Below are 54,013 nucleotides of genomic sequence, written 5' to 3'. Positions count from 1 at the left end.
AAAGTAGAGAAATAGAGAATCTAAAAGAGAAATTAGCTACCCAAAAATCAGATTTAGATAAAGCAATTAAAGGCCTTGAGTCGAAAAAGAAGGAAGTCAAAGAATTTCAGACTAAGGAAAAGAATTCTAGCAATAAAATTGTAGAATTGAGTTCTAATATCGCATTCTTACATAAAAAGCTAGAAGAATCTAAAATTCAGTTGACTGATTCCAATCATTTACTTCTAAGTCAACTACTTCAAACTCAACAATATTTAATCGAGTGTCAGGAAAAGTTACCAAAAACCAGTTGCAAGGGCCTGTCCTCGGGAATTCATAAAATTGAAATTCCCGGGATTGATCCGATTTCTGTTCTGTGCGAGGAAGATATAGACGGTGGTGGATGGATAGTTATTCATAAACGATTTGATGGCAGCGTAGATTTTAATAGAGCTTGGACTGAGTATCGTAAAGGTTTCGGTGATTTGAAGGGGGAATTTTTCATTGGTCTTGAGAATTTGCATCGTATTACCAATTCTCAAATCTATGAACTTTACTTGCAATTAGAATATCCAAATGGAACAGTTTTATTTGCCAGTTATGACAATTTTAGAATTGGCAACGAAACTACGAATTATAAGTTGGAGTCGCTGGGAGAGTATAAAGGAACAATTAAGGATTCTATGAAGGATTATCTAAATCAACGTTTTTCCACTTTTGATCAAGATAATGATCAATCGGAAAACATTAATTGTGCTAATATATTTGGTGCTTGGTGGCGCGAACCGTGTAAGATGTAAGTGACCACTTAAAAACATAAGACTGGAAACATGAATTAACAATTGTTATTTTTTTCTCATTATTAGCCCACTCCACGCAAATTTTTGTAATGGTAGGAACTGGAAGCGTTGCCCTCATCTCAAAGTAGTCCAGATGCTTGTCCGACCAAAATAAAGTTTAACTCCAACTGAAAATCAATGAAAATCTTCAAAAAATATAGAATCAAAAAATGTAAATTTTTATTATCAAAACAGAAAATGCCCACTAGCCGGATACCTTTGGTGTGTGAACAATTTCTCCGTTCTGTTTCTCTAGTGTGGCTGTCGATGTTTCTCTAAGGGAGTGTTCACTGTAATTAAAAAAAGTCATTGAAATTAATTGTAAATATGAAATTTGAATCAATAAAACATTTGGTCGACATTTTAAACTGACATATCTAGATAATCTCGATTGAACGGTAAGTAATAGTAAGGATATTTCAAAATGTAAGAATATTCGTTCTGAAAATAAGATAAATGCCTATTTGTTGAAACTATATTTATACATAACTTTCAAGCAGAGTGTCAAATTGTAAATTATATATACATACTTTACAAATGAAATGGTACATTACAGTCGACAAAATACTTATACATGCATACATATGTACATACGTATGTACTATTTAACAGTTAGTTCGTTAGTTAGTTGGTTAGTTTTAAATCTTTTTTTTCTTCCCCTACTTGTTTTCTTTGTAAAAATTGTTATATTGCTTACTTATTCTTATTCACAAATTGAAATTAAAATTGAATCCAGGATATTATATAGCAATATAACCACTTTTGTTTGTTGAAGTAAATACACATACATACATAATTCAGGTGTTCAGGGCGAGTTCTTTATTGGGCTCGAAGATTGGAATCGCATCATCAATATGAACTTTTTGTTGAACAAGGATATCACAGTGGAACTTTGCAATTTGCTAGTTATGGTAATTATATATTATATAATTTTGGTCAGAAGTGTGCAACGCATAGAACGAAGCATCTCCCAGCATACAAAGTATATATATTCTTGGTAAGCACGACGAGACGAGTTCAAATAGCCATGTCCGTCCGTCCGTCCGTCCGTCTGGAGCAAATTTCGGAAGCGGAGGGAGGCGTGACAAAAATTTGAAATAAACTCTAACACCGTAGGTAATACACGAGTCTACGTACCAAATTTGGTGACTCTATCTCTTATAGTCTTTGAGATCTACGTGTTCATACAGACAGACGGGCGGACATGTCTAGATCGACTCGGTTGTTAGACAGAAAATATCGAGAAAGATTTTCCTTAGAATGACAATTTTTGTGCAATTGTTTTTTGCTTCTCAAAAACTCTGCTAAAAAATGTTAAAATTTTCGAAATATCGAATAATAAGCATTTTGAGTTTTCGTGTTGTTGTTTCGATTTCAGTTTAAAGAGAGAAACGCGTTTAAAGATTTACTAGAAAGAAAATTCTCATGGTTTATCCCGGCTATGACAGAAACAGTTTTAAACTTAATGTCAGTGCATGTCAAACGGGTGCCTGAACTTCATGGCAGCGTGTGAACTTTGCTTACGTAAGAAACTCTCCCAGATATATACATATGTATACGTTTTCTTTATATAACCATACATATGTAAATGCACATGTATTTGGATTTGTTATCTCTTGCTTATTAGGCTTGCATTAAAAAGTTGTCAACTTTCCTGGAATTTCATATATTTGCTGTATATAGTTTTTCCCACGTCGATTGTCGACTTCAGACGTCGAGTGCTTCTTCCTGTTCTCTCTCTCTCTCTCTCTCTCTCTTGCAGCTTAAATAACCGAAATGGAAATGGAGCTCCATTTGGAATTTGCAAACGTTCGCTTAAAAATATTGAATTTCTTAATGAATCCAAAAACGAGGCCGGCCTAACCCCGGCATAGTCTCTTCCATATATGTTTAAAGCAATGAGAAACTCTTCATTCAGATATATAGTGAGAATATTCAAATTTTTATCCCTGCAGAAAGTCTTAAAGTAAGTATTGCAAAAGTTAGAGCGAACTGCTAAGTCTTATATTAAAACTATTTGTATTTGCATTTGATATATTTGCTCCTCGAGCTGTGTATGTGTGCGCAACAGCAGCAGCATGAGGCTGTGGAATGGCGGTAATCACGCTCTGGTAAGTTTTTATGAAAACAAAAATGTTAAGCATAATTTTAGGCGTAGGGAGAAGTTTCATCAATTGGAACAGAACAGAAGTATCATATCAAGACACAAACCTAGAATCCCAAAATTCTAAATGAGGTCGGGAACAGAATTGCATCGATGCTGATATAACACCGGGTTATCCTTGCCGCCAGCAGGATTCCCTTTTTGCGGTTAACTTTGGAGGCCGAGAATTTCATCTTATAATTAGTTAAACAAAAAACATAATTCCAATGCCTACATCTCATATTCTTGACAAATTGACTCTCCTTGTTTAGCCATAGTTTAATTAAGTTAAGGTAATTAAGTATTGCATATAAATTAGCTGTTTTTGGTGGTTAACCCTTTTCCAAACAAGTTTCTCCATATTTTGTTTCTTTCAATGGCTGGAAGCAATTCGAATGTCGCTTAAATTTAATTCAAAATCAACATATTTGGTAAATAAACATTAAACGCAATTCGTTATAACATTTTTTGATCAAAGGTCTCATCAATGTGTCTTAAAACTATCCTTTATTGGGATCTGGTGTCATAGATCCCGGTTTCGAGGCAGTTGTCAGCAATTTGATGACCTTGCCATCCTTGGGTAAAGCGCTAATATTGACCACACGACGCACAGCAGCACCGCCTGGTGTGGATGAGGGAATCATATTAACTCCGCCGGACGTTGAGACACGATTGCTTAACATCTGTACGGGGACCTGTTTTAGTCCTGTGGCCGATTTTAGAAATACATTTCTCACTGGTTGCTTGCCAGTTGGTGTTGAGGTCGCACTAGTTGAGGATGCTGGATTAATCACTTGCACTTGGGGATACGATTTGTTTCCTATAATTATTGGCAATGACTGCCGCAATGTGCCGCCAGTATTCTTTGTAATGGTCTGCAGATTCACTGTCTTGCCATCTAGTATTAAAGGAGTCGTACTACTACCAGCGGCACTGGTGACTGTGGTCTTGGGGCTGCCACTAGTACTGCTCACTATTCGTATGGGCAAACGGGCGCCCGCATTGCCCATGGGCTTAATCGTGCTCCGATTGAGGTACACAACTTTTGACGTGGCAATGGTTGGTGAAGATGTGGAGGAGACAGTTGCTGCACTGTTTGGAGAATGCTTCGTTGTGGTGAACAACTGCTGTAAGCCTCCTTTATTCATTAGTAAGGGACTTTTTCCTGGCGGTGGATGTGTGCCCTCTTTTATGATCTTTTGGCTTATAATCAAGGGACTTCCCTTACTAGGACCAGGACGAGCTGGGAATTGGCAGAGTTATTAATGATAATTATTCAACTGCCCGTCAAAATGAATTTGAAAACTTACTTGTCTGTTGCTTTCCTGCCTGATCAGCTAAATTCCCCTCATTATCCGCAAACACAATGGGCATATCAATGATATTTGATAAATCCATTTGCCTAGAGCCGACCTGTTGACCGGCCTCTGGTGAGGAAACTGTTGAGGCTGGCGATTTGGCCACCTGCAACATGGTCATGCCATTGAGATTTTTGTAGACTGTATATTTTTGTGAGCCCGAGACTATTTGTCCTCCTGCTGCTGCTACTGCAGTTTGATTTACTGGCGCCTTTAATGTAATAAATTGTTGTGTTCCTCCGCCAGTGGGACTGCTGGTCTTAACCACACTTCCTATAGTGGGCACAGCTGCTCCCGATTTGTTGATAGTGTAATTTATAAGTTTACCCTGCGATCCAGGCATCTTCAGATGAACAAATTGATTTGAGGGTATCATCTTGATTTTGGTACCAGCTGCCAGATTCACTGGCTGTGGTCCCAAGGGTTTTGATCCGGTTGGTGTTACCACTTTGGTCACTATTTGCTGACTGCCCGATGATTTTGTTGTTGGCTGTGGGTCATCGTAATCCAGTGTCTCATCTAATATAGATTCAATGGATTGATTAAGTTCATCATTAGTTAACAGGGGTGCAGGTGAATGTGGTGGATTAGGAGCTTCTTGATTATTCATGGCTTGGGGCAATGGACGAGTGCGTGGTCTTCCAACTAAGCATGCGATGGAATAGTAGGTGGGTTATTAGGGTTAGTATGGAATCAAAAATGATAACAAGATGATGAATTAGTTGAATACCCTTTCGCTTAGCTGCAAATGGATCTATGAGACGTGGGGGCTTGGGTTTTGATGCTCGGGGTATTCGGGGTTCTGCAGAATATGATTTGAGGTTAGGATTTGGTTAGTTAGTACAGGATTATGATGGATGCTGGATAAGTAAAAGGAGTTTCCAGTTTCTAACTCACTCGCTTGAACTATTCTGGTCTTGATCATAGGTCTAGAGTCATCCTGTCCCACTTCTCCTTTACGTTTGCGTCCTCCTTGATTGGAGATTGTCTTATCCACCATTAGATGGCCTTGCGCTTGCTTGGGTTGACGCTGCTGATAGGGTAGCAAAGTGCTAGGCATTCTAGGACCTGGAGGATTGCTCAGCGTCCTATTTACAAATTCATAGATCTCATCCTAGAAACACACAATTAGAAAAACATTCACCTTACGGAAGGATCTAGAAAGACTCACCACTACCATGGCGTCTACCATTGACTGGGTAACACCCTCAATTCTCCGCTTGCTTTTTGGAACCTTCAAGGAATCATCTGCACTGCCCACCACAACTAAAGAGGATTCAGATTGCATACGTTCCCGTAAACCCTCCATTTCCTCTTGACTGGTGCGTGCGGAATTCTGCCCAATGACAAACAATATGGGAGCCTTAATATCCAGCATCCTGTCATCGGGTGCTCCTCGAGGGCCACGCAAAGTGTTATAGGCAAAACCCATGCAGATGACACAGGCCACACTCTCCGACAATGCCACCTGTAGAGCCAAAGCTGCCCCGGCATTGAAGCCAATTAGGATAATGCCACGACTGGGATTCTCCGAGCGTAGCTCATGAATGCGCACTCTGGTCAGAGAAACTATTGTTTCCGCCACTTGATCCAGATTCTGATTGACCATGCGATTGTCTATCAAAGGATAAAAAGTTTTGATTAAAATGACATGTATCTAAATTTCATGCTTCATCTTACTCGTGTTGGGTAAATTGATGGTGCTAATCTGTGTAATGGTGGCCAAGGATTGATACCATTTTTGCATCCTTTCGGGCACTGTGGCACTTGTTGGCATTGTTGGTATTACCACCATAATGGCATTATGATAGATTTGCCGAGATTTGGGCAATATATGCGGCTCCCAGCGTTTTTTCATAACCGGAGCCAGCAGTTCCTGGCAGTTGCTCAACGGACGACCGAATAGCATTTTATCCATCAATGTGGGTAATTTAGTTTTCAATGTTTGCAAAATATCCAAATATGAAGCCATATACGAGGGTGACAAGTGATCCATGAGCAAAGCATGCAACCATTGAATGATTCGCGATTCCCAGAAAACGCCTGCCAATACACGACGCAATCGAGACGAGGATTTGTCAACTGTAATGCGTCGATAGACAGGCTCATGTTGACGTTTATCGTTGGCCAGACGTGCAAGTTGATCCTGATCCAATATATTAGCCACCTGCTGAAACAATTTTATCTGGGCGGGAGTCCAACCAATTCTGGAAAGAAAAACCAATATTAATAAATAGTTTCTATTACAGTTTGTTTCTACTCACTGATTAATCCTCTCCTGCCAATCCTGCTCATCTGGATTATTGTTCTTTACATATTTGGCTATGCGTGTGCATTCGTTCATGGCCTCTTTGGCTGCAATTTCATCATATGGAGGCACATGTGCCTGCTGCTGTTCACTCATTAAATCCTGATCCTGATGCGATGGATAAGTGTGACATGAGGGACACTGTGGCGGATGGTGTACCAATATTGTTCGAGCCAAAGATAAACCACTGCTGGCACTTGTCTCGGTGATGCTATTGCTAGCGGTGCTGCGTGCCGGTGGATCGCGCATATAACTGTGTTCCATTTTATCAACGAATGAGGCTTCACTATGTGCGGATATAGTGCTAGACTGGAAGGGAGGAATAGTTTAGATTAGAACTGTGCAAAACATAACAAATAACAAAACAAAACAAATCAATTTGTTAGTGTGCAATGTGGATAAATGGATTAGAAATCATGCTCGGAATGGGGCTGGATAGTTGTTTAAAGACTATTCGCATTACACTCTCTGTTGGTGTGGGCGTGACGGACGTCTTTGGTGGTGATCTATTTATTTTAAGGGTTCCTCCCATGGAGGCAGCACTGCCCATGCATCCCGCTTTGACCACATAATACGAAGACGAAGTGGATGAAGCGGGTGAAGTAGCGTTTTTTTTGCTACCTATTCCCATGATTGTTGTTGTTGTGTGTATTTGTTGCTGCTGTTTGTGTGTTTGTGTTGTCAAGTGTTTTGTTGTTGTTATTTGGTCGCTGGTGGAGCCAACGCGGGCTAAAAATTTGCTGGGACTATATGTGATAATAGTTGGCGTAGTATTTCGCGATTTGCTGCCGCTATTTGCAGCAGATCTACTATTGTTGCTATTTATTGTTTGTTTCATCATTTTATTTTTATTTTTTACTCTTTATTGCGTCTTCTTCTTCTTTGTTTCTTCTTCTTTCGTTCGTTGAACGTTCGTTTTCAACGAAGAGGTTGCAAATTATTCTTAATAATTTACTCAACGCTAGGCGCTTTTTGTATATTTAATATTTTTTTTTTTTTTTTTTATCTGCTTAATTTCCGTTGTTCTTTCTTATTTCCACCTTTTTTTGCCAAAAAAAAAAACTTGTACAAAATATGGCGTGCCCGTGTGAAGAGTTGCCACCAAGTTGCTGTAGCATCAGATATGGCAACACCATTAAAAATGCAGGCTCTCACACCTCTGCACAAAATAATTTCCCACCAAAAACTTGGCCAAATGTGCTATAGTATTTAGCCAAATAATGTGTTGTAAATTTTATTAATAACTTACACTCTCACTGGGTGTGGGCGTTGTGGTTCGACGCATTTCAACTGCAGTTTCAGCTCCCACAATAATTTGCATTTGTTGCTGTTGCTGCTGTTGTTGTTCCTGATCTTGCGACACATTCTGTTCCACATTACCGCCACTTTGTACAAAATTATTAAAACACTCGAAAAACGAAGACATTTTTCTAATATTTAGTTTTAATCTCCACAAGCTTGAATTATTTTTTTTAATAACAAATACGCAAAATACAAATAGAGAGCGTCGAATTATTTGACGAGAGTTGCCACTCAACGCCAACTATGATAGTCGGCCCTGGCATAACAGCTGTTTTAAATAACTCACCCACGAAGTTCCAAACACACCACGCAATTGGGCGCAAAAATTTTCAATTTCCACCCTTTAATATTGATACATATTTAAATATCTTAGCAAATGTTTTTAGTTTTTATTTGTTTTTACAGTTTTTCGTTTCAATAATTTAATAAGTTTAACAAATACTAGAAAATTATTAATTTTCACTCTGACATCGTCGACATTGTCTTCGTCACTTGGAGGAGGAGACCTTCTCGGGATTTTAATGATAGATGTAAATCAAAACAATCGGAAATTGTAGAAACAACCAAAGAGTTAAGTGTGTGGAAGGGCAGCGGGGTAAAAATAAAAAATAAAGCTCCTGATTTCAAATAATATATATATATATACATATATGTATATATAAATAGAGGATATATATGTGAAGAAGGTTTAAGCTTTAAGATAACTCCAAAACCTCCTTTAGGTAGACTGGCATTGTGTTTTGTGAGTGGTTTGGATGTGTTGGGGTTTTATGATTCTGAGCCCTCCCATTTAGTAGGAGCGAATTGCTGGCGGCACAGTAGACACTTCGTTATCCAGTGTGGTGTCAATCACATTTCTGTAGTCCAATTGAACATCTCCGTTGTCATTGCAGACCCAGGAAAGTGTGTGCTTGCGCCAATGCTTCTCAACTGGCACCTTCTCCTGACCCTCAAGGGGTTTGCTGTAATCCTAAAGAATAAGAAACGAAATTATCGGGTAATGCAAGTGTCCTAACAGTTGGAATTTCTTGATTCTCTTACGTATTCATCGATACGGGTCTTGAAATCTTCACGAGCATGAGCACCACGTGACTCTTTGCGTGCTTCGGCTCCCACAATGGTCATCTGGGCATTGGCAAGCAGATTTTGCAGTTCCAGCGTCTCCACCAAATCCGAATTCCAGATAAGAGATCTATAAACGAAATGAAAATGTTTTTTTTTTTTTTTGGTTTTTTGTTTTTAAATATGGTGTGGTGTCCCTCTTTAAGATTTGTAACTTACTTGTCGACCACTTTGATATCCTTGAACTCCTTGTACACCTCTTGCATCTTGGCCACACCCTTCTGCAGAATTGGACCATCACGGAAGACAGCAGCATGACCCTGCATGGTCTTTTGCATCTTCAGGCGCAGATCGGCGGTGGTAATTTGACCATTGGCATGACGCAGCTTATCCAAATTGGCAACAGAAGCCTCACCAGCATTATCCTTAAGCTTGGGGGCGGGAGCACCAGGTCTGTTTTCCTCAGCAATGGTCTTGGCACAAGCACGTCCAAAGACAACCAAATCGAGCAAGGAATTAGCTCCCAAACGGTTAGCACCATGCACTGAGCTGGAGGCTGCTTCACCGGCGGCATACAGTCCGGGAACAATCACATCTTTGCCATCCTTATCTACGGTAATGACCTGGCCACGGTAGTTAGTGGGAATTCCACCCATATTGTAATGGACTGTAGGCAGAACGGGGATGGGTTCACGTGTCACATCGACACCGGCAAAGATCATTGCCGTTTCCGAGATACCGGGCAGACGTTCGGCCAATTGTTTGGGTGGCAAGTGATGCAATTGCAGGTACACATGATCTTTCTCGGGACCCACACCGCGACCCTCCATAATTTCGATGGTCATGGAGCGTGAGACAACGTCGCGGGAGGCCAGATCCTTGGCGACTGGAGCATAACGTTCCATGAAACGTTCACCCTTCGAATTGATGAGGTAGCCACCCTCTCCGCGGCATCCCTCAGTAATGAGACAGCCAGCACCATAGATGCCAGTGGGATGGAACTGTACGAATTCCAAATCCTGTGATGGGAGACCCTGACGAGCCACCATAGCAGTGCCGTCACCAGTGCAGGTATGAGCCGAGGTGCACGAGAAGAAGGCACGTCCATAGCCACCAGTGGCCATCACAGTGTTCTGTGCACGGAAACGATGCAGTGTGCCATCCTCCAAGTTCAAAGCCAACACACCACGGCATTCGCCATCCTCAAAGATCAGGTCAAGGGCAAAATATTCCACAAAGTAATTGCAGTCATAGCTCAGCGATTGACCATAAAGAGTGTGCAGCAGGGAGTGACCCGTACGATCGGCCACAGCACAACAACGATGCGCCTGTCCGCCCTTGCCGAACTTCAGACTCTGACCACCGAAGGCACGCTGATAGATCTTGCCATCCTGGGTGCGGGAAAAGGGCATGCCATAGTTCTCCAACTCAATTACTGCCTTGGGTGCCTCGCGTGTCATATAGTGAATGGCATCCTGATCGCCCAGCCAATCGGAACCCTTGACCGTATCATACATATGCCACTTCCAATCATCCTCCTCCATGTTACCCAATGCAGCATTGATGCCACCTTGTGCCGCAATGGTGTGTGAACGCGTGGGAAACAATTTGGTAATGACAGCTGTCTTGAATCCTTCGGCAACCAGACCAAAGGCAGCCCGCAGACCAGCTCCACCAGCACCAACAACGATTGCATCGAAACTATGATCAACAATGGGATATTGCTTGGAGATTTTGTCCGGATTAGCAGCCGTTGCCTGATGACGACCATGTGTTATGTGATAGCTTCGCTGGCTGGCCACAGCAGCGACTCGGTGCTGTCATAGAGAGGGAGAAACATAAAGTCATGATGAGTTAACCATACAATTTAAGCACTTAATAAAGATCACAGCCATTTCAAATGCAATTTGAGCTATAAATAATCCAAGTGATTTTATTTGTCATAAAGCCATCAACATTTTAGTTGCTAATTAATCACAAATTGAAAACAAATTGTGAATTCGCGGTTACGCAAACAAATTTCTATAGGCAAAAACCAGCTAAATAAACTGTATATATGTATATACATAAAAGAATGTATAATATTTAAACTAGCTTAGATAAGATATTATTATTAACCTATGGATATACATATTATGCCTTCCAGTAACTTTCTTAGTTTGCCAGAATAAAAAATGCAATATTCCATGTCTTATCAAATCGGATGCAACAAATACCTTGAAAGCCTTTTGAAAAAATGCGAGGTATATATTGTATATAGGCTCATAGACTTAGTTTATTTTAAGTCGAAGTCTCAATACCCTAATAAAAAAACAGAAAAAACAGAATTAAGTTAATTTTTCCAAGGAATATCTAATAATAACATAAGATACATAATTTATCGCTTGTTGGACTAAAATTGTTTGAAGACTATTTGTATTTATTTCTACAAATCGGTAAATTAATAAAGTTCTGGTCTACCTCGAATCAACATATATACAAATTTTAAGGAAAACCCATTAGAAGTTATCACTTTCCACCTCCACCTAAGCTAAGATTAGGTAAGTTTTCCATGATTCAGTTTTTCAAGAACACACGTTTGAAATAATAGATCTGCCCTAATCTATAACTTTCACATCTAAACAAAATAGTTTTTGGTTCTTGATGATATTTTTCATGATCTTCATCTCATTTGTGCCCACTTTTTTCTTGAAGTCTATTTGAAGATATGGGTTTTCGTAAAAACTTGCATCATATGATCAATAGTTAAGTAAATTAATAAACTGGATTAGATTCTAAAATAGTTTTGAAATGATATAACACACTGAGTAAGTCATTTTAAAGATATAAAATTTAAAATTAACAATAGTGTTGAAAAAATTCAAAGATGTATCCTAAGGGGAGAATTTACTTCATTAGATATTGGCTTAGTAACTCTTAGTGCTGCATTTAAAATACCCTCTCATAATTAGGGTATATACATAAAAATGACTTAGCATCGATCGTTGGGTAAATGATAAGCTAGTGTTTTAGTTACTTATTTTTTGTGTGGTCGAAACGATTTAAATTAGCGACAGCTTGACGCACAAAGAGAGATAAGCAAGACACATGGAGAGGCGCACACGCCGATGCCGATGCCGACGCCGACAATGCCGACGCCCACAATGAAGGAATCTTCCCATGACCATGCTCAAGATTTTGATAGTTCAAAATTTGAGCTAGACTTTAAATAAGAATATTCGACTTATGTAAGGAGGGGGTGATAACAAATTCAAAGAGGCGGGCGCGGCATGACATCTATCGATGGAATTGTATAATCAGCTGTTGCGGACGTGCCTCCTTCTTCTTCTTTTGCGCTCGCTCACTCTTTCACACACACACACTTGTTCACTTGCTATCAAACTATTAAATAATTAAATGTTATTAAAGATGCCGCCGTCAAATAATTGACAAATTGCAACAAATGCATGTTGTTGTTAGTATTGTTGTTGCACGCAAATTATAAACACCGTATGGGGTGGGGGTGCATCACATAACCTCTGCATGGCACACACATACACATTAAAAGCACTGCAAAAATTTTCCACAAAACTGTAGAAAAATCAAGCCGAAAACTTGAAAATAACAAATTCAACGAATTTGGATTCACATTATTGTTCAACTGGTCATGAGCAACAATTGCCACCTTGGTTTTAAGGAAACCCAAAAAAATTACATAACAATCATTTCGTTGATAAATTTCTTAACTTTGCTTTTTAAGTCACGAGAGCACGGCTAGTTTAGTAAACATTTATAGTATTCAATGGCAGAAATACGTAGGAAATAATCCCAATTATGATACACTGTATCCCGTTAGTCAATACCCACCATAGAGGCAACTGCATTTTTGGCCAAAATCGATGGCACACGCATTATTCCGGACATGATTGGCTCGTTTTTTCTTTTCTGCTTTTGGCTTGCTCCGCGTTGTCGTTGACTGGGGAGACCTCTGCAACAACAAGGCAAAATGTGTGAGTTTTCTTAGTTGAGAGACCGCTTTTGGTTAATAATTAAATGACCGCGCGACAGCCTGCGGATTCTAGTGGTTAGTTAATATAATTACAACAATTAAGTACGTGTATATGCGATCGAAAAAAAGGGAAACAAAAAAGTTTACAAACTTTTGAAAAAGTTGTTGTGTGTGTATGAAACTACCGCTCGTCGTCGGCACCAGCCAGGAACTAGTGATTCATTAGTGATGCGAAACACAGATGAACCGGTTCAGTTTATATGAGCCGAGTCGCAATGGAAATTTGTGAGAATGAACTTCAAGAAATAAAAATAATATGTTAAAATAATAATATTGCTGTTAAGGGTATTTTACCTTTTTCCTTTAGTAGTTGTATAATATCAGTTATAGTAGCCAAACAATTCTTCCGATTATTCCAACTACTCAGTTGTCCTTCGTTATTTATCTTTCACAAACGAGAATGGAATGGATTATTTTTTTAAAAGTTAATTTATTTAGACATTAAACTACATGTTCCAAATATTGTTTTCTTATGTCAACTGGTTTGATTGCCAATAATGCCTCCTTGAATGAACTGTAGTCATCACTTTGTTCGTTTAAATATTGAATTTTACAATTTTATTTTTCACATGAGCCAGTGAGTTCCTCAGTGTGACCGTATAGCAAAAGTGTCAAAAACAGCAAACACCAATGCACATACATATATACATACATAAATGCAAACAGCTGATGTTTATTTTGTATTAAATTGCTATAAAAAATATATAAACATACATACATATAAAAACAGAGATAGAAAGACTGAGATTATTTCAATTAAATGACAAGTCATGGAGATTCACAGCTCACATTTGCTGTTTACTTGGGCGGCTGCTTCCTGCCGCCACTTCTCATTGCGAACTCATCCTCAGTTAGATCGGCCAAATGGTTAATTCCCATTTTCCAGGTGACTTCACCGCTTTCAAACTTCTTGTTATGTTCCTCAATCTTGGCCTTGGACTTCTCATACAATTTGCGACGCAACGAATCCTCCTCTGCCTCATAGATTTTGTTAAATTTGGCCTACAATAAATCCATGGATTGTTTACATTTTGATTCCTCCTCGTATATTGAGTTAATAGCTATCTAAAGGATAATACCTTATATTCTGACCACTCCTGATCTGTCACCAGTGACATGCTGTTGCTTGAAATTTTAAATGTATACTGATAAGTTTGTTTCCCTGCTCTGCGACGCCTTAAAATGACTCAGAAAACATCAAGACAAAGAAACAAAACGAGGGCGTTGCCACCCATTTGCAATTACAGTAGAACCTCTAAGCAATAAATTAACTAATTGAAATTTTGTACAATTTCCAAGTGTTTTTTATTTATTGTTTTTTTTTTTTTTGTGTTTTGTTTTGCATTCCTTTTTGTGTGTTTGTGTCGAGTGGGTGTTTGTATGTGTGTGTGTGTTGATTTTATATAATACGAAATTTAAATATATATTTATGCATTTACTTAAAAGCTAATGAATATATATGAATATACATTCCTCTTTTTTTCGTGTAATCAAAAGGTTTTTATTTTTAATTATTTATTTGCACAGTGAATTGGAATATTGACATATTTCTAAAAGTTTTTTGTTGCATTTCGTTTCGTTTTGTTTGTTTGTTTGTTTTTGTGTGTGAAGAACAAGAAAATCTTACAAACTTTTTTGCTTTTTTATTTTGTGCAAAAAAGTTGCTAGAAATAAGCTTCGAATCGTTGTGCAAACAATTAATTAATTCAAAATATTTATATATTAATATTAAGGCTTAGCAATGCATGTGATTGTTGTTTTTGTTTGTTTTGTTGCAATTGTTAATGCATTATGGAAAAGCAGAAACATTAATTATCAAAATTATTATATTGAAGGAGGAGGAGAAAGGTGAAAATGCAATTAGTTGTTGGTTGTCCTTTTGTGCCTTAGTAATTTTTACATGCTATGGCAGTTATATATATATATATATATATGTATATATATTATATTTTATGTGTATATAATATTAATTTGTTTTATGTCGGGGAGTAAATTTCGTATATGCATTTATTTAAAAAAATCAAGCACAACTACTTACAATCAAGAGAGATATATATTTGTATTTGTTTGTTATCTATATAAATGCTGAAAGTTGAAATTGAATTTTGATATTTGATGGCGTGTAATTTTTTGTTCTTCGATTCGTTCGGTTGTGTTTCTGCTTTTCTATGCATTTTTGTATAATTTATTGGGTTTTTTTTGTTGGTTTTCTTCTCGTTTATATGTATATATGTATATGTATAAACAGTTTTACGTACATAAAAATATATAATTATTATTTATATATAAAAAAACTAATACATATTTTTGTTTTTATATATATATATATATATATATATGTGTGTGTGTGTGTGTTTATGTGCTATAGCTGCTCTGTGCCAACTGGCTGCAAATTGTTTGTATTTTTTTTTTGTCAAACAAATTTTTTCTCAAAACGAACATAAAACATACAAAGCTTTTATTTTTGTTTTATTATAATTTATCAAAAAACACAAATGCATACACACACACACACACACACCCATGGACACGGAGACACACACAACACACATGCAAAAGAATATCAGAAAAGTAGTTTTTTAAAAAAATATTGCATTATATATATATAATAATAAGTTTTACGTTTTTGTATGTGCGTGTGTGTGCGTGTGTGTGTGTGTGTGTATTGTGTTGTGTTTGTGTGTATAAAAAATAAACTAGCACATAAATTACAAAAGAAATTTGATTTTTTGTCACACTGTTAGATAATTTGTCTGTTGTTTTTGCTGTTTCCGGTTGGTTTTGTTGTTGTTTTTTTCGTTTTTACTATGTAATGTTTTTACGTAGTAGATTTAAGCGCTTATAGAACTATAAGATTTGCTTTTTATAAATTGTTCATATTCATCTTAGCATTTGTAATTAAAAAACTAAATGAATTTGAAATCGTTTAAATTATACTTTCATTATTAGCTGCTCTCGTTTTGCATTTTGTTGAATTGCCTCTTCTCATAATTGTAATTAATTAATGGTTTCCTTTTCTTGTTTTGTTTCCTTTTTGTTGTGTTTATATCATATTCTGTTTCGTCGTTTGCTATATCGTTTATTTTCACTGTCGTCGTAGCCGCCGCCGCTGCTGCTGCTGCTCTGCTTAGGCCTCGGTCTTCTTCTTCTCCTTCTTCTTTTTCAAAAACGATGGCGTACGCAGACCCTTCTTCTTCTTTTTGTCTTTCTTGGGAGAACCGTCCGTGGACACATCCTGGAACCGTAATAGAAATTTGCATTGAGAATATCGTTTGCGTTAAAGTTAGTAAAAAATATTTTAAATGACCGTTAAATGTGCCCTTCGGTGCAGTGTTCAAGCTTTACGTTTCGTCATTTAGTAACGTTATAAGTAACATTACATTTAGTAACGTTACAAGTAACAAAACAAAGGTGAAAAGCAGTTTGAAAATGTAATTACGTAATCCTTGAACGGCTTATTGGTCGATGAAGATGAAGAATGTTGTCCCACTGTCTCTCTCTCTTTTTACTTACCTCTTTACTGCTCTGTGAGAAGGTGCTCAAGTGTGCCTCTGAGTGATCGCCATTTTGTACATTCTCACCTGTAAAAATTTCAATTGATTAATTACAAATATTTCATAAATTTTTCTTATATACAAGTGGACATCACAGATGTAACATAGTTGGACAAAGCACAACAGAATATGATTATTTTTATTTTGATTATATCCTTCACCTTCGCTACACATTGGACAAACTCAAAACATGAACTAACTAAACGAATATGTTTTTGTGTGAGACATAGACAATGATGTTAGTATATAATGTTATAAGCCAAACTAATTACCATGCAACTCAATACAAACATTTACAACAAGAAAAATGATAAAATTGTGGTTACCTTTGTTTGATGATGGATTTTATGGGATTTTTGTGTTTTTTAACTTATAATAAAGGTTCAATACAGAAATGAATTTAATTAATATTTTAATATATTTTTTTTAACAAAAAATGGGTGGAAAGTAAATCAAAAACATTTTATAAAATATCTCAATTGTTTCAAACAAAATCAATTAAATGAAAAACAGAAAACATAAATTCAACTTATTGAATAATTCTTATTGGTGTTTGCCTAATTAAATGCCTAATCTCATTTTGCCAGTTGCCAAATCATCGGCCAACTTTGAAATACTACTACGACAATCAATTATAGCCTTATGGTGCAGGCCATAGGCCTCCATAATGCTGGCCAATAACTTCTGAAGTTTCTGATCCAGAGAGTTAAGGAATTGCTGCAAATCATCGAGCTCAGTCTGGACTAAGGCGGCTGGCGATGGAGCTGGCGCCTGCGGCAGATTCACATAGCTATAGGTGTGGCATAGGGCCGGCGAGGAGTTGCAACGTTGAAACAGGGTCGGTGTCGGCGTTCCCAGGGGTTCACGTGTCAACTCGAAACGATGCTGCTGTTGGTTAGCCAATTGCTGGGCTATATTGTTAATCTCCTCGTCAATGACTTTTTCCAATTTAGCACGAAAATCTTGCTCTATCGCTTGGGCACAATCCGAATTACGCAGCGTTATGTTAATCAATAGCTCAATGGAACTGGTACTCAATACGGATGAATCATTGCTGCTAGTCACTCGCCGCTGACGACGTGTTCCTCCGCCTGCCGTGTTGATGGTGGTGTTTATGCCACTATCCTCCATATCAGCCTCGGGTTGTTCTCTTGCCTGAGAATCAGTAGGCAAGGCATGGTTATCGGGCAAAAAGCTACGAGACGGAGGCACTGCTGCTGCTTCTACAACTCTTTGTGGTGTGTGTAAATTGAATCCAGTTGAAAATATATCGGCCAGGGCATCTATGGAATCGTTAAGACTCGATCTACCCTCACCGCCACTTGATGTGCTGGCATTGGCAATGCTACTATAGATTCTATGCTTGTGTTTTGGTGTCGGCGGCGTCAATTCAATGTGCATCTGGGACACGTATGACGGAGACGATGGCGGAAGAGTTTCAGCTACAGTCGACTTGGTAATGCTCAGCGTTTCAAGTAGCTTACGTTTCTCCAAACTCATCGCATTGAGATCTATGAATGAGACAACCTTTTCCCGCTGTTCGGCGACACTTAGCCATATCGACTGCTGCGCTGGATGCAGCAAAATACTCGGCTCAGTTGTGCTTGGACAATTGAAGCCATAGTGTGACAGAGTGCGAAAAGGCATCTCACTAGATGATGATAAGGACGATGATGTTGTTTCGCTAGGGCGTGTAGGTGTGCTGGCAGCTACTGGTGGAGCAGCAGTGGAGGAGGAGGAGTAATTCATAGTCGTGGGCGTTTCATTAATGGGAGGATAGTTATGTTGGCTAGTCGTTTCGACCTTGTAAATTACATATATCTGTTCCTCTCTGCTTTGATATACCTCTGAGCATGTATTAAGATAATTCCGCGAATCATACAGAAAAGCATATTTATCCAATAAACTTAGAGAAATTTCTGAAATTATGTGCACGCTTGAGAATGATTGGTAAGAGGGGGTTGACAGTCCAACTGGACAAGGACACTCACATAACAGCAGACAGGACATAACAATAACCGATCGTTTTCAAACTATTATTAGAATATTACCACACAAAAAAAAACTTTTAAATTCAATTAGATGAAGATTAAAACTATTACAAACTTTCCTTTTTCGAAACACCACAAAGTTGTAAACTTATTTGGAGATTATTTTCAATAGGAACTTATTCCTAAAATCTCATTTTATACATTTTTCTCTTTACACATTCTACTTCTAGTATAAAGACAAAATTTAACATTTTTCATCAAAAATCTTAAAATAAATATTTTCTTTAACTATATAATATAGTTTATTTCTAATTTAAGTTTCACCACAACCAAAATTAAATTTAAAACTTTACAAAACCAAAATAATTATGATTTATTCAATATTTTCTTTGATAATATTTAAAACTAAAAATAATTGTATACATTAAAAATTCATTCAGTGTTTTTTTGTTTTATTTTTTTAGTACATTGTAAAGATGTTAGTAATTAACAAACAAAAAAGAGTGAAAAAAAATTATGACAAAAATCATGTTGGTTAAATTATAAAATACCATAGCCAAAGGATGCTACTTGAAAAGTTTTTTGGGTTTTTGGGGGCCCTGGAATGAACTTGAACTTGGGCACAACAGTTATAAAGTAGGCCTTCGGTTAAAAGACAAACATTTATATGGTGCTCAAAATGAATTCTTCTCATCAATCTCTAGACTCTCTTTTAATTTCTGACTGACTGGCTCACCAATATCTATATCGGATGCGGTAGTATTCTTGCGTTTCAATTGATTGTTGCGAACTGCATCTAAGGCCATTGCCTGATCATTAGTTTTATTACCAATCATTGTCTCCTCCATTATCATTTCGTTAATATCGGAAATTCTATCCTCCAACTGTTGTGAGTTTGTGGTCCGTTTAATATCCTCCAGATCACATATCAAATCGTCATCGATTAAGCTATCGCTTAAGTAATCAACATTACGTAAAATCTCTGGCGTTAACATTTTCTTTAAACTTGGATCATTGATACTGCAAAGTGAAAAGTTCTTTAAGTTTTTATCGTCTTCATCCTTAGACGGCTTAAGGGATACATTGTCATCTGATTTGGCGGCATCCTTCGATTGTTCATCATACCCAGAAATTGCATTCTTAAATTGGTTTGATTGTTGATTATTCTCCATGCCATCTTCAATGGTTCTTGAATTTTGTGCAGAGTCTAAAGAGTGTTGAGTCAGTTCAGCACGAGGGATTGATTGTCTCATTTCTTGTAAATCCCCACTAGACTCCCCCTCAAAAGATTCTCCAGAGACATTGTGTTCAACTTCTTGCCTAGCATTTGCCACAACATTAAATTCTTCAATCCCGAAGTCCTCCTGTACCTCGTGGCTTAGCGTAGGCAACAAGCTATCAATTTGAACATTGGATTCATCTATATTGAAAGCTTCCAATTCAATATCCTCCACATCAGAGCAGAATATGGATGACATTAATTGTAAATCGACTGAATTATCGTCATAGTCATCATCTAAGCTAGCATTATGCATTATCTGATTATTGTAGTCCATAGGATTTGAGTTCATCTGCTGAATATAAAATAAATTATCCGGAGTTGAACGAGCTAAAGGCATATAATTTAAATCATCATCTGCAATCGGGTCCTCCGGTGGTTGGGGAGAGAATTGTACGTCGAGGTCATTTAAATCCTCATTAAATATAATGCTACTATCTGAACTATACACCGTCTCTTCACGATGTCTTTGTTCATCTTCCAATCGTTCATAATAGAAGCTATCCGGCAGCAATATACAATGCAAATCGGGTACAACCGCATCCTCGATATCTTCCCCTATGCGTGGAGTTTGTATTTCATCCAATGCCGGCTCCTCCATAACATATAGAGTTGTATCATTGGTAAGGGTGCAGAAGGTGTTCAACACAATTTCATCATCTTGGACGTCATTGGCATGATCATTCATTTGAGGGTCCTCAGCTCCTCCCTTGCTACGCGAAGTCGATGCATTTGGTGTGTCATCCTCGGTATTATTGGTATTCTGTGTCTCATAAGGTGAATCGTCCATGCTATCTGAATCATCGGCGTCCTCAATTGTTTTTTCTACTGGCCTTGTCGAACGTATACAAAAGGCGCCACCCACTGATGTAAGCGAATATCCGGATGAATTTACCTTTACAGGGCTACCAGAAGCAGCAGACGCAGCATCATCATCTGTAGAACCTTCGCCGAAATTGTGAACCCCCGCTACCTCACGGTCTTCTGATTCGTTTAAATTTTCATGTGAATCGCGTGTAGTTACTTTCGGTTCTTCACAGATATCTTCATCGTCCTCATATTCATCATTCTCATCTTCTTCTAAACGTTCGAAGTTACTTATGCCAGTTGAAGAGTTGTTTTTGTTTACAACATTTTCTCCACCTTCCATGCGTTCTGCCTTTACGTTCCAAATTTCATCACCTTCACCTGCTGAGTCATGATTCCTTCCCATCTCCTCCCGCCGAATAGTTTCTTCTTCAGCAGACATTTCTTCAGAAGAGGAATAACCACGTTGAAATTGTGTAGAATTTTCAGTCTCTGCTATTTCCTCGTTAATGGCAATTTGATTACAGTTTTGTTCGGTCAAGCTGCTTGGACCTTGTACGGTTACTTCCTGAGCTGTCTCCAAATTGAAATTTATGCCAGGTATGTTTGTTTCAGTTTCAGACTCAATTGGATTTATGTTAAGTAAATTTTCAATATGGCTAACTACCTGAGAATGAAACTTCACATTTCTATCTTCATTCAGTTGTTCATCTGTTTGTTCATCGTCTTCTGTACTCTTATGGGAATCTTGATTAGTTGGGGGTTCCTCCTCGGCATAACTAGATTCTTCCGCTGCCTCTTCAGTGTTTAATACATAATCATCTGATGTCCTCTCTACAGTACATTCTTCTTCTGCCTCGTTTTCTTCTAATCGTACGGTTTCATCCTCCACCTGCTCCTCCTCACTGACTTCGACATTGGACTCATTATTAAAGTCAAATTCAAATGTTTCTGTGGAAAAAGAGTCTCGCACATAATTTTCAAGTTCGGCTGGTTCATCGAGACCAATAAGAAATGTACTACTCGAGAGGGTTCGATGAAGGGAACGGTCGAAAGATGCACTCGATGTGCATGGAGTAGAAATAAAGCCACCACCACATTGACGTGCCAGTTGATGGGCCGGGGGTTTGCGACGTATGGCATATGGTGATGGAGTACGAGGTGATGTATATAAATGACGATGGGGACTGGTTTTTGGACGTGGAGGCGTCGGCAAAGAGACCCACAAACGTGCCCCACTATCCCTTTGCCCCGACTGAAAGGCACAGAGTGACGAAGTGTCACTAAGCACTGGCTTCCAGTTCTTTTGATTGGGTCTCGTTGCACCAGAACGCGGCTTGAAGGCGTTGCGTATGTTTTCCTGTACAAAATTGCGTCTTTTACGTGGATTGTTGGAATAAACAAATGTTGTTGATGAAATGCTGTGCTCTAAGGAATCCACCTTAGAGGAGGCCGAGGATGAACGGGAAATAGGACGTTGACAACTTGTTGAGGCTGCTGCCAAACGAGGCACTTGTCGTATAATCACATGAGTATGAGCAGCCGGACTACATGGCGCACTAATATTATGCATCATGGACAGCGACGACAATGACGAACTTGGCGGAGGGCAAGGGGTCTTATTACCATCTGGTGGGCTATAAATGTGGGTACAAGTGGTAAAAGTCTCTTCATTGATCATATTTTCCAGCTTCGATGGTGTAATCTTGTTGCGTATGCTATGATCTATTTTTCCAAATATTTCGTCCACTTCTTTCAGATTATCCGATTCGATGCGTTGCAAGATTTCACGCTCCAAGGGTGAAAAGATATCAGTATCAGTAGTTAAAGGTTCTTGAGCTGTAGTTGATGTTGTTGCCATTTCATCATGATGAGATGCAGAGTCCGTTTCAGGCACATTTGTTCTGCTGGGACACTCGATCTCATCTACATCTTTCTCACCCAGATGATCCTTCTCTTTCTCTGTGGTGGATTCCTCCGTTTGCATTGATGAGGGTGTCACAGGTTTTTCATCATCATGTTTCTCCTCATGATCTGGATGATCCGAATCGTTAACATCCGCTTCGATTGCATCATTATCATCGTCTAAAATGTTAAGAGGCTGTGACCCTTCCGCAGTTAAAGCCGCACCATCGTTGATATTGGTTAAATTTTCAAATGTAATCGAACGAAATATTGGACAATCTTGATTCTCTTCGTCTGGTTCTGGTGTCGTGTCAAGACGTGCGTGAAGTTTTCTTGTTGTCTCAACCAATCTACCCAGGTTTTCACCTGCCAGACTGAGACTTTCCTCAAATTCTTGTAGCATTTGTGGCAGCTCATCGACAAGTTCTTTGGGCTCAGTAAGCGATGGTTCAAAGCTACAGATGCCGCCTTCGGCAAGTTGTTCTTGTTTCTCTTCATCATCTTTCTCCCCGTTTTGTTTGTTCAAAAGAGATTTTATTTCAGTCTCATCCAATGAAATTTGTACAGTATTTTCTACCTTCAAGGGTGACGCCTCACTTTCCATTTTTTCTTTGGCTTCGAAATACTCAAGATGATCCTCCCAAAGCTCCTGGAACTCTGTTTTACGATGTTGTCGCTCATCACGAGGCATTAATGGCCGTGATATGTTATTATTTAGGATTGGTTGGCCCTGCGGCCCAAAAAATTGCGTTATCTCCAAAGTAATACGACGTTCGGTTAGAGGTTGTTGGCTAAATTCATTTTCTTTCTCTTGCCAATTTCCAAAGTCCCAGATTTCGGTTATATTGGCATTGGGAGCACCTCTTGGTTGGGCATGATGACCACTGGTTGGACTAGCCGCTGGACTAGAATCCCTTAAACTAAAATCGCTTGTGGCACCCTGCGGATTAGGCACATAATTGACATCAGCGGACTCTTCGGAAAAGTTGAAACGTTCAATTAAATTGAGAAAATTGGGACCACTTGAGGTAAAGGTTTGTGTACTCGCATGAATTAAGCCTGGTGCCTGTGCTTCATAACCGAATGAATCATCCGCATCTGCCAACTCATCATCAATTTCAGGCAAAGTTGGCAATTTGCTACTGCCACTATTGCCACTGCCACTACCACTACCACTACCACTGCCACTGGCGACATCATCCTCGCTACTACTTGCCGGAGCACCGGCTGTGACACGCCGCATTTCTGGTTTCAAACGCAACAAATGATCAAAACATGACTGACACAGTTTCTCATAGCGTGGTGTGGAGAAGATCTCCTCGTAGCTGATGGCACGTTGCATGGGACGATAGTAACACGCATTGTATACCGTTGATGGCTGGACCACCGATGGCAGGTGTTTGTGCTCCAAGCGAGGTGGCTGTCGTGGCGAAACGAAGCCAAAATGTGAGACAGTACGATATGGTGAAGGTACAGATGGATTGACCTGCGTCAATGGCGGGCGACGTGGAGTACTCGATGTATTGGTAGAGATTGTACCCGTTGTCGAAGTGGCCGCGCTGCGATAATAATACTGATGATCAGGCAATTGCAAAGTACCCAAAAGAGCTAAACATATATGTGGCTGGCTACAGCCTGAAATACCACCCGAATAGACATAGGAATAGACTTCGGACGAATCGGGCATTGTTTCTACATTTTGTTCCTGTTGTTGCTCCAAGTCCAAACCATTCATTTTATTCGATAAATTTGAATTAGTGCCGCCAAATAAACCACGACGACACTTGCTAGTCGAAGAGGTAATGGAAATTGAAGCTGTTCGCTGATTCTCCTTGTCCAATTCATCGTGAAAGGTATGATCGATTCTATCATCATCATCATCGTCATCATCACTAACATCAGCAACAGATGGAACTTGTTTTACTAATAACACATCGTCAATGACTAATTGGAGGTTTTGAAAAAAAAAAAGTCCAAAAATTGATGTGTCAATTATATGCCAATAAAAACTTAAGACTCAAGAGATCGACAGATCAATCTAAAGCCAGCAATTCTTAGTTGCGGCTTTTCGAAGTAAATACGTACGTGTAGAAGGAGGAGTGTTGTGTGTAATATATTTTGTTTAAAAACTCTGAAAAATAAACACTTTTACCTAGTATAGAAACTTGGAATGGAATATGCAATAATACTAAATTCATTAACTAATCGCATATGTATTAAATTTAGATGTACATACATACAGGTAAGTATTATATCAAAAACCACATATTTTAATAGCTAGAGGGTTTTGTTATTTGGTGCAAACGCGTTTTATGTGTATTTTGGATTGTGTATATGTTGGGTTATTAAAACACCAAAATTAGTTTGCTATATATCGGATATTTTGTGAATATATACACATTAGGTGGCGAGGGGGGGTAGTAACAATTAGAGAAGTTGGGATTACACAATAATTTATATTATTGTGTTTCAAGTTACCTCGGCCAGTTGGTGGCTTGCGATTTGTAGCTGTATGAGAACGTTCGCCGTTTATAAAACTAAGTGTGGCTAAAAACATTATCGAAAGATATAAAAAACATAAACATGAATAAATAGATTCGCATCTTCAAGAACGAAAAGAAAACGAAACGTTATAAATAAAACATTCAGAGTATTGTGTAGAGAGAGACGTATAAATGTATATATAAATATTGTTAAAATTATACCTAATGTTAATCTGTATGGTGATAAAGGCATGCGGAAGTAGAAGTAGGTGAGATTAATAATGCAAAGCTATTGAAAAAGGCTAAGAAAGAGAGAGAGACAGAGTAACCAACAAAAAATACAGCTGCAGCAAATGTAAATTATAATAATAAAAAATAAAAAAAAACACTAAGAGAACTTAACGAGTCTCGCAATATCCAGTTAAACTTTAGCTTTAAATGAACAGTTTAATATGTGGTCACACTCTCTCTAAGTGTTGGAAAACATTACAAGGAATGGTTGCCCTTTATCGAACAGCCACACAAAATATGGTCACATTTTGCAGAAATGTTGAGTAACAAAAATTTGACTCTTTATTTAGTTAACTGGACATTGAAAAAAAGCATAATTCAAATAATAAACTATTATGAAAGGCAGTTTTATGAAGTGTATGCAAAATAGTGTGTAATGTAGTAATGGCTGAACTTTCTATAAACTATTTAGTTGGTGTATTGGTTGAACTACACACTAAGACCACTCACTCACCTCTCAAATGAAAATTTAAACTGTGTTTTGTGTATATTTTTGTTTGGTTTTGTTTTGGATAGAAATTAGTGTAGATTTTGAGAAGCGCAGCACAGAGGAGAAGGAGGAGAAGAGCAGCAGCAGTGTAGTTCGAAAAAGTAGTAGGTAGTAGTAGTAGTACTTAGTAGAAGTAGGTGGTAGGTAGATAGTTGTGTGTTGAGCTCTTCGTTGCGTTTTTTTGTTGCTGATTGTTCACCTTTTTCTACACACATTTCTCCAACAACAACAACAATAATTGTGTTTTTTTCGGATTAATTCATTTCTGTTTTGTGCTAACTAATTATAAATTAAAGTACTTTGTACAATTTGTAGATTATTGCTTGATTGAGCCGCCAATTCATTTGCGCTTTTGTTCCGCTACACATCGGAAGGATTTAGGAAGTAAGGAAGGAATGAACAATAACAATATCACAAATTTTGAGTTACAATTTGCCAAATTGATACAGAGAAACAAAACTAAGCAAAATTCAACAAAATTACAACAAAATTATTGTAAAAAAACAAAAACTGCAGCTGTAATAAGTTGTTGTAAGAAGTTTTAAGTGTAGGTAGGATCCGGAAATTGGATAAAACTTTTTTTTACGGTGCTGTTTGTTGTTCTCTTTGTTGATTGAAACAAATGAAAAATCACTTAATACACGAACAGCAGTTTCCTTTTTTTGTTGTTGAACAACGTAAAAGATTTAAAAGATAATATATATAAATTATAGAAAAGAAGTTGAAACGGTATCAAGGGCTACGAGTACTTTTTTGTTAACTGTTTTGTAAGTGTGTGTGTGTGTGTGTGAAGTCGGTGGAAATATAGACGCCATTCAATAAAACCAAAAAGAGAAAAAGAGTTTAAACAAAAATAGCATAAAATATTAATAATGTTAAAATAAATAATCAAACTAGTATAAATCAAATAAAAACAAACTAAGAACTAACTAATAAACTGTAACTAAAAACATGTTAAAGTGTAAAAAAAAAAAAAAAAAAACTTAGAAATAAATACAAAAAATTAAACAAAATCGTAAACATTTTCTTGTTGCATTTTTTTCCATGATTTTGAATGATAACGGATAAAGTAGACATAACGCACAACAGATCACATCTTTATGCATATCTGTGACAATTGTGTTTTTTTTTTTTTTTTTTTTTTATATTGTTGTTGATGTAATGTATAAAACATAAAACAAAAAGATCGGTTTTGAAGGAGGGTGTTTTTTTGGTGTATGGGGGGAAACATGGAACATAAATTGGACTTACCATCGCTCAGCACAACTTCCGCTTGGCTGGGAATGGGCGCTTGCTGCGTTTGAATCTGTATGACTTGGTGCTCTGCGGGAATAATAATTGAAATTAAATATATTTTCCCAAAAGCAAGTTTTAATTTTCGTTTTTTTACCGGTCTCTGGTTCGCTTTGTGCATGTTTTGCATGAGCCAAGGCTCCGGCTGCTTGCATTGAGTTAAGGGCCTCTGATTCCGAGAAATCCGTATCAGTATCTGTAATATTATTGAAAATTATTAAGAGCCTCTTCAGTTTATCTTTTAGAGAATGAATCGGAAAAGATAAAACAGCTAACTAAATAATCTAATCGGTATACCTAGTGTATTCCAACTGATTCAAACAAAACCTCTAAATGAAAATTAATTTTAACAAATTTTAGATAAGGTTTCAAATTTGTCATCTTGTTGATAATAGAAATCAAACCGAGTTTCCTCTTTGGACTGAGAGAAGAGGCATTTTCTTTGAATCAATTGCAATGCTTGCAACTTACATTCCCCATGGATACTCTTCTTTTTGCGTTCCACAGTCCGCTTGTACTCATTCAGTTCATCATCTGTCACATTATCGAATGGATTCTTGGCATAAGGAGCCTTATATACAGTTGCATTATGCTGGAAGCCACGCTGAATGATGCCCTTAGAGGCAGCACCCATTAGCACAACATGATCGCCGGCCTGCGAGACAGTGGCATCTTTGATGCGATTCGCCTCATCCCAGGTGACGCCTTCCAAGATGTGTGACTGTGGACCAGCGGAAATTTTATCCGCACGACGGTTATCCTTGATCTAAATGAAAGCAAAGCGTATTAAGTATATTTAATTCAATATTTTCTTAGCTATTTGTACTAACTTGTTGTTGAACGCGTTTAAATTCCTTGGTAGTGGTTCCAGCTGGCACAAATTGTAATGGATCTTCGATCCGTACTGGCGTTGAATGGGTGGGTGAACCCTCGGCGACCCACTACAAGTTTATTGTTTGTTCACAGTTCAGAAGAAAAACATTGGTTTTTGGACATAACATTGGATGGGGGAAAACGGGTGGCAGGGAAGGAAAGAACGATCAATGCAAAATAGAGAAAAGAAAGAGAAAGAAATTTGTCTTTAATACCAAATATTATATGTAGACTTAATTATAAAAGGTGTAAGTATTGATATGGGAAGACAATCCTCTTAGTTTCTAACGATTTTCGTATAAAGCTTATTGTAAATATTATTCAGATGAAATTTGTAAAACATTCCACATGTGATATTGATGTTCAATTAAATAAGTAACCAAAAAATAATGTAACATAAGAATAAAACAAGCAAGAAAATGACTTTGTGCCTTAAAAAAGAGGAGATCAAAATCAAAAATTAACAAAACAAAATAAAACATGCAAAGAAAAAGACAATTTTTGTTTAATATGAAATTAAATTCATATATCTATATGATGACAAAATGATTATAGTAGTATATGGAATGAATTTTCGGTTATTATATTATCTATTAATACAAAATTTCTTTCTCTTTCTTTGCATTGTTCTTGAAATGAAACGAAAGGCAATTCTTAAGAGGGAAGGCACAAAATCATTAAGGAGCCAGTCAGAAAAAATAGTTTTTCTATTCTTTTTGTCACATTTATTTTTGATTTAAGCGAAATTACAATATATAGTTTTTCGTTAAGCAGTTAAATTGTGTTTAATATATTAAAAATATAAATTTATATATGGGAATATTGTTTACTAATTGGATGCCGTTTTTTCCTTAAATACTATAAAGAATAATATTGTTTTTGCGCTTTTTTGTTAGTTCGCTTTCTCTTATAAAGTAAAGAGAGAAGGGAAAAGGCTTTTACAAAAAAATGAAAATTGTTGATGGAATGTTTTATCTGCTGCTAACTAAAGGTAGGTAAAATGAATTGCCCTAAACTCTTTTTCAATTTGTGTTTTTTTGTGTGACCCAGCAGTTGGTCTTGCCGCTTTAGTTAGTTTCTATTTTCCCTCAATCTCCTTTAGGTTAGCCGACACCTTTTTTTCATCTTTTGTTGCCTTCATATCTTTAAATGTTATAATCTCTACCTTTGTGATTTTCTTGGGATCTGGCGTGCCGGTTTCCAGAACTTCAACCTTTTGATACACATTGGGTGAGTTAAGCCAGCGGCTGCGATCTCCGCCTTTGCGTATATCGCCCTTCTTCCAAATTCTGCAGAAAAAACAAAGAGAAATAGAGATTAAGAGCTAAATTAATCAAATTTCAGCTGTAGATTCTTACCCCTGCCGGAAGAGTTCCTCTTCTTCTAGAAGATAACCCAAGGAGGAAACTGCTGGTGGCAATTCCACATCATTCTTGGGCTTTGGCGGATCTGATTTGATCAATGGATGACGATAGATGTAGCCAGTGCGATAGCCAGCATTATCTAACATACGCATAAGAGCCTCAAATTCAGCACCGCCCACACGCCATTTTGGTGGACTACCCACTTTGGGTGTGGCATCATCCTTGCTCGCTGCAGCTCCACCATCTTCGGCACTAACAACGGCAGCGAATTTCTTCTCCAAATCCTCTGGAGGGCGACGCGATTGCTCATAGATAACCTTGCGCGATTCCTCAGGTATAAGCACCAGATTATCAACACCAACGGGCAGCAGTTTCAATTGCGTCTCACATGCCTGGACAATGTGACAGGCAGCAAAGAAAGCCTCCTCGATGGTTTCACCACAGCACAAAGCACCATGATTGGCCAATAGAATCACCTTGGAATTCGGTCCCAGATTGCGGACAAGTCGATTGCGTTCCTCCTCATCGAAGAGACCAGTATAGGCATGCGTGGTGATCTCACCCAAGACACAGGCATCCTTAGTCAGTGGCAGTAAACCCGATTTCAGTGATGAAATGGCCACCACAGGACTGCAGCCAATATAAATGGCGCAACGGATGTCAGGACGTGCGGCGTGCACAACAGAATGTAGGCCAAAATCTAAAAACAAACACAATTAAATCCTTCCAAAGTTTGGATCTCGTTTTGTTTAAACTTACGACTCTTATTAACACCAAAATTGGTTGTACCCTGCTCCACAATTTGTCCCTGCATATCCACCTTGTTCAAGGACGATGCAGTTATCTCATGGTACAACAGTCCATAGGGATTAACCAGAAAGTATTCCTGATCAACCTTTAGTCGAGCTGTTATCTGTGCCCCGAGACCTTGTGTCCAGCCATATAGATCCAATAGACGGAATGTGGCAGCCAATTTACATCTGAGTATTTTCTCACCCTTGGCATAGCCCATGGACTCGACGCCACGTATATCGTTGATGGGTACCATGCAGTTGGTGCTCTTAAAGACGCTGCCCACACGATTAACTGGCACACCGACAATATCCGACAATTGCTGGAGAATCCCACTGGCACCGGCACCACCCTCACGTGCCGAATCAACAATACGTTCGAGTTCTTCACGGAAAAGTCTCGACCCCATGATGGCCTCCACCCGTTTACGTCGTTCCATTTCACGCATATCCTGGGGGATAAGGGGAAGAAATATTTATTATAGCTGTGATTTAAATCGCTAGCTTTTGTTTAGTTGTTACCTGTTCAATATCCGCAGGACGTGCTTTACTGTTCTCATCGTCATCTCCTGCCGTTGGGTCTATGCCATTTTGTGGCGGTTGCTCAATTTCAGTCATCTTTCAATTAGTTTTTTCGTTTTAGGTTTTTATTACACTTTATATATTTTCCTCTTATATTGCAAATGCTGTAAATAATCACAAAAAAAAAAAGAATTTGTTTTAATACATTTAAATTGAATATAGAAATTTCTTCTTTTAATTTCCTACTTCTCACTTGGCTGCAAAATCTACAACTGCAGCATATAATTTTTTTTTCCTTGAGGGTGGGAGAGAGTAAGGCGCAACCACCCAAAAAATTATTTGAGAAAGAGAAAGAGAGAGCAAAGCAAATGGCAGAGAGTTAAAGAGAGCAAAGAGCATATAAGAGAGCCAAAGAGAAGTGGGAGCATATGTTTCTGTTTCGTGGTGAATGGCAAAAGAAAGACAGAACAAGCGAACGAACGAACGATGGGTAAGGCGAAAGCAATGGCCAATTGAAGGCGTGAGGGAGAAATTCTTTCTAATTTTGGGCTAAAATAAATTTTTCACTTAGCCTGACAGTTGGAAGGTGGTAGGTATATATAGAGGAAAAGCAAAGCTAACGAAAGATTCTTTGGAAAATATTTAGATTGCCTGCGCGAAGCCTATTTTAAGATCATCATCAAACACATGGAGAAACCCTGAAGAAGAGAAGTGGTTGGGGTTGGCGTTTAAATGAATAAGAAAGGGGGAAGAAAAAGAGCAAATGCTGTCTAAAATAAATAAAAGAAAAACATTTTTCAAAGATGTTTTTTTTTATCTCATCATTTTTGCTTTTATTAAAGATGTGTTGAGCGGGATTAACCTTCAATTTTTCTTCTAATCCAGAAAGAGAAGGATAGAGAGAGAGAGAGAGAGAGTGCGATAGAAGAAGATGATGCATAAACAATAATTACTATGACCCAATTTATACCCTCCCACACTATTAATCTTCTTATTTGGCTTATTTTCTTTTTGCATAATTGCAAAGAAAGTGTGATAGAGAGTCGGTGGTGGGCGGGTCGTTAACTTTACGTTTTCTCTCACTGCAAGTTGCTAATTATGATGTATTGACGACATGCATTTCGCATGCACTTTTAATGAAAACTGACAACGACGCGTCATCATTATCGTTGTGGCAGGTAATTGAACTCTCCTCCTTCCTCCGCCCCTTCAGCCGCTTCAGCTGCTTCACTCGACGCGATGCGTGCCGCCAATGTGCGTGGGCTTAGGCGGCAAAACGTTTTCTTTTTTTTAAGAAGTTTCTTTTTTTCGAGGTAGAATAATGTTGAATAAATGCTTTTTAAGTGACTACAAAACGATGATGCAGACGCACACACACAGGCAAAGTACATATGTGCGAGTGTATATGAGGAGTGAATGAGTCGTACTCGTAGTGTGGTGTAATGGAAGTGGGTGTACAATAAAACTTAACGAGGCAACGTTCAAGAGCGTAGGTGGGCCATCCCGGGGCCAGGTTATTCGGCTGCTGCCAACGCTGCCCTACAAAATTCAAAAGTTCAAACTGAAGATTTTAACCGTGTATGTAGGTGGAGAGAAAAGTGAGAGAGATAAAATGAATTTTAGTTGCATTCAAATTTAACATAAATAATATGCATTGCACCTACCTAAATGATGAAGCATGGCAACCCCTTTCTAAAAGCTAGCTTAAAAACTTAAAGATGAAGACAGACATTACTCGAGTCTTGATCAGCATAGATTGAAACCCCAATAATGGATTCTTAGTGGAGAAGTTCCTGAATTAACCTGTATCCTGTAAGTCTTAAGAAGAGGTTTGTTTCAAGGACCATATAAAAAGACCCACAAACTTCTAAAACTAAGCAAACTTTGCAAAAAATGTCAGAATTGGAATGTGCCCTAAAAAATATTGGCAAAGCTTGCAATAGCAGAGTCTCCGTTTTCCGATGACTAAGATGCCAAATTTAAAGCTTTATTCTTCCAGTAACAAATAAAATCAGTTTAATAAATTCGACAGAAAAATTGTTAATGCTACAAAATATGATAACATCTGATTTTTGAGTCTTAAGGATATGGAGCATTAAAATTGATAAGAAAAGTGTTATCTGGTCTCTGGATCTGACTTTTGTTAAAAATTTTCATATTATTGAATAGATGGTTCGAGCTAAAAAGGGAAAGGAAAGACCTTTAAAAAAAAAGTTATATGTAAGTAAAAAAGATAAAAAGAAGAGTTAAATCTTCTTCGAAGATAAGATATTCATCAGATATGAAATGATGTAAACTTTACAGAGATAGGCATTTTTTTATGTGTGAGAATGTTTTACAAACTAAAAGTTGCTCGAATATTTATGAATGTAAAAACCACTCAAAAGTTAATAAGTACTATTTCATATATTTCTCAACTTCGAGGCCACTGCTCAATAATATTAGTTTTTTTTAAACTAAGATTTTAATTTGAGTATTAAAAATATTATAAATACTTGATTATATAGTTTTAACTTAAAATAAATTACTCGTTTGCTTCCAAATATTTATGCCCTATCCATAGACAAGAGCTTTTGTTTGGTAAGAGTATTTAAAACCCCATTTTGGTAGTAAGTAATCGTGTAATTTGTACTGATAAGGAAACACTGGTTTCTACTTATGTCGAAATGTGTCAGCAAAATAAAAAAAAGTTTGCACAAAATTCAAGCACAAAATGCCAAATGCATTGTATTTCAAACAGTTTACTGAACTTTGGCCATGCATTCTGGCTCAATCGTTCATTCATTTATTCAGTCAATGCGTTTTCATGCTAGCTATCCCTTTCACTCTGAAATCGTTTTGTCTTTGACCTTTTTGCACGGAAGACAACAATTAAATTTAGGTGCAGTCATCGACGCCAAAGTGACGCCACGACGAAGACGTCGCCGCTCGTCTGACTTCGACTATTTGTTGACATTATGCAATTACATCACACTTGTTTGTGTTAGAAGGGACACACCCATCAAATATGTATATATATGAATATATAAATATATCATCTACACAAATTAGATTAACAGACACCTACAAAAAAAATATATATTTATATATAGAGGAACGTTCTCGTTTTCTCTTCTTTCTTATTCCTACGACGTTAATTAAAGTTCTTTTTTTTAGTTCCAAGTAAACTCAATTATCAGCGAACGCAAAGACTTACGTAATAGAAGTATACAGATGCTCTTAAGTGTGAAATAAGGTCAGATATGGGACAGAAAAGCAAATATGATTTCATTCAGTTTTAATAATGCAACAAGTCACTCAGCAAGCCAGCTAGCCCAGCCAGCCAGCGAACCAGCGGCTCATTCAGTTATTTCTCTCAGTCATTCAGTCAGTCAGTGGGACACAAACAATGATGATGATGTAGTCAGACAGCAGCACGGAATTGTGGCAAAGGCACCGCAATACATATTTCCCTCCCATATACCAGGGAACAATAAAAAGAATCAACTTGAATTATGTGTTCACAGTGTCTATATTCTACTTTATACTGACAATCAGTACTAAAAAGTTAGTATTCTTTCAATGCTAACTTGCTTTGTCCTCTTAAGATCTGTATTTAGGTTACATTCGGGTCCTTATTTCTGTTATTCTTTATATTTATTCGGAATTAGCACATTAATTCTATATCTAATTTGTGTCTATAATTTTAAATATTATGAATAGGTGAGTCTTATATTTAGCAGCTCATTTCTCTTTAAATAAATCAATTGGAAATATACATATAATATTCAAAGTTAAAGAATTATCTAACTAGGCATAATAAAATACACATACATATGAACATAAGGTTTAATTCAATTTGTGCAAATATTAAATTACTCTGTTGTATAAGTTCAACGCTGTAGGCCACTAGGAAGGCACGTACATCGTGAAATACTATACATTTATTTTGCGAAACATAAACAAACAAAATTTATTGCAAGTAAAATTTTGCATATCGTTAATTTCGCTAAACAAAATATTCATAAAAATAGTTGAAACTAGTAGAAACTTTAATATTTATTAGAAAAATTAAATTGAAATTCAACAATTCAAACTTAACTAGAGAAACTATAGAACTTCTATAAAATAGGACTGAAATTTATTTTTAAAATAGGTGGCAATATTTAAGTCAAGCTAGGCTAAGCTATATGTAGGCACCTCTAGAATCCCTTTGCTCTTAAATATATTATCCCCTTTTCCTTGTCCTAATCCTTTTCATTTATCTTACTCTTTTCTATAAGCCATTATTAAGCTGGCGGATTGCTATTACTTTTATTTATAGTCTTTTGACTTTTTCTGTACCTTCACTTTTTGATTTTCAGCAAATCTTTAGATAACTAATTGGTAGTTTTAAAAATATAGTTATTACAAATGCCTGCCGCCTCGAGCACTACTGTTTTCTAGGTTATAATCTGAAGCAAATGTCATTTTAAAAAACGAGCTTTTATCTTCGTTTTTTGTTTTGTTTTTCTGTTTTGCCGGAGAAGCCGTGGGGCCTTTTGGTCTGCTAATTTTGTTTGTTTTGCTAACGAACTGCTGCCAGATTGTCTGACTGACTTTATGTGTTTTCCCACTTCTGCTGAACTGGACCTGAGAGTATGTGCATGTCTACCGAAAGTCGCGTGCGAGTCGCGTGGCTTGAATTACAATATACAATCTCAAGACGAGGAAAATAAAAGAAGCAACGCCCATTGCATGGGAATTAAAGCAGAGAGAAGAGCAAACAGAAGACAGAGAGGGACAGCAGCGAAACGACTCTGATGGATCAAGTGCATAAAAATATATATAAATATACAACAAAATGCATATGAATATGCAGCAAAAAACTGACAGACAGACAGAAAGGCATGCGACAAGTTCGTCTTAAATGTATGATAAATCATCATCTCATACAGAACTGGAAGAATTTTCAATAGTCGAAGATGCCATACTCTTCGTTTTCCCTAATATACCAAATATTCTAAATGGTAGATGAATTCTATGCGAAACATAGCAAACCTATAAAGATAAATACATTATTGAGTAAGTAAATTATTGTTCATTTTTTAATGGGTTAGATATAATTAACCGATTTGGCAACAAATTCCATTCCTGACCTATCCTAAGTACAACCAATTCATGATTTAAGATATCGTAAAGTATTTTAGGGTTTGAATTACCTCAAGACATATTAAATTATACTAGATATACAGTATTCCAAAGCACTTCATATGAAAACCAACCAATCAGCCAAATCATTATGACCAATACCATTATGGCCATAATCTACTGTTAAAAAAATAAATGTACTTCATTGAACATTTATATTAAATTTAACTCAATTGAGGTGTTGATTCTTTATCAAAACATTATTATTTTATAATTTTAATCAATTTGTGATTTAAGATGAAAATTGGATTGGCTACACATCATACAACGATCACACACATAAAGATCAGTCTACAGTTTTGTTTTTCTATTCCAAAATTCTTTAAATCATTCCCAAAATTGTGTCAATTTATTTTTTGAACTGGTAAAAGGGTAAAAACAAATTTTTCATGCTTTTTTTCGCATGAAAGAAAAAAGAAAATTCATAAGTGAAATCATTTAATTGGTTTAAATGGAACAATTTTATTGGTCACCTTCACACATCACAAGAGTCAGATTGCATTGCCAAGTTTTAGGCCTTATGAACCTCAACTGGAAACGAATATACTCTCTCTTCTCTATCTTTGTAAAATTATATACTAATTTGCGTATGACAACAAATCTCATATGCTTTTATTTTGTTTAAGCTTCAATTTATTATATTTTCAGCTGGTTTGCTGTTGTTAAAGCCCTAAATTATATCTGTTGACGATTGTCTGTTTTGCTTTGTGTATGTAAACTTGACTCACTTGGCCCAGTGCCAAATGTTGTTTAATAAATGAACATATTTCTTGGTATTTTCTTGTAAGATTGCCAAATAAATAAAAGTACTTGAAAAGCCAACAAAAAAAGAAATCAAAATTTTATGCACTAATGCTTCAATGGAAACTAATGATCAGCAATTGGATTTGGAATCGAGATTTCAATCATTATTTCTCGAACTCTCTGTGACCTAATCTATGAGATGGAAAGTGACTGGAAGTAGGTAGTATACTATGACATCATATATTTAACTCACAACAGTTCAATGTTTTGTATGCCACCCTCCATGTCAACCTCATCCTCACCCTAAACTCAAGCAATAAAAATTTCAACCCCGTTTCTGAAGGAGCAGCCATCAGTCAAAGTGACGTCACTTCCTGTTATTAAGGATACTTTTACGAGTCGCGTGTGTAAATATTAACATGAAATTGCTCTGGCGCCACAATTCTGGCGCCGGCAAAATAACAGAGAAAAATGTGCCGCCTGGCGACAGAGCGGTATAAGGACACATTTATGAAAAGCCGGTGAAATGCAGGGCGTTGTCCTCGACAGGTATTTAAAGTTGTCAAAGCGGCGGTTACCAAGTGTTTGTGTGTGTGTTGGGGGGGGGAGGGGCCCACTTGGTCATTGAACTTGCCATTGACGTGTGCGTGCTATATGTTAGTTCAAGTTTCACTAGCTAATCGATGAGAGAAAGACACAGGGAGGTGGAAAGAGAGCGAAAGGGTGGTTCGGTAGATAGGAAAAACCCACACAAAACGCGACAGTAATTAGAGTACATTTTGCAGCATAAAAATAACGATTAAATTGCATTTAACAAGGAAGGGTACAGTTGGCTCTAAGGGGATATACACACATATGTACATATAAGCCTATAAGACCGAAAATAGTATACATAATTTGTAGGAACTGTTAAACACCAGCCGATACAAAAATATACCACTTTAACATTTTGGAATGACCAAATTAAAAGAAACTTCTAAAGAAAACGTTGTAAAAAAAATCCTATCAACGAACGAAATATTTTGTTTAAATTTGGATATTTTAGTATGAAGAATGATAAACCGTACATATGTATTTACCTATATATAACATATATGTATGTACATATGTATAGATTATTTTATAAACAATGATTTCTGCATTATTAAAATTGGGTAATGCCTTCTTTATTATTTGTTAATATTTTTATTTTTTATGAAAGCTATGTACATATGTATGTATATAATAATATAGTCTAATCCGTCTTGATCTTATAATGTTTTAACCACTGAAAAGTTTATATAACGAGTTATACATAAATAAAGCTGTGATTTAATTGCACCTCGAAAACTATTCAAGTTAACATCGTTCAAAGTTACACATCTTGGGAAGAAATAATTTATTTTTAGAGACATGAAAAACATAAACCCAGATGTCTACCAAATAATCATGGAGTAAAACATAACGACTATAATATACACTATTTTTGCTCTGCAAAAGGTAGTACTTTCTTTGTCGAATTTTAGAGGAAAAATAAATGAGTTCCAAAATGAAAACAAAACTCATTAAAATCAAGCGTGCAATATTTGGCACCGAAAAAATTATTAACTGTAAAAACAAGATGGTACACTACTACATTTTTATGGCCAAAAACGAAAACGGAGTTTTATTTTTTTATTTTTTACTTTTTTTCGCCTAGTTCAACGACCCATTTCTTTTATTTTTAAAGCGAACCGAATCTCTTTTTTTTTTGTTTTTTTATTTTAGCGAGTTGAAAGAACTGCCAATGGACGGATCCCCACTTGCTCTCATATGGCCCAGAGGCAAGTTTGTTTAACGGGGGTAAATCAAAATTTATGCACTACTATATATAATAATATGATACATATCGCTCACACACATGTACATACAGATGTATGTATGTATGCATGTATTGACAACCCAGACTCAACGCTTAAGTGGCATTTAATTTAATTTCCAGCTGAAGCATAAAACACAACACATAACGGAATGGAGACAGCACGATGGAGGGGAATGAGAGCGGAATAGGTGTAGGAGAGTTCCAAGAGCAAAAAATTCTGAAAGTAACCATAAGACAAAGGTCAAGCTTAATTGAATTAGAGGTGAAGTTATGCGTGTAATGCAAAAGGAAAGAAGACTGACATGAATGTGGCAAAAAAAAAACTATGCGAGAATAAAATTAAATTATAACAAAAAAGAAAGGAAGAGCAAAAGAGACAAATAAACAAGTCCTCCCCCAAAACTGACATCATTCAAACTTTGATTCGCTATAACGAGTATCATAGATAGAATGAGAGATGAGTACTAATATAAAAAAAAACAGTTGCTAGTCACGCTTGGTTTGTTGGATTTATCGTAAATATTACCCTACATAAATATGTATGCCAATTAAAATGTAATTAATTAATACAAACAACATTAACAACATTAGTTCATTTCTTTTGGATTCATCTTATTTGGACAATAAATAAAACTATATAGTCACATTACTTTTTTTGCCATCTTAGTTTTATTAAAGTCCTTTATATTAATATAAATTAGTTAATCTCAAAGCACCGATGGATGGTTTAAAGTTTTCTATCTCCAAATAAAAAATATATTGTTTTATTTTTAGAATTTGAGAAAACAAAAACATTTGAGAATCAATTCGGGAAAATTATCTTCAATTATGAAGAACTATTCAATTAAGCATTCAAGTTTTAATTTTGAATAACGATTTTGAGTTACATTTAATATTTTAAAGATAATTTTGGAAAATTAATTGCAAAATCTTTGAAAAAGAAAATGGAAATGTACACCAAAATAATTCAAATGATTGTTGTTGCAATAGAATTGCAATAACTATTATACATTTTCATAATATTTCGTTTCCTCTTTTTCCTCTTTTATATTGCACAAAAGATTCTCTCTTTTTGTTAAAAATTTAAATTAATTGAAATTACAGCAAATCTAAAAATATCAAAGAAGTTAAATTCGGCTATGCCGAAGTTTATATACCCTTGCAGTCCTTGACAATAATAATTTCACATGTTCAAAATTTGTTTTCTGCAACTCAATTCATTAATATACAAACAAAACAATTTTACTCTTCATACTATGTACAATTTGTTCTTCTTCTTCCCTCATTCCCTAAGCAAAGCAACGCACGCATACACATACAGTTTATGTAGCGTTGCGTCTGTGTGTGTATGCATGTGCTCTGTTGATTTGATGATGACGTAGTAGGCAGCAAGCAGAGCTGCCGGCAGCGATTGAACCGATTTATATAGACTGTAACTTGTGTTCTATTTATCCGATCAGGGTCAAATTTTGGGATCTGAGATTTTATATCAAATTCTATTATATTGGTAAATTTCATGGGGATACTCCAATTTTTGCAAAAATTTTTGTTCCAGAGCTATATGATATAGTAGTCCGATCCCAAAGATTTTCATACTTTATCTCACCCGGGTAAAAAAAAGCTCCCAAAAAAAATTTCATCCCGATAGCTCTTAAGATGGCTGAGTAAAACGCGTACGCACCGACGGACAGACGGACAGACGGACAGACGGACAGACGGACAGACGGACAGACGGACATGGCTATATCGACTTAGCTTCTCATGCTGATCAAGAATATATATACTTTATGGGGTCGGAAACGTCTCCTTCTGTGCGTTACAAACATCTGACCAATTTTATAATACCCTCTGCAAGGGTATAAAAATGAATAGAGAAGCTTGGGGAAGAAATGAATATATTCTGTATGTGTATCTATAGTTTGTCAACTAACACCATCCGGACAACTAACAAACTGACTGGTCCCCCCCTCTCCAGATACAATGTCATATCTGTGTGGGGGACTTGTTGGGAAGGGTGTGGCACCACACTCTCATTCACACACAAACGCATCAATCACAATCATTGCAAAATTTCAAAGGTAAATATTAGTTGATTTCTGTCAAGAGATAAAAAAAAAAACAACAACAAGCAAACATATCGCACAAGAGAGTCAACATTAGTTGAGTTCCCCCCTTTTAATACCCTTTTTTCGAAAGGTTGATGGGGCATATTGGCTTGATAAAACATTTTCAATTTTCTTCATAGAGGCTTGGACGCTGGACGTTGGAGTACAAAGGGTATTCCCAAGTCTTTACGATTGACGTTTTTATTGCTTGCACTTGTTTATAGTCAATGAGCGAATATAGCTGGCTAGGGGTTCGGATATTTAAATATTTTAAATCTTTACTTTATTGTTAGACTTAAATTGTTTTCATTTTAAATTAAACTTTGGGCGACTTTAAACGAAAAAACCTCGAAGATTGAAAAATGCAAGTTCAATGCGCTGTCGATTATTTAACAAACAACATTCAACAAAGTGAAATTTGTTTTTTTTGCCTTTTGTGCGTTTTTTTAATAGCCCTTGACCAAATCCATTTTTTCAGTTTTCACGTTTTCCAACTCACACACAGACACACACACACTTGCATACATACACATAGACAATGCTGCCGCCGCCTTTCGATGATGTCATGCAAAATATTTTTAGTTAGCCGCGCGTTGAAATATTTTTGTACTACTCGTTATTTTATATTGTGCGCTTTGGCCCCAGACATCGCCAGTGAAAGAGAGAGAAAAGAGACAGAAAGAGAGATCGTAAGAGACAGAGAGAGAGAAAGAGGGCAAAGGCAAGCAACAAACAAAACAATTCAAACTTTTCTACATAGTTTAAACATCATCAAATGGCAGGCAGAGGGTGGTGGTTGTGTCTGAGGGCGGGGGTGGCGGTACACACAGTTAGTCATGTGCCACAAATTTTTAGCATTTCTTTTATTTCGTGTGTTTTTATTTTAAATAAAAACTTTGCATGCAATTTAAACATTACAATGAAACAATTTGCATATGTTTATAAGCAACTATTTTTATTAACTGATGGCTGATACCATATAATCTTTAGGGGCTGAAACACACCTCTTTTAAATAGATTAGATATACATACACATATGTACATATATAATTATGTATAGTTAGAAAAAAAAAAATGGGTGAATTGAATTTAAAAACAACACGCACCCTTCGCTATTTGAATATTTGCAGCTTTTTTTTTCATTTAATGCAGTTACTATCATATGTTGACTTAACTTTTGTTCGATAAAGAAGATTGTAAAGATTGACAGAGAAAACTGCCAAATCAAAGGTGTCTTGCGCCTTCATTCTGTGCCACTACAATTCAAATCAATATGGCCATTTTAAAACGGAAAAATTAATCATTTTAGACTCTCTTAACTTGATTTTATTAAAAAAGTTTGTAACGTAAATCTTTCTCAATCAAAATGTAAAGTTATAGTTTGTTTTTTTGGTGAAATTTAACAAATTGTTCCAATTTGGTTTAAAACCCAAGGGATTTTGAAGTTATAGATGGTCAAACTAAGAAATACTGTATAGTCGAACTCTTTATCTGCGCAATCTTACACTATATACATATACACTCATGATGAATATAATAGGTACACCCCTTAAAATTAATTTTTTTGACTTTAAATTAGCACAACTTTTTTTCTTTTACCTTAATCACCAAAATTTAAATGCACATTTGTTTATTGAACATTTGTGTATTGTTTACCATAATTTGGAAAAGAAAAATTATTTTATTCAAAAGTTACAACAAAAAATAAGAAATTTCAGAATTTCGTGCTTGATGAAAATAATAGGTACACTTTAATTGACTAAGTTTTATTTTTTTTTTTTTGGTTTTGAAATCACTGAAAATCTATTTTTGTTTCATTATCTGATTAATATGGAATGTATCCACCTTAATTTTACCGTTACTTTTCTCATCCGACTGGAAATACTCTTAATCAAAGCTTGGCAGGACTCTATCGAAGTCTTCTTCGACGCACTCCCACAATTGTCGGTTGTTGCCACTTTTTTCTGTTCGAGACTGATCCTATAGCTCACCCCACAAGTTATCGATGAGATTCAGATCCGGAGACTAAGTGGGCTAGGTAAGAGCGACCACTATATTGACCTCTAACCAAGTTTTTAAAATTTTGGAGGTGTGTTTTACGTCGTTATCCTGTTGATAAACCCACCACAGGGACTTTTTTTCCTCTAAATATGCTAGCATAATATTTTCCAGGACATCCCTATAGTCAGCTGCTCCCATCATGTCAGATATTAGGAATATTGGATAGTGTTCTGACCAAGACAAACAACCCCACACTATAATATTTTTAACACCATGCACCACTGTAGCGGTGATCAAAGTTTTTGGTTATAGGGCGCCTTAAATGTTAGGAACAGTCATTTCCGAAAAGATAAATTTTAGTTTCGTTGCTAAGAAGGATATTAAGCCGGTTTTTTTGAACTTCAGATGCTGCCCATGTGAAGTAGTCGTTAAGAAATCTTTGCTACATGATCAAATCTTTGGTTCGCATCAAAGGAACCCTTCTTGCGATACGAACTGATAGATTAGCCATTTGTAGTCATATCCTAATTGGAAAAACATTAATATCATTGTCCATTTCGGATCCAATGGCTCTCAAGGACTCGAAAGTGTCCGAATTTCCTAGGTTAGGAGTGGTTTTCTCTTGACCCAGTTAGTCTCGTGATCTGAATCTCATCGATAACTTGTGGGGTGAGCTATAGGATCAGTCTCGAACAGAAAAAAGTGGCAACAACCGACAATTGTGGGAGTGCGTCGAAGAAGATTTCGATAGAGTCCTGCCAAGCTTTGATTAAGAGTATCCCCAATCGGATGGGAAAAGTAACGGTAAAATTAAGGTGGATACATTCCATATTAATCAGATAATGAAACAAAAATAGATTTTCAGTGATTTGAAAACAAAAAAAATTAAATATGACTTAGTCAATTAAAGTGTACCTATTATTTTCATCAAGCACGAAATTCTGAAATTTCATATTTTTGTTGTAACTTTTGAATAAAATAACTTTTCATTTCCAAATTAAGGTAAAGAATACACAAATGTACAATAAAGAAATGTGCATTTAAATTTTGGTGATTAAGGTAATAGAAAAAAAGTTGTGCTAATTTAAATTAAATTTTAAAGGGTGTACCTATTATATTCATCATGAGTGTATATCTATTTATAAGGTCTTAAGAAAGAATTTTGCGGTTTCTCTTTCATTTTTCAGTACAAAGTTGCCCAATTAGTGCTTTAGTCCGGAAGCTTTTGCAAAAACGTCCTATGCTTAAATTTTTCAAAAGCCTTTTCGTAAAACAATAAATCTACTATAAGGATAAATTTAAAATAAATAAAATATTTAAAATACAATTCGATCTAAAAAGACTTTAAAACATTACTGTTACACTTTACAATTACTTTTGGGCTTGGTTGCGTCATAACAAAATCATAAATCCATAGATTTATGTGACACCCGTGATAGACAAGGTGATATCAAATAGAGTAAGGCTTGTCCAAACAATTAACAGTTTTTAATATAATGTTTAATTTATTTTATTTTCTTTAGTTTCAATACGCATGACTAAAAGACCGCGCCTTCTTTTTAACGTCAATGAGCAGTTAAACACTTTAATTGAAATCTGTTTAGCAGAGGATGAACACGCATATTAATTATAGACTCTTTAACATCAAACTCTTTCTGGTTTTGTAATTACAACGGGGATCATAAAATTGCTTAATAGTGCGTAGAAAAATACATCAAATGGGAGTTTTTATGCGTGAAAGCACGAAGGAAAGGAAAAAAATGAGAAGCACAATTAAATGTTAATGTTATTGCTTTAAATGTGCAACTATTTCTTGGTGTTAATAAATAATTTCATTTTTTTTTTCTTCAGTGGTCTGAACATGCAACTGCGGCTTTGTTTTTGCGGCAAGAAACAAAAACATGTGATGGGCCTCTTTTGTTGTTGTTGGTATTGTGGTTGTCGATGATGGTATCGAGCAATACCGATTATGTAAGCCGCCTTTCGTGTTTCTCTCGATATTTTTTTTTTTTTTTTTTTTGCATTATGAATTCATTTATGCAGTAACACGTCGAGCAGCCCCACCTCTTCCTCTCTCTCTATTGTAGGCAGCTTCTTCTTTCTACATTAGCCCATTGTTAGTTAGTTATTGCAAAATGTTTTGTATAAAGTAAAAATAAGATTTCTGTATTCATAACGAAGATCTGCCAGCAGATCTATCTACATTTTATACATATATAGTCAAATTTTTGACAATTTTGTGCTAGATAGAGACCGAAAATTACATCTAATTTCATAGTATTTACTTTCAAATTACATTAATTACAAAACAAAATTGTTGCAATTTACTTTAGATCATTTCCCACGCCCCATTCACTCACTCACACACAACACACACACACACGACACTACACACAACAAATGAACCTCCCACCGCATTAAGAAGAAGAGAAATAAAAATTAGCCTAAATTCCAATTGAAATTTGGTTCATCAGACAGCGAATCCAACAACATCGAGGACGGGCGACCGCACTCCAACCATAATAACAGAAAGCCCTTCAATCACTTTCAACCCGTTTCCACGACATACACACACACACACACAAAAATAAAACACAAATACTCACAGCAATCGCGGTATAAAACTAAAAGCCGACAGCAGCAGCAGTTTCGTCTGATCTGATCTGATCTTAATAGAAATCGTTGAAATTTTTCTAAATATTTTTCTCACAAGTTCCTTTTTTCTTGTCGCCCCTCCATTTTGATGACTTTTCTATATAATTATCTGCGGCATTGTCGCCATGACAGCTAAAAACGAGTTAATTATTTTAAAATTACTTCTTGAAATATTTTCTTTATATTTGTCTCTGGTTCATAAATCAGTTAACTTTTATTTCTGGATCTCGTTTAACATTTTTGTTAAAGAAACTTGCAGCCGCCTTAAAGTAACTTAAGATCTTGATCAAGTGACTTTAATAGGTCTAATGGCTTAAATGATATATGTAACTTGTAATATTTGTTTTTGTTGTAGTAACTGCAATTTATGATACGAGGCTAAGTTTTGAATATTTAATTTAAATTAAATTTTACTTTTATCCAAAAATGTTATTATTAGACATTATGATGACGAAACGTTAGATTTTATTTGATGAAAAGTTTTACAACTTTATATATTTTTGAGTATTAAAAATTGAACAAAAAATTAATGAGATTTTCGTTCGGGCAAATTGTAGTCAAAGTTTGCAGGAAGAGTGGCCGTTGGCTCAGCACATAGCCCATTTCGCATTTATCTTAAGTTTTTTTAATTTTCAAAGCCTTCTTTTATTTTCGGCTTTTAAAAATCAAAAATGTCTATTCCCTCTTTTTATGGTAGAGTATCCAAATTATTTTTTATACTCAAGAGCAAAGGGAGAGCATTACTTTGTGGCTTGTCTTAAGAAAAAACAAAAATAAGATTGATGTTATATGTTGCAGCAAGAGTCGGTTCGGTTGGTTGTTGTTGCAACTGTACATTTGTTATTGCTTTGCGTCTCATTCAGCTCCAAGCTGTTGGCTTGCTTTGTTGTCATTTATCTCCTGCTCTTTCTCTGTCCCTCTGTCTCTTTCTCACCAAGTGTCTTTTATGTTGTTGTTTATTGATGAGCTGCAGTTGTTGTTTAGCCAGCAGCAGCAACAACAACAGTAACTGCAACATCTCTTTTTAATCTTACTTATTGCATGTGTGTCTCTCTGTTGTCTCTGTGTTCTGAAGCTTGGCACGTACGCCTCTTTATTTATGCTTGGGGGCAGAGACAATCCGACAGACAGACAAGTCAAGACGAGTGAGACGAGACGAGACGAGTTCCAACAACAGCAACATTGAGTTAACGTTTATTTCTTTTCTTCTTTGCTTTCTGCTTGCTTTACTCTTGGACTTTTTGGTCTCTTTTGTGCCATCAATTTTCCAACCCACTCTCCCCACCATCTATGAATGCAAGTTGCCTAGACACATTTCTTTTTGATACCCTTTCAGCCACCGTTGAGGAGGTCAGAGTATATTGGCTGGAGTGGACAAGAAAATAGGCGACTGACTTTTGACAATGGGTAGTTTGGTGAATATTTTTTTTAGACACTTGAAATTTCTTGGCTAGAATTTGTAATTAGTGTTGGTAAACCGTACATTGTTTACACTAAATATGAACATTTTGTACCGAAATATATTTTGGGAAATAAATTTACTAAAGTTACTAGAACCGTTTAGCAAGAGCTGGGAAGTAACTTAAAAATTAAAAAAAAAAAGTTACTAGAAATTTTACAATTGGAAACTCAAAAAGTCGGAAAAATAATACGTTTGTTAGTTAGTGTTGGTAATCGTTCATTTAAATTAAGTTAAATTATGCCACTTTGGTAACTACAAAAAATAGTAAGAAATTAATAATTTAATGCCGAGAAGTATTCAGTGTACAATATTTTAAATGCAGTCATATTAAGTATGCAGTTAAATACATATATACATAAGTGAGAGCGATTTAGGTCAGTTTGATTGTATGTATACAAACATATGTGAGGTTTATTTTATGCGTTCTGTTATAGGGTACATTAAAGTCGCATAGGCTGTCTTAAGGTACTGACTGGTTTGTTTTTGTTTTTATATTTTGTTTTTTGGTTGAGTTGCAACGTTGTCGGACTTCATTAATCAATTCAATGTCACAATTATGCAGTTTAATCTTTACAATTTCGTATACTTTTTATTTTCCTTTGCTTTTTTTTCTATTTCTGTTTCGATTAATCATTAAATAAAAGTGACGTCAGAGGAAAATTAGATAACATGCAGAGAGAGAGAGAGAGAGAGTGAGAGAAAAATAGAGATAGAGGTTTAATTAAAAACCATCAAGTTAAGACTTCTAATCAATCTTACAGTGAGCAGTAGCAGTAGGATTTTCACATCGTTTGCATTTCTCCAATTGGAAAAACAAAACATTGTGGGACAGCAAAGAGAGAAGATGAAAAAGAGAGGCAGAAAGAGAGAGGTAGACACACCCTAAAAATTAAATTTTTCACATTTAGTTTATGTTATGTTTTTCTTTCTTTTTTGTTTTGTCTCTAGTTGTTTTTGTAATTTTTTTTGTTTTGTTTTTAATTTCCCTATTTCCGTCAACTAATTTTCATTCAAACATTTTCTATTTTCTTTCACAATTGTTTACAGTTTTAACTATGCACTTCCTCCCACACAAACAGACACAGACACGAACACATACAAATTGGCGCTGTCTCCATTCACACACACACACACACACATTTACATTTGTCACTTGGCAAAGGAAATTCATAGCGGCAATTGACAATACACAACAAATTCAACGGTTTATTTCAGGGACGGACTAAATTTGATCTTTCAAATTACAAAGCCAAACAATTATTTAACTTTTTTTTTATTCAGATCTCAGATTAATTGTCGAATTAAAGCAATAAATCCAAAAACATGAAAATAAAATTCAATAAAATAAGAATTTTTTAAAATTATTATTTTGACAATATTTTTTTTGCAATATTTTTTTTGTACTCTTTATCGTGGAGCTTTAACATTTGCATTAGCGAAAAACAAACAATATTATAAAAGAAGACAAACTAAAAAGAAACAAAAAATGATCAAGCATTAGCCACAAATTATTAACCTCTATCTATCTATCTCTGTCTATCACGCATAGGTTAGTTACTATGTATGCATGTGTGTTTGGGGTAGAGGAAGCGCAAATTCGAATTAGCAACAAAATACAAAAAAATGCTCGGCAAACAAAAAGAGTACAAAATAAAAATTATTTTCATTTTTGATTATCAAGTGTGTATGTGTGTGTGTGTATGCTAAAGATGACGTCATATGACACACAAATACCTGAATAAAAAAAAATTATCATGCGATTGCAAAGAATCAAAAGGGAAAAAAACGGAAAGAGTGTGGAGAGGTAGAAGGAGAGATAGAAAGAGACAGAGGGCAAAGTCAATTTACCCTCCCCACTTTATCCACATGATTTTTTTTGTATTTTTTCCAAAATGACGAACAAACTAGAAAGAACTCTGAAAGTGTGCGTGAGTTGAAAATACACACAAGGAAAAAATATGAATAATATCAACTTGATGTCGATCTTATCAATTTAAAAGTTGCTCTGTACAATCGGTTTATATAGAGAAAGTATGTGAACAATCAACGTTATTACGTGACATATCAATGAGATTTAAATTTTATTTTATTATTTTTCTCTTAATAGATTACAAATTGTAAACTTCGTATGTGGTTTTAAATCGTTAAGTTTGACTTTTACTATTTGAAATAAAATTATCAAATTAAAAATGATTATTAAGATGGACTTTTGATAAAAGTTTTCAGAAAAAAATCGTTCCTTTTTGTTGCTCGTAAGGTTACATGGATACACAACATTTAATGTAAACTCTATCCGGTACACTTTCCCGCCCATTTTTATAAATTTGAGTAATACTAAAAACCGTGAAAAAAATTACCCCTTTCGCTCCCTACTATATTTATTTATAACAAATGTTTATTTGTGAATCTATTTCTTAATAATCTTAGATTTTCTTTAGGTTAAGCTATAAAAATTAAAAATATTTAGATTTCTATGACAGTATCTTAAATATCATATTTTGTAATATTTGTAGGGGGAGAGATAAAGTATAAATTTATTATTAATCTGCAGATGAAATTGGCAATTTCGGCAAGAAAGAAAAGAAAAGCAAATTTTATTTGCAGTGCTTTAAATTTTATTTTCCATTTGAAATTTTTATGACCATTAAAATTGCGCTTTTTTGGTCGTAAAAAATTGTTTTCTGCTAATGAGGTCAACAGTATGGCAAAAATGGCTGAATAAAAAAGGCAACACTAAAAGCAACGGCTCACTTAGTGCAAAACGGTTTTTTTTTTCTGTAAGAAATTGCACACTTACGACATGATGGACTTTGATAAAGAGAAACTTGACAATATATTTTTATGATTTTCATGGGGATCGAATATACATATACATATAATAGAATAGTTTTCGATTTAAAAAAAACTCAAGCCCATTTTGCTTCGATATAATCGAAATTAGGTATAAGCGGTTTTTATTACTATTATTATAAGTATATGGATATAGTTGTAAACTAACAACCTTACTATATTTTACAAGCACTGGCAAACTAACGCCTTCGGCTTAGACGAAAACTACATCCAATGCTACTACTAGCCCCAAATGACTGGGTCACTTAGACAACTCACCTACCGATGGCTGCATTATTTCTTACAATTTCCTGGATACATATGTACATACATACATACATACATACGTACATAAATCTTTGTATGTGCGTACATATGTATGTATGTACATATATATGAAAAATATTACGTACAAATTTAGAATTAGTTTGGGAATTTTTAAATTTCCTTAAATGTACTATGAAAAGTTCCCCATTACATTTGAATTTGACCTTAATCCAAATTTGCGTAGAAAAAACGACATTAAAAAAGAAAGGCAGTTAATTAAAAATATGAATGCTTTTTTCCCCCACTGTAAAGCCGCCCCTTTTTGGCATATTCTAGCTTGCTTTTGCAACTTCTTCTGCTGCTGCTTGTCAAATCTTGTGTAAACAAGTTTCCAATATTTACAAATCTGTTTATCACTTGTTGTGTCGGCTGGCTATAAGTACATATGTATGTGAGTGTCTGTGTGTATTTTACACTTTATTTGCAACAACCTGAAAGAAAAACTAAAGACAAAATGTGGGTCACAGAGTCGAGAGGGACAAGACAAGGTGGCAACAAACAGATGCGCCAGAAGTTAGAGAGCAGCAGACAAATGCATTGGACACACATACATACATACATGTACATACATACATATGTATCCTGAGTAACGAAGATTTTGAAAAAAATTCTCCATGTGTGTGTGGGAAAAACTAATTACTGATAAAGCAGACTTACTTCTGGCCAGTTAAAATTGAGAAACCTGTTAACTTATGATGACCATGACATGTAACTGTATAATCTAGAAAGTCAAGAGAGCCACTGAGAATAGAAGAAATGAATCATATTTTCAATAGATAAAGAGAGAGAGAGAGAGACTAAGAACACATGGAAACCACCCCAAAAGGAGGAAGCCAAAAAGAATATAAAACCAAATAACCATCAAATAATTTAGTGAATTTGTTTAACCAAATTACAAGTTCTCTTTGCAGTTAAATATATTCATACATATACATACATACATACATATGTATGTACATGTGCATGTGTACGTGTATTCTAGCGGTAAACGTTTTTTTTATGTTTTGATGCCGTCATCGTCTAGCTATCTCTTTCTGGCTTTGCCTCATCGCAACTATACTTGTGTATATGTATATTTTTGTAATAAATTTAAAATTTATTATTAAAAAAGACTTACCTATTTGATTTGGGTTATAGTTGCTGTTGTTGTTATACTTTTGCTTTTCTGGCCGTTATTTATTGTGATATTTCTTTTCGGCTTTCTTTCGTCAAAAAAATCTTCGTTGGCGTGAGTTGCGTTGCGTTTATATTGCCTCTGTATTGGTGCGACGACGACGAAGGCGAATGGGCAAGAAAACAAAATCAAAATTAAACACAGCTTCTCCAAAAATTTCCCTGTACAGCAGGTATTTATTTAAACTCAATGACTAACTAAACTGACTGACTATCGAAAATATATAATAGTTTGCAATATGAATAATTTTAATACATTTTTTCTTGTTGCTTTTTAAAGTTAAATGAATTCCGATTCAAATCAATTGTAGCTGTACATGGTATTTCTGGTTAGACTGTAAAAACACTTTCCAACACGAGTGTAAGAGAGAGACGGCTCTATAGAGCAGTTGTGGAAAGTGACCGCAAAGCGGACTGGAAGACTGGAAATTGTATCATCCTGCAACGCCCAAAATATTAACAACGAATAAATTAATGAAAAGAAAAACACAAAAAAAAAACTAAACCAATGCGTTGCATAAAAACCATTGCCCAATCACAATTTGCATATATTATTCTGTATTTCCTTTATTTATTTGGTCTGTTTCCTTTAAGGTTTTTCTCTCTTTCTCTCCTTTTGCCGCACTTTTATGTATTCTGCACACAAAAACTATGTCAATTTAGCGCCACAGCCGCACACTCACACAGATGCACACACGTCGATTATGTCATATTATTTAATTTATACACACTTTTTGGTACACACACACACATATATATATATATATATATGTACGTATGCTTGTATGTACATCTATTTCATATATGTAAATTAACGGCGTCTCGTCAACCGGCAATGGCGTGAAAAATCGATATGGCTGCGCTTTTAGTTATTCTTGCCCGCAAAGGGCCTTTTCCGGCTCAATGGTTTAAACACAAAATTAAACTTGGCAATATTATTTGCCGCTTACAAGAGCACGAGCTCAAAATATTTGTTAATCGCACAAACCACCGGGTGCTTTTCCAGGTACACTACACTCAGAATCACTTTAGGCTTGTTTTCCATTTCACCATTGTTTTTTTTTTTTTTTTCGTTTTTAAATTATTATTTTTAATTTTAGTTTTCTTCCCTATTCTGCTTCTCACCCTTTTTTATCCAAAAAGTTTAAACAAATTCAGCGACAAGCACCCACGACCGCTTACCTAGAAAACAAAAACAACAATGAAATACAGTGTGACCACCTTTTACCAAGAAAGCCTGCTTTGCACTGAATTCCACAACAGCCGGATCTGGCCGGAAAAAAAGCTGAAATGCGCGAACAGCTCGATTAGGGGGATCAGGCGAATACAGGTTCGCTCAAATAGGGGGATAGCGGATCTCTAACGATTTTTAAAAATTCATTTTGATAAAAAATACACATTTTGAAAATTCGTAAAGTTAATACGCCTTTGGACTCTAAGAAAAGATCTACTAGAACCCCGAAAAACTGCATACCACAAATTTTTTTTAATTTGGTCTCAGCATTCAATTTAGAGCCAATTAAAAAACTTAATTTTGTATGTATTTTTACTTGAACTAGATAGTGAATTAAATTTTTTGATTGAAAATAATTTTTATTTTTTTGGCTCAAAATAAATCTTACTTTTGAAAAACGGCTTCTGTGTTAAATATTTTCTAAATATTTTTGCACATCCTTAAAAAGGACGTCGAGGACTAACCCTCCATAATTTTTTTCTTATTAAATTACTCAAAACTAATTTTCTTGAAAAAAATTTCAATTTTTTTAAATCTTTCCAACAATGCATAGATGGTATTGAATTAAATATATTGGTGTAATCTGTTCGTTTCTAATTGTAAGTCCTCTATAAATAAATGATCCCTGATTTTAATGTTTTCATAAAAAACTTTCTATTAATACATTTTTGCCACTGGCAAAATCCAAAGACAGATAACAAAAAATTCTTATCACGACAAACGACTAAAATTCAGAATATTTCAAAATTAAATCATTGCTCTTAGAGACATTATCTCAGTTGCAAGTGTGAAGAGGATTAAACATATATATATATTTTCTGGATTACTTTCCAAAATGAGAGGGAAAAGTGTCTTTCCACTTGTTGGCCTCTTCCTTATTCTTAGTTTCCAGCATGTAACCTCTGAATCTCTTCTCCAAATGGATGATCACGGGGTGAGTCGACAAGTGAATAGTACAAGGTGAAGTTCAATCTGATTGATAAATCTGTTTATATAGGAGTGTGGATGGCCACTGGAGAGTGACGAGGAAGATTTGTGTGCCTCATATTGTCACAAGTCCATGAAGCTCGCTCTAGCTTATATCGTGGAGCTAAACAAGAAAATAGAAACACTAGAGGAAAATCAGTCGGAGAGGGAAAATAGTCAGCTAAGCAAAGCAGTTGAGAATTTGCAAAGTAAAATTGATCAACAGAATATACAAATATCTAATATTAACGATTTCATCACAAACTCAGTTAACAGGCAGAATCAGGTGGATGAGAAAACCAAGTCTCAAACTGAGATGGACAAGTTTAAGATAAAGATAGAACAATTGACAGAAAATTTCGAAATGTTTCAACGTCAAGTAGCAAAAGATATGGAAGAAAGTTTAGCTGAGCAAAGAAATAAAAGTGGAGAAATAGAGAATCTAAAAGAGAAATTAGCTACCCAAAAATCAGATTTAGATAAAGCAATTAAAGGCCTTGAGTCGAAAAAGAAGGAATTCGAAGAATTTCAGACTAAGGAAAAGAATCTTAACAATAAAATTGTAGAATTGAGTTCTAATATCGCATTCTCACAGAAAAAATCTGAAACTCAGTTAACTTATTTCAATCATTTACTTGAAAGGCAACAACACCAAATAAAGGAATATTTAATCGAGTTTCACGAAAAGTTACAAAAAACTGGTTGCAAGGGCCTGTCTTCGGGAATTCATAAAATTGAAATTCCCGGGATTGATCCGATTTATGTTCTGTGCGAGGAAGATATAGACGGTGGTGGGTGGATAGTTATTCATAAACGATTTGATGGC

General features: G+C 35.8%; 5 protein-coding genes and 1 long non-coding RNA gene across 15 annotated transcripts; 1 reads left to right on the top strand and 5 right to left on the bottom strand.

The window, feature by feature from the left end:
• Positions 1–3,323: 3,323 nt before the first annotated feature.
• On the bottom strand, positions 3,324–8,166 carry Rcd1 (Reduction in Cnn dots 1). 4 transcript variants are annotated; one of them, XM_068289917.1, is made up of 8 exons: positions 7,877–8,166; positions 6,584–6,936; positions 6,000–6,526; positions 5,491–5,936; positions 5,217–5,433; positions 5,050–5,121; positions 4,272–4,964; positions 3,324–4,204 (listed from the first exon to the last, which is right to left on the bottom strand). In XM_068289917.1, the coding sequence occupies exons 1-8, from the start codon at positions 8,051–8,053 to the stop codon at positions 3,462–3,464; spliced, it is 3,228 nt and encodes a 1,075-aa protein (XP_068146018.1). In that variant the 5' UTR covers positions 8,054–8,166; the 3' UTR covers positions 3,324–3,461. The 4 variants fall into 4 exon arrangements, with proteins under 4 accessions (XP_068146018.1, XP_068146016.1, XP_068146019.1 ...); XM_068289915.1 differs by lacking the exon at positions 7,877–8,166 and adding an exon at positions 7,091–7,718; XM_068289918.1 differs by lacking the exon at positions 5,050–5,121 and having other exon boundaries at positions 4,272–4,838; positions 7,877–8,162.
• Positions 8,167–8,294: 128 nt separating this feature from the next.
• On the bottom strand, positions 8,295–13,281 carry SdhA (succinate dehydrogenase, subunit A (flavoprotein)). 2 transcript variants are annotated; one of them, XM_068289407.1, is made up of 5 exons: positions 13,131–13,281; positions 12,838–12,958; positions 9,211–10,808; positions 8,971–9,121; positions 8,295–8,899 (listed from the first exon to the last, which is right to left on the bottom strand). In XM_068289407.1, the coding sequence occupies exons 2-5, from the start codon at positions 12,892–12,894 to the stop codon at positions 8,720–8,722; spliced, it is 1,986 nt and encodes a 661-aa protein (XP_068145508.1). In that variant the 5' UTR covers positions 12,895–12,958; positions 13,131–13,281; the 3' UTR covers positions 8,295–8,719. The 2 variants fall into 2 exon arrangements, with proteins under 2 accessions (XP_068145508.1, XP_068145509.1); XM_068289408.1 differs by lacking the exon at positions 13,131–13,281 and having other exon boundaries at positions 12,838–13,064.
• A 395-nt stretch (positions 13,282–13,676) lies between these two features.
• Positions 13,677–14,257, bottom strand: cer (crammer). Of its 2 annotated transcripts, XM_068289410.1 has the most exons (3): positions 14,119–14,257; positions 13,829–14,041; positions 13,677–13,730 (listed from the first exon to the last, which is right to left on the bottom strand). In XM_068289410.1, exons 1-2 carry the CDS (start codon positions 14,155–14,157, stop codon positions 13,838–13,840), a joined length of 243 nt encoding a protein of 80 aa, XP_068145511.1. In that variant the 5' UTR covers positions 14,158–14,257; the 3' UTR covers positions 13,677–13,730; positions 13,829–13,837. The 2 variants fall into 2 exon arrangements, with proteins under 2 accessions (XP_068145511.1, XP_068145510.1); XM_068289409.1 differs by having other exon boundaries at positions 13,677–14,041.
• A 130-nt stretch (positions 14,258–14,387) lies between these two features.
• Positions 14,388–52,228, bottom strand: hts (adducin 1-like protein hts). 5 transcript variants are annotated; one of them, XM_068291629.1, is made up of 13 exons: positions 52,113–52,228; positions 50,932–51,069; positions 30,683–30,846; positions 30,129–30,612; positions 29,364–30,069; positions 29,171–29,294; positions 27,963–28,073; positions 27,604–27,898; positions 27,230–27,328; positions 27,091–27,162; positions 25,054–25,122; positions 16,553–16,620; positions 14,388–16,274 (listed from the first exon to the last, which is right to left on the bottom strand). In XM_068291629.1, the coding sequence occupies exons 3-13, from the start codon at positions 30,776–30,778 to the stop codon at positions 16,167–16,169; spliced, it is 2,232 nt and encodes a 743-aa protein (XP_068147730.1). In that variant the 5' UTR covers positions 30,779–30,846; positions 50,932–51,069; positions 52,113–52,228; the 3' UTR covers positions 14,388–16,166. The 5 variants fall into 5 exon arrangements, with proteins under 5 accessions (XP_068147730.1, XP_068147729.1, XP_068147732.1 ...); XM_068291628.1 differs by having other exon boundaries at positions 14,388–16,281; positions 16,554–16,620; XM_068291631.1 differs by lacking the exon at positions 25,054–25,122.
• Positions 19,038–24,640, bottom strand: LOC137578001 (uncharacterized). The gene has a single exon (XM_068291626.1). It carries the CDS (start codon positions 24,308–24,310, stop codon positions 19,259–19,261), a length of 5,052 nt encoding a protein of 1,683 aa, XP_068147727.1. The 5' UTR covers positions 24,311–24,640; the 3' UTR covers positions 19,038–19,258.
• Positions 32,652–38,957, top strand: LOC137577703 (uncharacterized). The gene is made up of 3 exons (XR_011032454.1): positions 32,652–32,902; positions 38,342–38,488; positions 38,556–38,957. It is a non-coding gene; the product is annotated as an uncharacterized lncRNA (long non-coding RNA).
• Positions 52,229–54,013: the final 1,785 nt, after the last annotated feature.

Source organism: Drosophila tropicalis, unplaced genomic scaffold, assembly GCF_018151085.1.
Source record: "Drosophila tropicalis isolate 14030-0801.00 unplaced genomic scaffold, ASM1815108v1 contig_593, whole genome shotgun sequence".
Classification (NCBI taxonomy): domain Eukaryota; kingdom Metazoa; phylum Arthropoda; class Insecta; order Diptera; family Drosophilidae; genus Drosophila; species Drosophila tropicalis.
The sequence above is the reverse complement of the archived record's forward strand: the minus strand, read 5'-3'. Positions and strand labels throughout refer to the sequence as shown.

What these genes read in the sequence shown, in the direction of transcription:
- LOC137578001 (XM_068291626.1), bottom strand. Translation starts at nt 24,310, where the DNA reads ATGAATGGTTTGGACTTGGAGCAACAACAGGAACAAAATGTAGAAACA.
- hts (XM_068291627.1), bottom strand. Translation starts at nt 30,778, where the DNA reads ATGACTGAAATTGAGCAACCGCCACAAAATGGCATAGACCCAACGGCA. An exon ending in ACAAAGCGAACCAGAGACCG is followed by an intron (nt 27,163 to 27,229) that starts GTAAAAAAACGA and finishes TTATTCCCGCAG; the next exon opens with AGCACCAAGTCATACAGATT. An exon ending in GGAAGTTGTGCTGAGCGATG is followed by an intron (nt 18,513 to 27,090) that starts GTAAGTCCAATT and finishes ACATAATTTCAG; the next exon opens with AAATTTCTCTAAGTTTATTG.
- cer (XM_068289409.1), bottom strand. Translation starts at nt 14,157, where the DNA reads ATGTCACTGGTGACAGATCAGGAGTGGTCAGAATATAAG. An exon ending in AGGAGTGGTCAGAATATAAG is followed by an intron (nt 14,042 to 14,118) that starts GTATTATCCTTT and finishes GATTTATTGTAG; the next exon opens with GCCAAATTTAACAAAATCTA.
- Rcd1 (XM_068289915.1), bottom strand. Translation starts at nt 7,468, where the DNA reads ATGATGAAACAAACAATAAATAGCAACAATAGTAGATCTGCTGCAAAT. An exon ending in TGGCAGGAGAGGATTAATCA is followed by an intron (nt 6,527 to 6,583) that starts GTGAGTAGAAAC and finishes TTTTCTTTCCAG; the next exon opens with AATTGGTTGGACTCCCGCCC. An exon ending in ATTTGCAGCTAAGCGAAAGG is followed by an intron (nt 4,965 to 5,049) that starts GTATTCAACTAA and finishes TCGCATGCTTAG; the next exon opens with TTGGAAGACCACGCACTCGT.
- SdhA (XM_068289407.1), bottom strand. Translation starts at nt 12,894, where the DNA reads ATGTCCGGAATAATGCGTGTGCCATCGATTTTGGCCAAAAATGCAGTT. An exon ending in AAAATGCAGTTGCCTCTATG is followed by an intron (nt 10,809 to 12,837) that starts GTGGGTATTGAC and finishes TCTCTATGACAG; the next exon opens with CACCGAGTCGCTGCTGTGGC. An exon ending in AGACCCGTATCGATGAATAC is followed by an intron (nt 8,900 to 8,970) that starts GTAAGAGAATCA and finishes CTTATTCTTTAG; the next exon opens with GATTACAGCAAACCCCTTGA.